Below are 72,089 nucleotides of genomic sequence, written 5' to 3' on the forward strand. Positions count from 1 at the left end.
TCTAACAGTCATTGATGTTCTGGAAACAGCTATGATGGGTGTAGATAACAGTGGTGTGAATCCATTACCCAGAGAAAATTTTCTCCACCCCAAATATGAGCATGATATTGTCTTACCATGAGATGATACCCAAGCCATGCAATCAGCACTTAATCAGCTGACAGTGTCTGTAAGTATGGTTTGCGCTTTGCACCTTCTAAGTGGGAAGTACTTTTAAAAGACTGGGAAGGTCTTACCTCTGCACTCACTCTTCAGAACGACCAGTTTTGAGTACGTGAGAAGTTTGTGCATACGAGCAGGTAAGTGCCGATGGTGGAGTGGGTGATGAGATCAATTTACGTATAACGAATTCCAGAGAGGTTTATGCCAATCTGGGTCTTCTTCGGTGGAATCTAATTTTTTTCTTACAAGTTACTATAAGTCAACAGTCATACCTTGACGTTATAGAACAGTCAAGACATTTAACGGAGCTCAATGAGTAGTTTAATTACGCAATCTGATAGTGATAGTAAATTAGTAAGGTATTTAGAGGTTAAAATGTTTTGAAGGTAGTTGATTGCGTCAGTCCCGATGAGATTGCTAAAACAAGCTGCAGAGACGTAACTAGGAAGACTCCTTATTACATACAGTATGACTTAAGTGAGCCTTAGTAGGATGGTAAATATAGGAAGAACGAGGGAGAAAATAGAATAATGACAAATAAATGTATGTATGAGCATTCGAAGGAGCCCAAGCTCCTCCCAATTAATAGCGAAATTCTACTCAGATCGGCGAGACTATAATTTATGGACAAACCAATCAGAAGCATATGAGGGATTTCAAGGTCACGGAGCCAATTTCAGTACCTGATGCTCGGCCCCCCAATGCCCTGGTACGGTAGAGAGTGGGGAGAGTCCGCTCTCACATGGCTTCGCGTATATAGCCTCTGCCAGGGAAATCCTACTCACTGCCATCTATTGGCGGGGGTGTTTACGAAATTCACAGAACGAAAAACGAATGTCCGGAGCTTTAACTGTGTTGGTGGACACGGAAAGCTCACCTAGGGGAGTTGGAAAACCCTGATTCCAAACCAATGGTGCACATGGGCTCCAGTATCCTGAGAACAAATGGCGCATGGATCAGTCGTTGGTCATCGGCTACCATAGGACTGCATCTCCTTATGATGCTCCACTGCCTTGTGTGTTAGACCTTTAGGTCAAAGGCTTCGGGTGTGGCCCCTTAAGAAAACCACCTGCTTCGGTCTGGACACCCGAGCAGTATCACAGCCCTCACACATATCAAATGAGATTTGTGTGGCGCATATGTATCTGGTGCCCCTTTGTACCAATATTTGTTTTTAAATAAATAATAAAATAAACCTGATGCTCATGTACGATCGGTTCACATAGGATATTAGAGAAGTGACAATTAAAAGGCTACAACCAATGAGACTACTAAGAATTTCCTTTATTTGTAATTGCGGTAATCAAATGACCTGTAGACCTTGTGCACACTAGTGTGATGTTGTTCTTCGATGTAATATATGTTGACTGGAGACGTAATCAGATATGGCTCAGAATAGAAGCCAATGGCGATCCTGCTGTAACCTTCTTTTACTTTCTGCATAAAGTGGTTATAACCTCCTTAACTGACAGAGTTCTTCTAGTTTTACATTTCAGTTCCCCTTTTATATGCATCTTACCCCTTTCTATTCCCTTTTTCATTGTTTTGTGTGGCGCATATACATCTGGTGCCCCCTTGCACCAATATTTGTGTTCAAATAAATAAATAAATAAACATATAGATGTTGGATGAAGACATCTGTCAGAATAAGAACTTTTTTTTCTCGATTTAGATTGAGTCTAAGACAAATTATAATAAAAGCACCAGTAACATTGGCTGCAATGTTCGCAGATGTTACTGAAGCTTCGGTTGTTCAGTGGTATGAGTATTGTAGGGATATATCCGCAATAATAATGACAAGCTTACACAGCCAGAGTACACACAAACAATATTGAAGCTATGTGATAGAGGTTGAAAGACTATTCACGATTTTATCATGGCTCCAGAGATAGACTATCATGGAGCCATATGGATGAGTTCCTCTACCGTAGGCATTATGACTGTAGGACCGTTGAACCTCTTTCTAACTTTGACAACCTTTTGGACTATGTATCCACTTTAATTATTTGGTTTTGTATATGCTTTTACACTATACTGACTGTTCACCGATTGTCTAATATTTCTCAAGGTCACTAATGATCTGTTCAAAGGTAATCCATAAATTATAGTCACGCAGCGATTTATCAACTAATATCAAACTGTATACTTCTCTTCAGCGTTAAGATCGAATATTCTATCTTTCTTGAATACTAACACATTACCTAGCCAGCTTTTCGCAGAACTTAATGGACTAGTTTACTACCACATATATACTTGAGTAATAAGACTTGAGTTCTCTAGTGCAACAAAATTAACGCAGCAGTCGACACGAATCAAAATAGTCGCTCACATGCTTCACATAAATAGTTCTCAACGATATTTACATATAAGTGAGAATTAAACAACACTGTTGACTTTTTCCGAAAAATTTACACCGTTAGCATTCATGAATTTTCGTAATTTTACTCAGTAAGAACCCTGCTAAATGCAAATTTCTCTTCACATGCACATAGAAAAAACTTTTTCAAATATTTCAACTCTCTTGCTAACTTGTAAATACCTCAGAATTATCTGGACATTGGGAAACAAAAAGACCGAAACTCAGCATGGGCCAAATTTCGAAATATCGCTTTCCAGTGATCTGAAGGTCATAATAAAATTATTCATCTCTGATGCAACGAAATATTATTTTAAAACTTGGACTTCTTTATCAGTGACTAGCAAGAAATTCTTGAGTTTATCTTTTCAGGCTTCTGAAAATCCGAGAAATCTCTATCTAATTGGAGACTTTGATTTTCTTAAAAGATTAGCTCGACAAAAAGTAGATTGTATCTCCAATATCTTCGCCACGGGCTTATATAAACTGATTGAGTTCTTTGAGCTCGCTTTTTGTTGTTTCAGTACAGCTCCAGATATTCGATTATTTCCAAAATTTGTTACTTGACTGCACTAATTCTAGTCAGTTATGGATAGTTATTTATGGATTTGAATGACTTGTAGTGTGAGCGGGTGCGATCGTCTCTGCATAGTGGAGTTTCTTGTTACCGATTGCCATCACCCACCAGGTTAGAGGCTTCTTCACTGCAATGTGAGAGTAATAAATGGATTATTTGGGTCCTAAGAGAAGACAATTGTTTCAAAGATGATAAATAAGTTCATTGATTGGTAATGTCAAAAGATAGAATTGAAGCAATAAGAAGTGACTTAGATGATAATAGGAGACATAGGTAATGGTTACTGATATGTGTATATGATAGCCGTAATAATTTGAGACATACATCAGGCAGATCCTTATCAAAAGAGTGTGGGCTTTTTAGTCTTTATATTTTCTCATTAGAGGAACTGTGGCCTTTGTGTCCTGTGCCATGAGTTACCTAATGGGGCTATTCTGAAGTTTCCTATACCAATCAAGGTCGGCTCCCACGATATCCGATGTGACTAAAGAGGCCTTTTCAGGGCTCTATCAGACCTGAATGCCTTCCGCTAGGTTCTCTTGATTTCTAAAGTCTATAGTCATCGGAGGCGAAGATTTGATGATTGTGGGGTATGACGGGCGAGGTTTCCCGAATACGCTAATCATCATAATGATGTGAAGGCCTATGCTACTTGGTAGCCGACATCACTATTGTAATATTGTGTTAGTGAGGTTTAATTTGGACTATCCTTTACAAGCTCAGGTACTCCGTGTATCACTATGTAGGTTAATTATTGGGTGTCTAATGCGCCTTCAGCAGCATTTCATACGGTCCACGGTTTTTATGTCCATTTTGGATTTGAGAGGATTCTTCAGCCAACGGTCTCTGAGATAACCTCTGTAGCATATGCTGAATCCAAAATTGCCCTCAATTGAGAAGGTTTCTCTTTTGCTAAGTTTCGGCCCTTCGGTAGGCAGCATAGCTTGAATAAATTAAGGCTTTTTCCCAACATTGTACAGTATTTTTCACATTGTTCCCTGCCAATGGTTGCCAAGTTTTCTAACAAACTACACTCCAACACCGAAACACTAAATAAAGTCTGGGATATATCATTAAAATAACTCATAATGTCATTGAATAAGAAAAAGAGAATTCAGCGAAGAACATTTTTTCTTTTCGACGAAATCATTTACTTAAGCTGTACATTCGTATATATAGTGATATGGAAAATATATGTCTACAGGAGGCTAGAAAAGATTGCATTATAAATGGATTCGACAACAAATAACAAATGAGGTGACGTACTAATCAAGGGGTAAGGAAGAAAATAATTTATGGGTCAGATAATAGTTCAATTGACAGATATGAAGAAAAGCGACAAACACAAAGGCCATAATAATAATAATAATCTGAGTAATAATCAAGAAAACTTGTATAAGGTAATAATAATAATAACTGATTAGAGTCTAAATGTAAAATAGTAATTTAAAAAACAAAAAAACTGATAATAATCAGATAAAAGTACAAAAACAAAAAACAAAAAAAACGTACCCAATGAGGGAATTAGGGCCAAGGAAGGGTAAGAGGTTGGACAAATCGTTTCTGCACGCAAAGTTCAGGCTTGAATTCATGGATTGCCAATACCTCAGCAATGCATAAAATATTGATTCGACCTCCCTTTGAACCGGTTCCTTTAACTCTATAGATTATTTTAAAAGACGTCTCTTTTGGAGCAATGTGTCCGCAATTGATCAAGTGCTCTTGTATCGAACTGGTTATCTTCTTACATTCACCTTTTAGGAGCCAAGCTGGATAGTGTTCAGAGATACGTTTGGAAAGCGATCGCTTTGTGCGGCCTATATAACGTGCTCCACATGAGCAAGTAAATTTATAAATACACATCGATGTGGCCCAAAGCGAAAGCTTATCCTTAACACACCCCCGAATGGTAGGCCGGCTAGAGAAAACGATTCGGAGCTTGGCTGTGTAGAAAGTTTTATTCAACGTTTTTGAAATCCGTTTATTCAGGATTTCAGCAGCCGTGTCTCCCTTGAATTCCATATTCATAAACAAGGTTTTCTTCTGCACCGTCAAAGTTATTTGTTGCTGACGTCTAGATGTTAAGTTGCTATCAACGAACCTCGGTGGATAACCATTTTTGATGAGGGTCTGTCGAAGATGAAGTAATTCTTCATTTATTGTGTCACTAGAACAGATTCGCTTAATCCTAGATGATAAAGAGTGAATTAAGTTCCTCTTTCGACTCAGTGGAACCCAACTATGGAAATTAGTGTATTGTCCATTCCAAGTGGGTTTTCTATACATAGATCTTTGTAAATAACCATCAGGCAATCTTTTCAAACGGACATCAAGAAAATGGAATTCATGGTTCGATTCTGCCTCTAAGGTAAATTGAATTGAAGGGTGACAGTCATTGAAAATATTTAATATTTCACTGTGGTCCATGTCATCATCACAAATAATGAAAGTATCATCCACATATCTCTTATATAAATGAAATTTCTCGATTACTTGATATGAACAACTCTCCATATCACTCTATTGCTAAATGGTTAGTTGACATTTTACAACCTGTTAAAAATCATATCAACAAATACAATGCTCTTGATTCCTTTGAATTTGTCAACTCAATCAGAAATATCAACGTAATGGGTAAGAAAATGCTCTCATTATATGTCACATCGTTGTTTACAAATGTCCCTCTCACAGAAACTATTTGTTTTTTATGTGACTATATTGAAAATAATAATCTGGAGATATGTATCCCAAAACACTATCTTAAAGAACTACTCCTACGATGCACGCTCAACGTACAATTTAAATTTAATGATGGTTTCTATAGACAAACAGATGGAGTTGCAATGGGCTCCCCATTGGGTCCTCTTTTGGCTGATTGTTTCATGGCTAATCTAGAAAATTCAGCACTTCGTCCAATAATCGATGGTTATTTACAAAGATCTATGTATAGAAAACCCACTTGGAATGGACAATACACTAATTTCCATAGTTGGGTTCCACTGAGTCGAAAGAGGAACTTAATTCACTCTTTATCATCTAGGATTAGGCGAATCTGTTCTAGTGACACAATAAATGAAGAACTACTTCATCTTCGACAGACCCTCATCAAAAACGGTTATCCACCGAGGTTCGTCGATAGCAACTTAACATCTAGACGTCAGCAAGAAATAACTTTGACAGTGCAGAAGAAAACCTTGTTTATGAATATGGAATTCAAGGGAGACACGGCTGCTGAAATGCTGAATAAACGGACTTCAAAAACGTTGAATAAAACTTTCTACACAGCCAAGCTCCGAATCGTTTTCTCTAGCCGGCCTACCATTCGGGGGTGTGTTAAGGATAAACTTTCGCTCTGGGCCACATCGATGTGTATTTATAAATTTACTTGCTCATGTGGAGCACGTTATATTGGCCGCACAAAGCGATCGCTTTCCAAACGTATCTCTGAACACTATCCAGCTTGGCTCCTAAAAGGTGAATGTAAAAAGATAACCAGTTCGATACAAGAGCATTTGATCAATTGTGGACACATTGTTCCAAAAGACACGTCTTTTAAAATAATCTATAGAGTTAAAGGAACCGGATCAAAGGGAGGCCGAATCAATATTTTATGCACTGCTGAGGCATTGGCAATCCATGAATTCAAGCCTGAACTTTGCGTGCAGAAACGATTTGTCCAACCTCTTACCCTTCCTTGGCCCTAATTCCCTCACTGGGTGCGTTTTTTGTTTTTTTTGTTTTTTTTCTGTACTTTTATCTGATTATTATCGGCTTTTTGTTTTTTAAATTACTATTTTACATTTAGACTCTAATCAGTTATTATTATTATTACCTTATACAAGTTTTCTTGATTATTACTCAGATTATTATTATTATTATGGCCTTTGTGTTTGTCGCTTTTCTTCATATCTGTCAATTGAACTATTATCTGACCCATAAATTATTTTCTTCCTTACCCCTTGATTAGTACGTCACCTCATTTGTTATTTGTTGTCGAATCCATTTATAATGCAATCTTTTCTAGCCTCCTGTAGACATATATTTTCCATATCACTATATATACGAATGTACAGCTTAAGTAAATGATTTCGTCGAAAAGAAAAAATGTTCTTCGCTGAATTCTCTTTTTCCGGGATATATGTCGTCCTCAATTTTTGGGGTTTTGAGAGCTATGTTTTCGCACTTTCCCTTCTTAATGCCCACTCACTGCTCCTCACTGTTGACAGATCCTAAGGTGTTAGCAACAGTTAGTAATTTTACTGGTCTATGAGCTCAAGTTGTTGCTCCCACAGTCGCGAGTTTGCTTGAGCCTTTGTGCGACGATCTTGATACACCGGCGGGGGTTGATACGATTGGAGTCAAATGTTTCTCCTTTTGTAGTTCCTTTCGTGCATTCTTTCTATACTGTTAGACAACGTACCAGAATCACGAACAGGTGTGACTTACCATAAATCCATAGTACTGCCTAGGTACTTCGCATCATAGAGGTAGTGAACCCGGCTACTACAAAATTTACGATCTAATTCTGATAGCCTGGCCTGCATTCTGTACAATTTCCGTTTTTGTGTTGTTTCTACCTAGTAATCAGGACTAACTGCACTTTCAGAAGCCCTTTTCTTATTTTTTTGCCAAATAATCTTACTAGAAAAGGATACCCGAGAAGAAGCGTGGTTCAGATTACTTAGTTTTAGATTCAGTTTTGGTTTCTGGGTTTACTGGTCCATGTTTTACACATTACTCTAAAGTTCTTTAACTGGTGTAGTCTTTCTTATAATCGCCTTGCTAAAAACAGGGATTTTCGACCTACTATTGACCATTGAATTTAGACCTCTACCTTTCCTAATCGCCCTTGTAGTTATGGTGTAAGTACTGGCGGTTGCGCTATTGCTGTGCATCCTACTTAATAGACTAGAAAGTAGAATATGAAACAGTTAACGATAAAAGTTTTGAAAGGTAGAAATTATGGAGATGACTGAATATATACTGTATGCGAGTAAAACCTGAGAGTAACCTGTCCACAAATGTCTACTGCCTTCCATCGATCCAGTGTCCGCATGTTTCTCATGGCTAGAGAATTCACATGTTATGTTACTATCTAACAGGAGGCAAAATATAAAAATAGGTATCACTAGCTTTATTAGAATAAAACGAGGAATGAATAGCGGTTTGCTGAAAAATAATCAGATAAAGTTTAACTTTCACATTCACACAGTTCTAGTGCGTTGATTATTTGTTTAATACTGCAGGTTTATTCAGGATTCTGTTCTTTCAAGTCGTCATGCTGAAACTACTGACCATTTTCAGCTCTATTAAAATCTATTCGCTTGACATTCGCGTACATGCCTTAGAAGCATTGCACTGAAGTCCAAACAGGACATCACAACTGTTCAGCTCTGTAAATGTTTTATCATATTTATTTGAAGTCGTCCCTCGAACGATACCCTTGAGTAGATTGTTGCACCATGCCCACTGGTGCCCTATTCCATAGCAACCAGTGGTACAATTTATACTGGTGATCTTGTTGCTGATAAACGTCGTTCCTGACTCCTGGTTTGACTGGGTTCGGGATCCTTCGATTATGAATGTGTTACGGACACAAGCGTCTTCAAGCTCTGAATATCATGACATACTTAGCGGCTATCCCGACATAATATTGTACGCCAAACGATAAAATGTGAGCCCGCTCCTTGTTCTAACTTTATGTATATTTTTGCGTCTCGTGATATTACCTTCGCTTTCATAGATTTTTTCGCATATTCATATATTTTACCTTGATTATGTCCCAACATACGTTTAAGCTGTCCAGAGAGAGGATTCCTGTGCCCCTTTACTTTCTACTCATGTCATTCTGTCTTAACAATATTCAAGACTGGTTTTACTATGCAAAGACTAGCCTTTACAGGCATGACTTGACTGATCCACGTGAACAGCTGCCAATTATAGTGAAGGCGTTTATGCGCGGTTTCAATAATAACATTGCATCTAGTGTAGTTGCTGATGCTTTCGAACCTTGTGACACCCTACAAAGAACTATATTAGGAAGGGGAGACCTAACTGATTGACAAAGTTTAGACCAGAAATTCTACATGTCAAACTGCAACACGGATCAGCAACAGAAGTGTTGATACTTATGCAAGAGGTGATTGATCAGTGAACTTTCGACGAGAATCTTTTCAAACAAAACTTTAGATCCTCCCCAACAGGTCCAAGAGCTTTCTACTTCATTCCAAATTAACTCCATAGACGAACTGGCTTTACCTGACGGTCGGATTCCAAAGATTACAGGGAACTACAGCTCTAAGGTTTGTTGTGTCATAGAAGGACCTCGAACGACACTAAACGAAATTACAGATTCCCTTGATATTGTAGAATTATGGTAGGACCTCAGAAGATTCGAGTGGATATTCTTATTTCTTAGCGTGTGTGACTAGTTTTATAACGCTCAGACTTTCATAGGCTGATGTGTCAGAAGTAGAAAGTCAGATTATCTTTGAGTAGAAAGTGAACCGACGACTCGGTGAGCACATAAAATGCATTTATTTTTAGCGACGTAAGTAAACGGTAACAATGGAAAATGGGATTAAGACGATCCAGTCATCGACACGAGAACTTGATAGCGTACGGTTTCGAAAGTGTTACAGTTTTACATGACAGTCAGAAACAATACCTATGGAGAGTGTTTATGCTGAAGCAGTGGCGCACGTTTCAGTCGCACGATGGATAGCAAGTGTTCACCTCTTACCAACTATCATTAAAGACGGTGGAAGCCAGAGCGGATATTCGACTTCCAGGAGAGTTTGTCTATCCTACATCTTATTTGATGAATATGGGTCTAAACTCCTACACGAGCAGGCTTAAAAACGCTGTTCGTTCATTTAGATCTGATCCCACTTTACAGTATTAAACTGATGTTTCCGCCAAGACCTCTTTACGAATTATTACACACGTTTTGTAAGTCGCGACGCATTACGCCGACACTTCGAATTTGCATACAATGGTTCCCAGAACGTTGCAAGCTTAAGTACTGTACCAATGATAAGAACGTAACTGATGACAACAAAGTGTTGACCGGCTAAAAGCTGTTCATTTAGAAAAACGCTTTTCTGGTGGGCTTTTCTTTGAAAGGTAAATAGAATTACGATCTACTTCGTCATCAGAATTATTATAATTATAGACCTTATCCTAAAGTTGTGGATGTCATGATGTGATCAACTATTCTATGAGATCTTGCGTGGAAACCACATCATTGTCTATCCTGACTCGTCGTACGTAAAAATCCGCGATATTACGTTTGGCATTTGTAAAGAACACATTTAGATTAAAAACATAATGATATATTTCATGTTAGTTGAGATAAGTTACACAGAACGACCACGTCTGCAAGGCTGAATCATGGTATCTGATTGAATAGGTTTTATAGTTGAATTCATGAGACATTTGAAGCTAGACCACCGTAGAAAACTTGGAAGCACCAGACGGCCGTTTCGTTCTATTGTGGGACTCCTCAGCAATGCACATCCATGATCTGGCCTCATCAGATTCGAATCCAGGACCAATCAGTCTTGAGCGCGGAGGCTTAAACTCTAGACCACTGAGCCGGCATTCAACGATGTTAATGTCCCACTTCAGCTTATCCATGAAATCGAGCAACCATCCACTATTACTAAAATCTTCACAAAAACCCTTCTGATAAATATCATACGCTCATTAGTGACTGGCTTCAAGAGGTATCTCTTGGAGGTCTGTTGAGAAGTAGTGAACAGAAACAAGTCTTGCGACTACGATGGAATTCTTGATAACGAAACACCACACAGTAAAGTCTCTGGTATCCGATAACCAATCTCAACGACGCTCTCTAAAACGATCGTGAGATCATTAATGGAATCAAATAACTACTGCAAATTCGACTTTCTGTTCTGTCTCTTTTACTGAGTTATACAGCTATTCAGTTGCATTCTTAACCTTTTACCGAGTCAAAAATTAATAAACCAAGAAAGTGATCTTTTACAATACTTACATATATATTTGACCCAAAAGGAGATCAATTTTTCAGTATTATTGCACATGTGTACAGCATTTTAAAAAATGCAGGACAGTTTTTCTATATGTAGATTTTCCAACTCCCGCACAATATATTTGGCATATATACCGGGTTTCTTTTCGCACGTTTTCCTTGCTTATAACAACTTTGAACTTTTATTTGCTTTTCGAAAGTCTAGTTAAATTTCTCTGGGGATCACGAATAATACAGCTACTTTGATGAGCATAATTTAAATAATATTAGCTAGATAGTAAATATATCGTTTATTTATAACAATCTACCCAATACTCGATATTTAAAAATTATCTAGCTAGATAGTAGTCTTTAGGACAACTGATTTCTAGTAAAACATGCGTATTTATTCACTATGACTTTAGAGAACAAAATACGAGGACTATGTACCCTAAGCTTCCAGTAGCTGATGCGCTCTCTCCTTGACCACTAATCAAATTCGTCATACGACAAACTGTATATGATACTTTGGTTGGCCAAGCAATAACATTGCATGCATCAATACATCTATGTGAATTCATATATTGAGGTTTTCTTTCCAGGATTAGCGAGACAGGGACTGTCGGTCATCATAGGCAGATTATTACCTACATTACACAGGTAGTTTTTTCGTGACTCACCGCCTACATATAGTGCAAAATCGAGAACTTTTATCTTGGATAGGCTTGTAACTTCAACCACGATTTTACTCGCTCCATCAAATGCAAAAACATTTAGATGACCCGGCTTGTCATCAATCGTACTTAACGAGATCTTGTCTTATACACCAATTTTAGATTCTGGGACGACTGAAATATGAATACTTGTCAGATTTATGACCCTAAATCAAATAATACAAAGACCAAGCAAATCCCAAGAGCAGATGGAAATCTACTTAGTGTAACTGTAGATCTAACAAATATTGTTTATCACCAAAAATATGGAAAAATGCTCACTGCAAGCCATCATTGTTAAGATGCAACAGAAATAACTGCAAGGCAAGAGTGAAGCCGGAAAATCAGGGTCGGGATTTTGAACAAAGCAAGTTTGAAACTCAATTGAAACAAACGTGTCAAGAGTTGGTTAATATAATGGTCAAAATTTTATGTTGGGTTAAACACTAAGGTTTTTCTGAATGCAGTAGTGTTAACTAATGTCCAACAATGTCTGTTTGACTAAAGTTTGAACGAAAATAACACCTAATCTGGGTACTAGGGAAATTTAAACCTACGATGTTAGATATAACTGGAATTTAAATATTTTTTATGGATTGAAGCACGTCCATAAAGACTGTCTTTGCAGGAATGCTCCAAGGAGCAATGATAATGTTATACGTGTTCCAATTTTAAAGAGTGATGTTTAGAAAAACGAAGGATATAAGTGTGAAGTAATACATAAGTCGTATGGCTTGTGAATAATCTAATGGGAGATTTGAATCGTGTTTTCTTGAAATATATAGAATTTAACGAGATGTTGGCTAACCTTGGGCGGTTTGTCTCAACTAGGAGTTGTACGGTTGGTACTGAACTCTGAACTATATATTTCCGTACGAAAGGTTCGTTCGTGAATTGTTGAACTACATATCAGACTGTTAAATACTCGGTTATGTTAAAAGTTCAAGGAATATTTAGCTTAACTTTTCATTTATGGGTTCATTATGGGACGAGTCAGCGTAGGGAATGATGGAACTTCTACGTAAGATCGCGTAGATCAGCTAGTAACATCATAACAAATACACAGATTTGTAATTAGGCCAATTATTATGGTAGCAAAGATAAATGTACTAATATCGAACCAGACCATAATTCGACAACCATACATCTCTCAACTAGATGTTTAAAACGACATTGGAATAATAAATATTTAAACACTGATCATCATTTTCACATGTAATCGCAGTTGAACATATATACACATATTAGAATTATGGTGTTTCACTCCCTTCATGTCTTGCGGCACATCCTAGTTTCATATTATTAACCTATTCTGCCATGTTTTGACTCGTATTATCTTCAGCTATTTGTTGCCTTTCATATTTTCATTCAATTTTCTCCTCACCTTATTCGTTCGCTAATTCCTGCCTTCATTTCACCCCTTTTCAGTCTAATCTTATACTCGTGGGTACAAGCAATCATGTGGATGGCTGGAAATGTGACAGTTTCTGGTTTCCGGAACTCCACTGTAATGAGGTAAACGGACTTATACTCAAAATATGTAAATTCACAACGCCCGTATTAACGCCTCTGGTTATAAAATTGAGATGACGCATAATTTAGGGGAAATGCTTGTTAAGTTATCCAGTCTTGGGACGATCACACAGAACAACACTATCTAAAAGTAGGAAAAAAAGATCGAGTCGTAAACACCAACCAGTTTTCTCTTCCAAAAGTGAAGTTACGAAATTTTCCACTTGAGCATTAGGCATTTGAAGATGCCAGTGATATTCAGGGCTTGAAAACGCTTGTGTCCATAACACCCTTATAATCGAAGGACCCCAAAACCAATCAAACAAGAACGCAGGAATGAAAGAGTTTGTAGGTATATTTGGTAGGTAGACAATGTGGCGATAAGTGTTTGATCTGATCTGAGTAGTTGTTGCGAGGGATGCGTAGCATGGAGTAACCAATGTCAATCTGGTGTGGAAGCGTGACCGAGTACCCTCAGCAGATTTAACGTGGTCATTACCGATATCAACGATTACAGAACTATTTACTCTCGGGGTTCACTTGCCGCGACACAGTAGCTGCGCCTGGTGATATTTTAAATAAGGGAATATTCACACTCCTCCATGTCAGGACACAGCCTAATACCATTGCTCTACCAAGACGAAATAAAAAAAAACGTTTCTTGAACAAAAACCGTCATTAGTTTTGTGCCAAATAAACAGAGCATACGATACTATTTATTGGGTGTCAATCATAACTACGTAAGTAAATAAACTCATGAGTGAACAAAGATTAAACGAGATAAGTGGACTTCACTAAGGTCCCTCTGATGTCTACGGGTAAGTGACTCAAAGGAAATCAACTAATCTGTAATTCAGTGTTCGGATGTTGAATTGTTTATATTAATTTCTACGTAGGTCACTGGGAATTTAGAAACTTCGCGAATCACCAAAGATGGGGAAGGACTACTACAAGATTCTTGGTATATCCAAAGGTGCAAATGACGATGAGTTAAAGAAAGCTTATAGAAAGCAAGCGCTTAAATATCATCCTGATAAGAACAAGTCTCCGAACGCAGAGGAGAAGTTCAAGGAGATTGCGGAAGCGTACGACGTAAGTGTTTTTCTTCAGATGAGTTCCTCGTATTAGGTTTTATCCGATCCTAAAAAGAGGGAAATATATGACAAATATGGTGAGGAGGGACTGAAGGGTGGACCCACCTCGAGCGAAGGTGGACAAGGCTACACTTATACTTTCCATGGTGACCCACGAGAAACATTTAGGATGTTCTTCGGCACGGATGACCCTTTCTCGGGGTTTTTCACATCAGGGGGCAAGCGTAGTACTGTGGGAGAGCCTATGAACGTCGATGACTTCTTTGGTGGTTCACCTTTTGGAGTAAGTTGCACTGAAACAGCTAAATAAATCGCCGTTTTGTTTCTGTTTGTTTGTATTTTGATAGTTTTACTTTCTAAGCTGGATGGTTTGGTCATGGGGCTTCCATCGTTCTACTGGACGGAGATGAAAGCTCCACGACGAGACCATTCAGCCCAGAGGACAAAACTCCATCAAAATCATACACCTGAGCTACGAATTTCCACCGTCTCAGTTTGTATTGTATAAGCTTATGTGGAAATTATAGTCTTTATAATCTTTCATTTCGCGGATGGTTAGTGGAATAAACATCTTAGGTTCACAGATAAAAATTTATATTTTTCAGGCCTGTCCGAACTTCCGTCTACGCAAAGTAGATATCCCTTAAATAACTTTGGTCTGTGCTTGCTGTTCATTAACAAAGCCACAAGACTAGATTTTGTTGCCATAGTCGTAATATAGTATTCGAGTCAGGAAATAATTAACAGTCTGCATAGTTTATTGGACAGCTAAGTAAAGTCACACGTAGTTGGGGAAACTGAAAGATTCATCCAATTTCCTTGAATTTAATTATGCTATCATTTGGGTTTTCATTTGTTTCTTTCAAAGCATTCATACATTAAAATTACGAATTTCTATAAACCATCATCAATCAGTCAGTCAACTAGGACGTAGGACCAGGCACATATATGCATCGGTCCAAGTTGCCGTGCCTCATTAGCACTACAAGATCAACACCGAATTCACAAAGTCAATTTAATGATGGTGATATATGAAAGACTGTATGTAAGGATACAGTACAGGAAGAAAGATATGAAGAAACTTCAATCTTATAGTTTAAGGGCAGACAGAATGTGTATACACCTACGCCATTGTGATCGATTCTCAGCCATGTCACACAGAGTCCCCAACCATTGGTTACGATAGGCACGCGGACTCCAACCTAGTAGTCTGGGTATTTAATTTATTTGCTATCAGTGCAGGATATTTATTACGACAAGGAATTGTTAGTGTATTAATTAACACATATTTATCAGAATTCGCCTTAAGTTTGTGTTGACTAGTTGCTTTTAGAAATCTGGTGATTATGTACAAGTGACTAAAGAATCTACAAGATTACCTTCGATATAAAAATAAGACCTACATTCCATGAAATTTCTAACCAATGCTAACCACAGTTACGATATACTTCTTTGGTAAGTGTTTTTATCGTTATGGTCGATTGTTTGGAAAATTGTCTAGTATTACCTGACGCTGCAGCCATTTATATCTCTTCTGCTTAACTCTCCCACCACTACTCACGATCATTGGGTAAACCTTCTTTTGTTTACGTTTGAGTTCTGGTTGCTCTTCATCGCTCTTCAGATCTGAACGGATGAGTTTCCGAGTACTTATTGACTCAGTAAATGTAAACGAAACCCACTGATCCTTCTTAACCTTTGGATTTGAATTGGCGGTGGACACCACTGCTTTATTCATAGCTGCTTACACATGGAAAACTTCTTCAGGGTGAAGTTCAACTGCTTGCTTAGTTAATCCCTCTCTGTATTCCTTCTTCACGTTTTTATCTGTGGATTGATAGGCAAGGGGTCTTCCTGTTATGGATTTTGTGTCCAGTAAAACGCGTAGAGCATGGTTGGAGTGAAGTCATATGCTCGAAGGGTGGTGACAGTCTTCCATCGCGCTTCTAGCAATGTCTGGTGACGATTTGGTCTAATTACGGTCATTTTTGTATTGATTTTAGAGGTTGCTAAGTTAAATGGTGTCTTTTTTAATGCTTAAAGGTTCTAGTGATAGAAATAACCGGTTGTTCGAAATCCATTGTGAAATATGGTCACTGTTGTTTGACTTAGCCTATCACTTACGTGTTGAAATAACCTGCTACGATTACTACGTATGAGCACCTGAAAGTCAGAACGCTTTCTGTGAAACTCATATTTTGCTCTTCCCGAGATAAAGATTGATAATGCAAACTAAAGTAATACTAACAAATAAAGAAGAGGATTGATTCTAAGGCAGATGATCTAGGTTTCTGTTTAAGTGTAAGTGGGGTTGTCACTTCCCCGTCCTCCATATGGTGGAAGGATAATTCTTCGTGAGGTACCTGAAAAGGAAACTGGGTTAGGGGTGGTCTTGACGACCTAGGAGCTTGGTTGCATCGCCCAAGGGAGAGCTGTTCAAAATATATGGCGCGAATACATCGAACTTTTTGGTATCAACTCCGTCTTAGTACTCTGTCGAAATTTTTTAATAAATTGTCGCACTAGTAGTCTAGTAGACTGACTCTCCATTTGTTTTTCCCTAGAATTAGAGTTACTTCATAGCTCCATCATATTTAAGGTCTCCTCTGACCGACCAAAAGTGACGTTTCCCCCTTGAGACCTCAGGACCAAAGATCTTGTCTATATTTTTCGACACTAACATATATTATATAAGAGCGAGTGTTGTTGAAGTTAACTACGTAGTTTTAATTAAAAGTGACGAGTTTTCGTAATGTTGGTTGGATTAATACAAGAATGAGTAAGGTTGCAAGGCGACCAAACTAAACCAAGGTACTAGATAGCTGTTTGACAAACAAATAGCGGTACTCACGAAAAAGGCCTGGCATTCTCGAATGCACTCGCAACTCAAGGGTTGGAGCTGGGACCGAAAAACCATGACTCGAGGAGCGATAATATTTTTTTCGAATCTATATATCTTCAGACATTTTAATGTGACTTTTAAATTCTATTGCCTTAATTATTACGTACGTTTTTACATTAGGGTTTCTTTGAAACTAGAAATGTCGGCCCGACAGGTGGTCGAAAAGCTCAACAGGATCCTCCAATATATCATGATTTGTCAGTTTCACTTCAAGACGTACTTCATGGGACGACGAAGAAAATCCGTATCACGAGAGCTCGTTTGAATCCGGACAGACAAACTACTCGTCAGGAAGAAAAGACGGTTGAAATCGAAGTTAAAAAAGGTTGGAAAGCTGGTACAAAAATCACGTTCCCTCGGGAGGGTGATGAGAGCATTAAAGGCAATATTCCTGCGGACGTTGTTTTCGTTGTTAAAGATCGAACACACAAACATTTCAAGCGTGAAGGTAGTGACGTACGTTATGTGGCTAAAATTAGCCTAAAACAAGCGCTTTGTGGGGGCACTATTTCAATACCAACAATCGATGAAGGACAAATAAACATCCAACTCACTGAAATCATCAAACCTGGGATAACTAGACGCATCCCTCATCAAGGTCTTCCCTTTTTAAAGGAACCTAGTCGCCTTGGCGATATGATAGTTGAATTTCAAATCGTTTTTCCAGATTACTTATCAAGTTCACAGAAATCCCAGTTAGCATCAATACTACCCAATTAACCATGCAAGTTAATTAATGAAAATATGTGAACTAACACTTGATTTTAGAGGCTGTAATTTTTTTCTGTCATAGTATGTATATATCGGTTTTCCTGAAGTTACTAATCCATCTTGCTTTCACGGTACATGAAGTGAGATCGAATAAAGACGGGTGATGAACATTTTTAGCTGAAAGGTCAGATTTCACAGGCGTATGTGAGTCGTATATTCGAATGTAAGTTTACACAATAGTTTCTCCAAGGTTCAGGCCGACGTTTTATTGTTTTGTGTTCATATCCCCACACTAGCACATATAGGCGAGCTAACAGATTCCCCAACTACATCGTGACGTTTGCTAGCAACAATTGGCAGAGATTTATGTCTGGTAGGAAGAAAATACTTTGGTTTCCCCATCCAAGACATGTGCCATATATAAGGACGCCAATCGTCTGCATATTTGCAGTGCCATCATTTGCTGACTGGAGAAACAACTTACACCATATGCGACGGTTTCCAAGCGTTTCAGAGGCGTAACAGATAGCCATTTTATTGACTGTTCAGGCAAATCGCTTTTCCTCTGATGTCTTTTGGTCGTTGACCCAAGTGGCTAGTCAGTTGTCTAGACGCAAGGACTTGTTGACCCACACTACTCAGTTTCTGAGTTGTATAAACCAGTTACCAGAAACGTTTTACCACTACCCATGATTTCACTCGAATTCTGGACTCCAGATTTTGAAATAGATTCCACTAATGTAGCAGGATTACTCTTGTTACAACTAGGCTGATCAAAATAAACAGGAGAGCATCGAAATTCACAAGCTTGAAATCTGCATAGTATCAAAAGTTGTGTTGGCTTTATGATTATTAAACAGTATAGGAAACAGTCAGATAGTGACTGTAAACGATACAAACTGTACGAAATAGTCTTAGCTATATTTATGCTCAAGATCTTATTAGTATTTATGCACGCGATTCACTAATAACGGGGTTTTTAGACATGCTCATCTGGTAAAGTGAAGCACTTTTGTGATCAAATAAAACAATGATAATAGGTTTTCACCATTCTACTGTGAAGATCGGGTAGACAATAAGCTACCTAATGACAATCACGAGATCATGTTATCAGTTCGCCTGTCGAAATCAGCCCCTGGATTAATGCAGAATGACAGCAAATAAAAAAGTATTACTAATTCCATGATCACAAGTGTTAGGTAACTTGGAAGGGAAACTAAGACTTCTGCTATAAATATTCGGAATAAATGGTTGATTTTAAGAAAACCAAAAAATGGTTTGTTTTGCTTACTACCTCGTTTAGATCAAAATGTACCTATATAGTCGAAAAATACACCAGTTAACGTACTAAATGAATTTAGCTGCAGACATTCAAGAAGTCAACATTGATCATGGTCAATTTAATGCTAAAAATGTTATCACTACGTTGTAATGCCATCAGTTTGAATACACATAAAGTAGGAGTGCATTGTTGAGAAGTACCAAAAAACGACTGTTCAGCGTTCGATGCTTTTCAAAAATCTAGGAACTGATGTCAATCCTTTGCGGAAATAATCTTCGAAATAGTCAGGACTCCGTAAAATCGTCTGGTTCCATCGAAATAGTATTAACATCGTCTGATTTCAAGCATTTATAAATACTAGAGTGATAGTCGCAACACAATATTAGTATTCTGTTGGATACATTGTTATTGAGGACTAACGGTGCACCAGTAAAATGACAGTTTTAGTTTGCCAAATGTAAATTAAACCTTGTAACTCTGACACTTAAAATCGTTATTTTAACAGTAAGATATAACCACAACTTTCCCGATAATTGAATAAAAATAATGTACATGAGAGAACACTTAATATAAGAAAACGACCTTAATTCTTCAAAAGTAGGAAACACTGACTTTTGTAGAACTCGAGTGAAATTTTAAATTACTGGATGATAACGGCTGAAAAACCGCAGTACCAAGGCGAACTAAGGTGTTTTGTGTCATTTCAAGGAAATTTGGAGCACAAATTTCCTGTGGTTAGGTTGATATCGAGTCAGATGATACTACTGGTTATTGAAGTCAACCTTACGATGATTTATTTTGTTAGCTACATCTAATGATAGGATCAGGAAATTTGTTTGATTGATCGAATTATTAATCATTCTGCATAACATCAATTTTTCTAGGTATTTTTGTGCATGTACACCATAAATCGGTAGCATCTTGAGTTTATCACTATCCCAAATATTCACTGTTCATAGTAACAAAGGTTGTTTTTAAAAACTGAATAAATTCAAGATCAATACATATGATAAACTAACAGGTGTGTTTTAATTTAAGGAATGAAAAATGAATTCGATAATAAAAGCAAGTGACTTTAAAGGTACATTGAATAATAACTTCACAACATTCAAGACATTTCGAACACATGAACACGAAAGGAGAGAAAAAATTGTCGTCTTGACTTCAAGTATTTACATTTTTATTATTCAAATTTACAAAAAATATTCATGGTATCGGTAAATATAGTTTTAGACAAAAAATCCAATTCAAAAACTGGTAGGTCATCTAATAATGTAGTGGAAGGTCGACATTTATCAAAATATGGGATCTGATTAGGATGACCAGTTATCGATTGTTGCAAAGTTGTAACTTTGTGAACAGCACAAAGTACAGGATTAGCAATCGCTTGATCCTAACGAAAGTATACACAAAGATAAGACGAAAAAACAAAGTATTTTTAGTTAAGTTTTTTTAACACTCCTGGTTCTAGAGAGCTTTTGTGTATGCTCTACAATTATTACAATAGATGATGACAACAGAAAAACTGGATAAGATGTACGAAATTACACGACATGTCAATGTTGTATGGTCGATCGATTCATAGCATCGGTGATGCGTAATAGGTAAGCCACTTATTTACCAAGGTCGATACCTTCACTTACGTTAAATGATTATGAATGTACATATATACGCCAGACTAACAAGTCTTCTGACTAAACGCTTAAATCGGTTTCCTATGCTCTTCTGATAACTCCTGGTTAAATGTAAACAACTTGAACACAAGAGAAAAGATGCGAAGTATGAAACAAAATGTTTTACTCCAAAGCCAGCTAACTTATAAAAAATTGAGGGTATTTATAGTATTTCAAATGGCCCCGGGCTTCTGGAACTATAGTGAACATAGTAGCAGGATAAGTAGTCATCCACTAAGAAGTTTGACCCCTCACTTTTCACTCTAGATGTTTCTGAGAGACTTCTATTCAACGTTGATTGGATGAAATGTTTCCCAGAGTTTTCAGAGCTCTTCTGGACTTTTTGAGAAACACTTTGGATCTCCCCAACAAAAACATGGAAATTGAAGCTTCTTAAGCAGTCCTTCCCCATTTAATTATTTTTGTGGCTTCAACATCAAGAATCAGATTGTACATTGATAGTTGGGTGAGTAATACATTTTCTACCCTAGGTTTACCCAGAGGTCTCATCAATTAATAACAGGACATTGGCCCTTCCACGGTGTGGGCAGTCGGGAAGTGATATTAGCCCTCATACCCGTAACTGCACACGAGACCAAGTTGGTCACTTTCAAATCCTTCCTACACCTTCCAACAATTCCCTTGTCTCCACGACTAACCTTTCTCACGTCCTTTCATCACCTCGCATCACTAGGGCAAACGATTCGAGTACACGGAACGTTATTCCTGGTCTCCTGAAACCACGCTCTAAACTACATGTAAGAACTGTTAATGTACGAACATTATGCCAAATAGGACAACAGGCCCCCTTAGCTAGGACTTTAGATTCTCACACCATCGATGTGTGCTGCGTCTCCGAAACGCGCATACAAGATCCGAGTAGCGTCATTCGTTTGACCTCACCATATCAAAATAAAGAACCATCTCGATACACGCTCCGTGTATCTGGAAGCCCTGATACTGCTTCTCGTGGCCTCGCTGGAGTAGGTATAGCATTAACTCCTAGGGTAGAACTAGCTCTTTTAGACTGGATCCCAATAAACAGTCGTCTATGCGCTGTCCGACTAAGCGGATCAGGAAGGACTCGGAAAGATAGGGAAACTCTTCGTCGTCTCTGCCTACTCTCCCACTGACTGCAGCTCAGACGATATAAAAGATGAGTTCTACAGGAAACTTTCTGACCTTCTCCGAAAAGCTAGGCACTCTGATATAGTAATAGTGGCAGGTGACTTTTATGCTCAAGTAGTTAAACTAAGTGAAAGGGAAAGATACCTGGATGGATCTTATGGTGTCGTGGCTAAAAGAACAGATAATGGTGACCGTCTGTTGCAGCTATGCTCAGATAACCGCCTGTTTCTTGCAAATACTAACTTTAAGCATAAGGAAAAACATCTGACATGGCGACCTCCGAATTCGTCCCAACGTTGGACCCAATTAGATCACATCGCTATCAGCCACCGATGGAGGGGCTCGATAGAAGACTGTCGTTCATTCTGGAGCACATGTTTGGATTCAGATCATGCTCTAGTGCGAGCACGTGTCTGTCTGCGTCTCATGTAAGTAGGAAAGACACTGCAGGGAAACCTCTTAGGGTTATACTTAATGATAGACAAGCTAAGAATATATTTCAGTAACAACTGGAAAAACAGCTAGGCAGCCATTTAAGCTATGCCTACCCCGAGGCAGCGTGGAATGACATCCGAAAAGCTGTGGAAACAGCAGTGATATCTGCTAGTAAGGTAAACCATAAGGTTAGGGAGAAACAATGGATCTCGGGAGCATCTACCGTACTGATAGATGCTCGTAAACTCATCCCATCTGGCTCTGAACATGACGAAGAGCGGAGTCAGCTTAAGCACAGGCTAATAAGAAGCCTACGCAATGACCGTGAACAGTGGTGGATAGCGAAAGCAAGAGAGATGGAAAAGGCAGCGGCAATAGGTAACAGCAGACTTGTTAAAGATACCGGTATTAGGAACCCAACTATCAGTGAAACTATCTCAGATAAAGATGGACGTATCATTCACTTTCAATCCAGGAGATTGGATCGATGGGCAGAACACTTTAAGGATCAGTTCAATTGGCCTTCGGCCACACTTCAGTTATCCACGATCCCCAGTCGTCCTGAATGGCAAATTGATATAAGTCCTCCAAGTCTCTACGAGGTTGAAAAAGCTATATGAAATCTGAAGCGAGGGAGAGCAACAGGCCCTGACAGGTTTACTCCTGAGATTTTTAAGGATGGTGGTCCAGTACTAGCAGCGAGACTGACTGAGGTCTTAGGTAGAATCTGGGAACTGGACGTAATTCCATCTGACTGGTCCCAATCACTGATTGTGCCAGTCTATAAGAAAGGACAAAAGTCCTCTTGTGACAATCACAGAGGAATCAGTTTGACTAATATAGTGTCTAAAATATTAGCTTCAATAATACTTCGACGCCTAACCAAAGCTCGTGAAGAGCAGACTAGAGAAAACCAGGCTGGTTTTCGATCTGGACGTGGTTGCATAGACCAGATATTCACACTACTTCAGGTCCTAGAACAAAGACACACATTCAGACGTCCCACAATCGTAGTATTTCTTGACCTTAAGGCGGCATTTGACTCCGTTGATCGTGAGGTTCTATGGCAGTGTTTGTCACTGAAAGGATTGCCAAAGAAGTACATCAACCTCATACAGGCTCTCTACTCGAACACAACTGATCGAGTTAGAGCCTTTGGCGAACTGTCATCAGAATTGGTTACCTCAAGTGGTATTCGTCAGGGCTCTCCACTCTCGCCGTTCTTGTTTAACTTTGTCATTGACATGCTTTTAGAAATTACACTTTCATTATCTCAATCTTCAAGAGTTGAACTTTTACCGGGAGGCTCACTTGTTGACTTAAAATACGCCGATGACATAGTTCTATTTGGTGAAGACGCTGACAAAATGCAGAGTCTTCTGACCACTATAAGCAGCTATGCAGGCATGTTCGGCATGCGGTTCTCTCCCTCGAAGTGCAAAATGTTACTTCAGGATTGGGTTGCATCGACACCTGAACTAATGATAGGGAGTGAAGTAGTTGGGCGTGTTGACAGCTTCACTTATCTTGGGAATCTCATCAGCCCTTGTTGTCTGGTGTATGACGAAATCTCAGCACGGATACAGAAGGCTCGTCTAGCTTTCGCCAACTTGCGTCATTTATGGTGTAGGCGAGATATCCACCTAGCAACCAAAGGACAGGTTTACTGTGCAGCAGTTCGTTCCGTCCTACTTTATGGCAGTGAAACATGGCCGATAAGAGTAGAGGATATTCGTAGGCTACTGGTGTTCGATCATAGGTGTCTTCGACGCATTGCTCGTATATCCTGGGACCACCGAGTAAGTAATGCAGTTGTTAGGAAACGGGTACTAGTTAAGGATGGAAAATCGATTGATGAAGTAGTGAAACTTCATCAGCTGAGATGGCTGGGGCACGTGTGACGTATGCCCAACCACCGACTGCCCCGACGTGCAATGTTTCATGGTGTAGAAGTAGGTTGGAAGAAAGCTAGGGGCGACCAGACCAAAACATGGCACAAATCCATGGAGTCACTGACAAGTAGACTGAGCCATGCTGGTAGGTGTAGACTACCTGGTTGGGATTCGCGAGATGAAAACAACCGATGGTTAGAGACCTTGAATAACATAGCTCAAAATCGTTTGCAATGGCGCAGGTGCATCCACTCTTTGTGCTCTACCAAATTCTAATCTTCTGAATTCTTCATGTTACTATCCTTTTTCTCCTTCCAAATTTATTTCACTGTATTACACTCCTTGAATAACATCTTCAAACCCTAATCTTTCGGTTTACTGCTTATACTCTTACTACTCCTACCACTATGGGATTTGAATCGACAACTGGATCTCTGGGCTAATGTGGTATGGCAACTCGAACTGATGTACGTACATACGAAGTTCTACGTTGTAACTGACGATGATTTATTCAGGTACAACATTCGAAAATTGGGTTCGTAGAATTGTCCAACAGATATTTTATCCCCTGGAAATAATCGTTGGATGATTTTCCATGTCCGTGTTTTTTGTACCCCAGAATTAAGTTGATATCTGCTACAGGGATTTCCAAATCAATATTTCGACATTTTGAAATAGAGAAACCCAAATTAAGGACCATAAAACCACATACCCATCTTTTGTCCCCCGAAGTCCAGGTGTTTATCATTGCATTTACCGTCTATAATGATGGCTAATAAAATACTCCATCTTAACAAAATTTTCAACTGTAGGTGTATGGGATTTAATCTGGATTGTAGGTCATTAAACTAGCTGAATTATTTTGTACGTAACATTCACTCATATGTATGCAAAATGCGTTTGGTGTATCATAAATTGCAGTCATTCAACTCAAACAGATTAATGAAAATGTTAAAACATGAACAGAATTTATAATATTAATTAATCATGTGGATTAACATGTGCGTTTATTCCTGCTACCTATTTAAATAGTAAACAATAGTTAGGAGCTAAAAAGTTTCCAACTTACCAAAGACATACCAAATGGTCTTGATAAAAGGTATACAATTTGTAATATCAAAAGAAATGGATTTTTGATAGACCAGTAATAAAGATTCACTAAGAATTTTTTGCTGCAATACACACTAAATGGATCACATCCAGTACAAGTAAATATCGTAGGTATAGTGGATAAATTTGTGCTAGTTTCACTAAAATGACGGATAAGTTGGTGATATTCACGAATAAATAATAACATACATAGTTTGCAATTCGCATATTGTCTCATGGTGTCATGCAATAATGTTGGGATTGTCTGAAACATCTTTGGTATATCCAGTTTTTTAATACAGTGTTGCAAATTACTCTCTCTAAAAAATGAAGAAATTCATTTGAAGACATTGAAGAATAAAAAATTAGGCGTCAAATGATAGAGTTCAGACTGACAAACAACATTATATGTAAAAACAAGGTTACGGATACTGAGACAACTAATTTAATGTGCAATCGCTTATAAGTTTTGTATCTGATTAGGCGCCGATTCCCTTAGTCTCTAGAAGTTTCCCAATCATGATACCAAAATAAAAATCGGGAAGCATAGGAGGACCTACACTCCGAATGCTAACTTATGTACAAGGATAGGTATTTATAGGATTATGGATGACCTTGATGCTTTGGAAACTTGAAAAAAGTGATAAGAATGGCAATAGTCAGTCAGTCAAACTCAGCATAGAACCTGGTACATATGTACATCGGTCTACGTTGCCATAAACCACTATCACTGCAGTAGAAAGCTGTTAGAGCAAATCACAGAGTAGTAGAGGAAGTAACAGTATTAGTGGTAATAGAAAACATAATGCATTGGAGATACGACCCAAAATAAAATACAAACCACTGAAATAGAAAATTATGGTAAATTATTAAACTCAGGATCTAAAGAAAGGCAAAGAATGCACCTATGCCATTGCAAACGATTTTGAACCATATAATATATGGAATGTGACTAGCAGTGGGATCCAGGACGCTTATTTCGTCTGATTTGGGACTCGTCAGCTGGGTGTACATGCAACCCATATTTAGTGTTCACTCGGAGACTCGAACGTATTACCGTTTGCTTCAAACGCCATCGCGTTATCCACTTAGCTACTGAGTCCAGACATCCACTCACTTATGCGACGGATATAATATCAAACCTGAGATCCAGGCACACCCGACTGATGAGCCCCAAATAGAGCAAAACGAGCGTCTTGGATTTCACTGCAACTCACATTCCATCTAATCTTTACCAACGTGCTAAATCGAGGCAATTTGCACAGAATGACTAAAACTGATCGAGTTCCAGTCAAAAGTGCCAACAGCGGAATAACACAAACTGTTGCAAATTGAATTAATTTTTGAGCAATGTCATTCAGAGTACCTAATCACTGGTAACAATGATCACGTAGACTCCGACCAGGTAGTTAATACTTGCCAACACGGTTCATTACATTTGTCAACGACCTAATAGACCAGTACTGTTTTGATTTGGCCGCCCCTAGCTTCCTTCCAACTTACTCCTACACCAGATAATATACCCATCAAGGTAGGAGGTGGTTGGGTATACGTCAAACATGTCCCAACCACCTCAGTTGGTGAAGATTCACTACAGAACCAACCGATTTCCCATATTTACCTAGTACCCCATGAGTGACCTCGCCAGTCCTCACTCAGTGGTCCCGAAATACACGAGGGGTGCTCTTAAGGCACATAATCAGATACTAGAGAGATCTTTCGAAGCACACCTAACACTACTCAAACTAGATGTTAAACTCAATCAATAGATAATTTTCAGTACACCTCGTGAACTCTGTTCATGTTGTCCAACCAGAAACGCCTTTCAAAGTCAGCCATACAGTCGAAAGAAGTGTTTCGAAGGGAATGCAAACTAAAAACGTTCATATTTCAGGGGCTTTATTACTTCTCCAATTCAAAGTTAAACACCATGTTTGGTTTCATTCTACCATGAATCACAATCTTTTTATTTTCTGTGCTCAATAATCAATTGCTATGACGTTTTTCCAGAATAATTGATCGAATATAATTACAGAAATCAATTGTTTTTTCTTAATGTTCATCACAAGAACCCCTCGTCTAAAAACTATTTTCATCTTACTATCCCTTTATTATCAATTAACTTCATCACATAATCTTTTCGATATTTAGGAACAATTTATGACCCAATGCCATCCTGTGTTCTAATTAACTATATATATTTTTTGAATTAAATATCATCGTGCAGCTTTAATAAATGTTAAGAAGAAAAATTCATCTGAATATTCATAATTTTGCACCAACAACACAATGGGTTTATTTGGTAAAGGAATAATTTAGCTTTGAGAGACCCTTTTCTAAAAAGTATGCTGTTCAAGGTTAATTTTTGTTACTATTACTCATACACCTAGTTAACTTCTGAACTTCAAAGTAGTTGTTCTGATATAATGGGGTGAATGTTGTAACTTTTGGAAATACCTCACGGAGAATTAGTGCACATTTTCTATCGGATAATTATTTTCTTATATTCTCATGCTTGTGAGTTCTTGTCGGGTTCATAATCCACCGTACTGTGTTGTGCCTTCCCTAAGTTACTGTGAATTTACTACAGAACTATTAATTAGATTTCTTTCACTTATGGTGTAGCCATGTGTTCATTGTATTTTCCTTTTTATGCTGCAGTGTAGTCAGGCAACTGGTCTGTATAGTCACACGAATTTTAAGTTACGAAATAAACTGTACAATAGAGATTCAACCGCCTGTCATATTTTTGTCCCATTCTGTTTGTCGGACAGAAGAGAGGGGGGGAGTTGCATCCTGGAACAATAGGAGTTAAGTACTGATCTCGGTAGTTATCTTACTGTTATTGAGTTATTGGTAAAAAAGGGTTATTAGGTCATTAGTCAATAGAAAGTCATCAGAACTATACAACCAATCTAGCCTAACCAATAATACAACTACTTTGATGATAGAAGGCCTGATCATACGAGCTCGGTTACGACACAAGTATCTGGTCACTTTGCATTTACATTAGCTAAACCAAAGAAACTAATTATCACAACATGTAAGCCAGTTTTCAGAAGTATCATAAGCGTACAACTTAAATCATATTGGCTCAAAAAATAAATCGACGTAAAGCAGTTTCTGATAAACTGCAATTATTTATTTAAAACACATAAATAGTGGTGCAAATGCGCACCATCATAAGTATACGCTACACAAATAAGGACATGAAATTATAAAGAAATAGAAGAGGAAGGAGGTTGAGTATAATCAAAAACAAAAAAATAAAAAGTGAACGATAGTAGTATAATATGGAAAACAGCTCAGATAAAAAAAAAACCAGAAATAACTCAATTAAGGTAGTTTCTTTTACTTTTATGAAGAATGTGAAAGGAATCCACGGCAGAATCGCCGTTGGTTCACATTCTGAGTTATAACTGATAACGTTTAAAACCGGAGTTGCACTATCTCTATGACTCCAACGGAGGAGACGTGTTAAAATGAAAGATGCTAGTTTGTACAACTTTCATATCACAGTTCCATGTTATAATTTTACCATCTAACCTCTTTCCCACCTGGCAATGATTGGACGAAGTGGAAGCTGTTGGAATGTAGCTTGTAGAACATCTCCAAGCAACCATGGCCAGAGTTTCAAGATGGTGACAAAGACTGAATTAGTCACTGTGACGATTCTTAACATCACTAACATAGTGCTGCCACTGGATATAAGTGATCCTCCAAAGCAATGATGATCGAATTCAGAAAGTTTCCTAACATCTCGTAAAGACCAGGTTTTACACAGCTAGAGCAAAATCACTGTCACTAACAGGTTGAAAACCCGACCTTTTACAGCCAAACTAACACCGCAATGGAACCAAACATGACCCACATTGGCATGGACTGTTCTGACTATCACTAAATGCAAACTGATTTCATTTGTCACACCACAAACCAGATTTACGGACCTTTCGACTACTTTTAACGCATTGCTACAAAGAGTAATTGGAGACACAGTCTTCTGCAAGTTTTGCACAACCATTTTTTATTTAGAAGGTGTGATATTCGTGTAATAGCTACAGACACTTATTGTCAACTAATTAGCTTGAATACCATGCGTATGTTGGAAGTAGAAAAGTCTTTCTCCACGTAACAGATCCATAATACTATTACCTACTTCCATCAGAACTGCTTTCAGAATGTCATTGATGGCGAGGTTGAAAAGAAATAATGAGATTAGAGAATCCTGTCTAACCTCACTATTGGGATGGGACAATGACGAGGAGGGATTACATGCCCTCACTCTGCTTTAGATGCTTGTATACAGAGCCTTTAAGATGTTGACAAGCTGCCAGCTAGAACTTTTTTCAGTACACAATCCCAGAGTTTATTTATTTATTTGAACACATAAATATTGGTACAAAGGGGCACCGAATACATATGCGCCGCACAAATCTCATTCGATTTGTGTGAGGGCTGTGATACTGCCCAGGTGCCCAAACTGAAGCAGGTGTTTTTATCAGGGGCCCACACCCGGAGCCTTTGAACTAAAGCTCTAACCCACAAGCGACAGTCTTGTGAAAAACCATGTCAGCGGTAGCTGGCCGTGATGTACTCAGTCTTAATCTAGGCTTCAGATGCAGACGAAGGATGCCAACTAGTACATCGGGGACGACTGTACTGAAAGTTGGTGTTGACCAGAAATTTATTATGGTCTGCGCAAAGCTTCAGAAGACGGTAACTATTATCTGACCTGAAATCAACGAGTTCCCATCGGCCACCCAAGAGACTTCTATCTGTGCTTAGACGCCCAATCTGTGGATTCAGATAACCTGTTAGTACCACGCTATCTGCCGAACATACTTTCTTGAGACCATTTAACTGGTAGTACAATTTATTCTTGACTGCTTCCTGGATGCAATCAGTCGAGGAGTAGGCGAAGATTGAGAGAAGACATCGTTTTCCACACAGGTTTATTCTCCTTTCGGTAAAGTTTGTTAATCCGACAGTACAAAAATGATTTTTAATAGAAATCCGATGGATAAGCTCCGTCACCTTTCTGATGCTTAATGTACCATCAACATCAGCCACACTGAACGGAGATGCCGCAGGATCCCCGGATAAACGTAGGTGAAACAAGCTTTTCGCATAGACAGATGGAAAGCAATTTAAAGTGCTTCGCTAGAGTTTTGGTTACGGATCTCCAAAATAAAGCGAACACCAAACTTAGGGCTTTCCCAAAACAAAGCCAAACGTACCAGTTTTCCAATCTGCATCGATGTACGGTTGGTGAAGTTGGACATTTTGAATAGCACACAACGTTCTAGAAAATTTGATTCAGATTCCATATTAGTTGGCAGCATTCAAAGTCCGACCTGTCAGCGATCTGAGCTCTTTAAGACAAGACAGAATTTTCATCACAAATGGGCTGCTGCGTGAATTAGAAAGTAAAGTAAATGAAGATTATCAGCAATTCGAAGGACCAGACCTAAGAACGCTACCTCAGGTGTCATGTAAATTACGTAGGCCACAAATACAAAAAGATTTAACTTTATTGATGAATGTGGCATTTCGTGATTACCTTACTTCATGGTTTCGGTTCAGTAGAGGACGATCACTGATATAGAAATATACAACTAGGCTAATGTAAACAACTGTTAGCTTATTCTATTTTAACTTTTAATCAATAACTTAAGAATCATTTGTTAGTAAATATTAAACATAAATAAATTATTTTATAGTGAAGCTTACTTGTGAATCTCTGATGAAACTATCACCACACGCATAGTTGAGCTGTCAAATGTTTTTTCTGGTGAAGTAGTTAAAAGAGAAGATGAAGAATCAACAAATCTTGCTTTTAACAATCGTTCCAAAAATAAGGCAGGAGCTAAATAATTACATTGCATTGATACTTCAAATCCGTCAGAAGTTAAACATGGAAAATGTTTAAATGAACATTCGCATGAATAAGCAGGAATCCATGCAGGAAGTATTTTTTTCCCAAACCAATTGAATACTTGTATCTCATAGTTTGTTACAAACTTAAAAATAGATTTAAACCAGGATGAAACTTTAGGAGGAATCATTGCACGCAAACAAGACACTATCCTACAATCAAAGTAAATACAAAACGAAGTAGGAATTAGGCAAGTTGATTTTAAAAACAGTGTGATTAAAATGAAAATCACCTAAATAAACTGTTTTCACTAAACATAATCATTAATAATCATTCAGAACAAACAAAGGAAATAACAATTACTTATCAGGCAATACAGTAGAGTATTTATGTTTTATAATAGTTGATAGATTTTATTTGAAATCGCTGCAAAAAGCTTTGAGTATAGCATAGATAAATGATGAAAATACATTTTTAGCAATTAAGTAAAGTGTATTACCAAGACTACTGCAATTTAAAGAACTGACTATTAACCCATTATAATGCACACCAGTCTCTCCGAACTATGAAACCAAATGATACTGCTAATCTTTACAGTACAGATTCTGTATTATATATAAGTATATTTCAGTCAGTTATTCAGTGATAATATAGAACATGACGAAACTGCTAAGATTTTCATCATTGAAGTACGAGGAAATGATAGTGTTATAAACGTTTGCCGAAATTATATTGTTAATATGATTCTCAGGTGTAATTACGTATTTTTTTCTTACAATAAAATGTTTACTTTATTAACCACAAAATGAATGACCCCTAGTGATTATAAACGTTACAGCATATGTCGTAACCAATGACCGCAATCCTAAAAATTATATTTCAATGCCGTTTCACCGAGTTATGGATACATTGTATTTTACATTGTCAGTCAGCCACAACGTAGAACCAGGCACATATATGCATCGGTTCAAGTTGCCATACCTCATTAGCACAACAAGATGAACTCCGAATTCATAGAAGTAATTAATTTATTGGTGGTAATATATAAAACAAGATTGTACATAAGGATGCAGTACAAGAAGAAAGAAAGATATGAAGCAATTTTAATCTTATAGTTTAAGGGAAGTCAGAGAGTGTATACACCTACTCCATTGTGATCGATTCTGAACCATACCACCCACAGTCTCCAACCACTGGTTGCGGTAGTTGCGCCGACCCCAACCAAGTAGTCTGCATCTGCCAACATGACTCAGACTAGAAGTTGGTGACTTCAAGCACTGATACTACATTTTGGTTTGGTCGCCCCTAACTCTCTTCCAACCATCGCTAATACTAGTCAGCATTGCGCGTCGTGGTAATCGGTGGTTGAGCATGCGTAATACGTGGCCCAACCCTCTCGATCGATGTAGATTCACAACCTCATCAACTGATTTGTCATCATTCCCTAATACCCTGAGTCTAACCTCACTATTAATTACCCGGTGATCCCAGCAGATGCTGGAAATATTTCTAAGACATCTGTAATCAAATACTAGTAACTTACGAGAATCGTCTACTCTTAATGGCCACGTTTCGCAGCTGTGAAGTAAAACAGCACGAAGTGCTGCGCAGTATATTCATCTGTTGTCGACGCGTTCGACTACTTCACTCCCTATCCTTAGTTCAGGTATGGACGCAGGCCAGTTCTGGAGCAACAATTCCTACTTAGATTGGGAGAAACATCCCAAACATTCTGGCATTGTTGCTCAGTGCTGCCAAAAGACTGCATTTTGTCAGCGTCTTCACCAAACAGGACTATGTCATCTGCGTATTCTAAGTCAATAAGCAGACCTCCTGGTAGATCAATTCCTGAAAATTCAGTCGACGAGAATGTTATTTCCAGCGGTAGGTCTATGATGAAGTTAAACAGAAATGGAGATAGTGAACAACCTTGTCGGACACCACTTGAGGTTGCAAAATCATATGACAGTTCGCCGTAAGCTCTCACTCAACTGGTAGTGTTCGAGTAAAGAGATTTCACAAGGTTTGTGTACTTCTGAGGTACACCTTTCAATGACAGACACTTCCACAGAACCTCTCGGTCTACAGAGTCAAATGCTGCTTTAAAGTCAAGAAAGACCACCATTGTCCGACGCCGATAAGCATGCCTGTGTTCTAAAACCTGACGAATGATGAATATCTGCTCGATGCAGCCACGACCAAGTCTGAAGCCAGCCTGATATACTCGTATTTGCAGTTCACGAGTCTTAGTTAGGTGTCCGATAATTATTAAGGCTGTATTTTAGATGTTATATTAGTCAAACTAATCCCTATATGGTTATCACAGGATGATTTTGACCCTTTCTTATATATTGGCACAATCAGTGGTTGCGACCAGTCAGATGGGATTACGTCCAACTCCCACATTTTAGCTAAAATATTAGTCAATCTAATCACTAAAACTGGACCACCATATTTAAAGACCTCTGGAGCCAATCCATCTGGACCAGCTGCTCTTCCTCATTTCAGATTAGATGTAGTTTTTAAACTTCACTTAGAGTCAAGGGGCCTATTTCAATGTTCCATTCAGGTTGTTTGGAAATGTTGAGTATTGTGGGGTAGATGAATGCCAGCTAATCTGCTCCTTAAAGTGTTCCACCTGTCGTTCTAAACGTCTAGACTGAAAGCAGATAAGAGTGTCCTCTTTTTCCGAGGTCGTCTCACTTACACTTGACTTTTTAATCCCGGTTTCTTTTATTAGTCTGAAGAGTTGTCTGGTGTTGCCCACAGCCGTTGCCTTTTCCGTTTCTTTTGCTTTTGTTACCCACCACTGCTCACGATCGTTCCGTAGACTTTGGATTAACCTAGATTTGATTTGTTTTCAATCTTCATCGTGTTCGGAGCCTGATGGGATAAGTTTACGTGAGTCTATCAGTGCAGTAGAGGTCACTGTTTTTTCCACAGCTGTTCATATATCTTTCCAGGCAATATCTGGTTCAGCCTCGTTTTCAAAATTGCTTAATTGTGACTTCATGGAATTTACCTTTAGCTTTCTCATCATTGAGTCCAACTGTAATGAACTTTCTTAATGTGGCTTTTCTGCGTCTAGTGAAGCGCAAGCAAATACGTGTTCGTATTAGAGCATGATCACAATCTAAATATGTATTCCAGAGCGAGCGACAGTCTTCTATCGAGCCTCTCCAACGATGACTGATGGCAATATGGTCTATTTGAGTCCATCGTTGGTTTGCTGCAGGTAGTCGCCATGTTAGACGATGTCTCTCCTTATGCTTACAATTATTATTTGTCAAAAATAAACGACTGTCTGAGCACAGTTGCAGTAAACGGTCACCATTATTTGTTCGCCAAGCCGGGATACTAAAATACCCACCTAAATGTCTTTCTGTTTGGTTTAAGCTACCGACTTGGGCATTAAAGTCACCTGCTGCAAGTACTATGTCTGGGCTTTTAGCTTTTTGAAGAAGCTCAGAGAGCTTCCTGTAAAAGTGATCTTTCACTTCATCAGGGCTGCAGTCAGCGGGAGCGCAGGCAGAAATGACGAAAAGTCAACGACGTGTGTCCCTATCTTTCTGAGTTCTTACAGGGCCGTTTAGCCAAACAATACATGGGCGACTGTTAACGGGAACCCACCCTGATAGTGCTTGTTCTGCTCTCGTACTAAGTGCTATGCCTACGCCTGCAAGTCCACGAGAACTAGCCATCGGGTCGCCAGAAACACGGAGGGTGTATCTCGTCGGCTCTCCGTTTGGGCGAAGTGAGGTCAAGTGAATGACCACATTAGGATCCTGTATGCATGTTTCGAAGACACAGCAGTCGCCAATGGTACGAGATTTTGTGGTCTTAGCCATGGAGGCCTGCCCACCCATTTGACATAGGGTGCGTACGTTGAAGGCTCCAGTATGTAGTTTGGAGCGAGATTTCGGTTGACTTGGGGCAGTGGTTTTGCGCACCAGAATCGTTGGCTATGGTGACACTTGAGGAGGAAGCCGAAAGAGGTAGTTTAGTGTTGAAAGTCGAGGTAGGAAGAATAATGGTAATTAAAGGAGATTGATTATGAATACAGTGACCTTGAGTGCTGTTAGAGGTATGAGGGCGGTTATCACTTCCCGGTCGCCCACACCGTGGAAGGGTTCTTCTGGAGGTACCTGGAAAGGAAATTGGGTTAAGGTTGATCATAGTGACCTGAGAGAGTGACCGCAGTGCCCAAGGGACAACTGCTTGAGGTCGGTCACACACTTTTTGTGTTAGCTCCGTACTTGTTGAAACCTTACTGTCGGAGACAGATATCCGTGGGGTAAGATGAGGTGCGCATTTTTAGGGTCGACCTTTTCTAAACCCACCCCTCCTTGTGGGAAGACAGCATCGCTGTTATGCTGGTTGTCTGAAGGAAACAACCTACTGCCATCACACCTCTGTACAGTCAGCAGTAAGACTTCGCCCTCGGACCTTGAGTGTACTGCTTTTAGTCTTACCGCTCTTCAACCGACCTGCCTGGCGTGGTAGGACCTTGAGGAACGATTGTTTCATCACGATAGGCAAGCCCGACCACCACGTCAAAGTAACAACAACGGTCAGGATATTTTACATTGAAAATCTTATGGTTTGTCAAACCGACTATATTGACTACAATAAAACTTAGACTAACAATAACAATAACAATTACCTTTTAAAAGACTGAAAGAAATTCCACCCAGAGAAAGGAGGAAGCAAATCATCAGTTATGATACACGCATGAACAGGCCAGTTCAATGACTGTAATATCTACAGTTTAAAGAAAAATATTTCGCTGAAAGAAGTGAAATATAGTTTAATCTAGGAGTAATTTTTTTACCATGAACAGATATTTGCTGTAAAAAAAAGGAACAACTGTTTTGTCTGAGTGGTGTGCTACCATGAAATACATAATGTATGTATGTAAATGTTCAAATTCAACACCATTAGGTCTCACGAAGAATATGATACTATTTGCCCAATGAGTTTTGAATGGTTTTCAATTTTATTAGTTTGCAGTACAGTATAAATTAACACTTTAAATTCAATTTAGTTAACCTTATAGCTCATGAACTTCAGGAAATGACGCATGAAGTCAGTCAAAAGAACAAACTGGCCTTTTAGTGGACAATAACTTTTATTTCTTTACTAACTGATGTCGATTATTCGTAAGTTATTTTTAAATTGTAAAAAAATCTTCATGAAAACAGCTGATGATTTAATTTAATTGCCGAATTTAAAAGATGAATATTGTGGGAAAGTATTAAAATATTGATGTAATGGATATCAAGAAAATCTGTATGGAAATATTACATCTAAGGCTTTCATTTTGGTGTGCCTATATTTTATAGTCAAGCGACCCCTGTAGCTTGATGATAGGAAATTTCAGTGGTAGCTAGTGTCGTAAAACAGTAGTAACTACCTCACTATTTCGTTATCTACGCAAGTCTATCATCGTGGACCTTCTTTATACGAAAAAATTAAAGGACTGAAGATTTTTCATCGAATAAATAACCGTTTGACATAAAGTGGAGACGACTCACGTGAACGGATTGTATGATGCTACGTAACTCTAAAGGATTATACGGTATCCAATAAAGTTGACCTGATTCTTTATTATTTGACTTTAAAGTTAAGTCTACAGTGATATTGCCTTCATAATATGCCTTCGTTTTGTCAAATACAGGAATAGCATTTTTTGGACATTTAGTACAAGCGCATATAACAGTAGCTCCATATTGGACGAGATGAACAGCGATCGATAAACCAAGACCACATCCTGAATTTGTAACAACAACGTAAAACCCACGGAGATCTTTATTCAATAGAATCTACAACAAGAGAAAATATCCCCAAATTATCATGAAAATAAAACGATTAATACATTTTAAAAATATTTATACTAGACTCACTGCCATTATGTTCGGATAATGAATTCCAAAGTATTACTTACTTACTTACTTTCGCCTGTTACTCCCAATGGAGCATAGGCCGCCGATCAGCTTTCTCCAACCCACTCTGTCTTGGGCCTTCTTTTCTAGTTCTATCCAGTTCTTGTTCATTCTTCTCATGTCTGTCTCTATTTCTCGGCGTAATGTGTTCTTTGGTCTTCCTCTTCTCCTTTGACCCTCAGGATTCCATGTGAGGGCTTGTCTTGTGACACAATTGGGTGATTTCCTCAAAGTGTGCCCAATCCACTTCCAGCGCTTCCTCCTGATTTCTCCCTCTGCTGGAATCTGGTTTGTTGTCTCCCACAGTAACTTGTTGCTGATAGTGTCTGTCCATCGGATCTGAAGTATCTTGCGTAGACAGCTGTTAGCAAACACTTGTATCTTCTGGATAATTGCTTTCGTAGTTCTCCACGTCTCCGCCCCATACAGAAGAACTGTCTTGACATTTGTATTGAAAATTCTAACCTTGGTGTTGGTTGACAATTGTTTTGAGCTCCAGATGTTTTTCAGTTGTAAGTATGCTGCTCTTGCTTTGCCGATCCGCGCCCTCACATCCGCATCTGATCCACCGTGTTCATCAATCATGCTGCCCAGATATGTAAAGGTTTCCACATCCTCCAAAGCTTCTCCGTCAAGTGTAATTTGATTGGTGCATATTGTATTGTATCGGAGAGTCTTGCTTTTCCCTTTGTTTATATTGAGACCTACTGCTGCTGAGGCTGCTGCTACACTGGTCGTTTTCTCCTGCATTTGTTGTTGCGTTTGTGATAAAAGAGCCAGATCATCCGCGAAGTCTAAATCGTCCAGCTGCATCCTGCCTGTCCACTGTATCCCGTGCATTCCTCCAGATGTTGACGTCTTCATGATCCAGTCGATCACCAGGAGAAAGAGAAAGGGTAAGAGTAAGCAACCTTGCCTTACACCGGTCTTTACTTCAAATGAGTCGGTGAGTTGTCCTCCGTGGACGATTTGGCAGTTTAGTCCATCATAGGAGTTCTGTATGATATTGACTATATTCTCAGGCACGCCGTAGTGTCGAAGAAGCCTCCATAGTGTCGTCCTGTCCACGCTATCAAATGCCTTTTCGTAGTCGATGAAGTTGATGTAGAGTGATGAATTCCATTCGATTGATTGTTCCACAATGATACGTAGAGTTGCGATTTGATCTGTGCACGATCTATCCTTACGAAATTTAGCTTGTTGATCTCGAAGTTGGGCGTCCACGGAACCCTTCATCCTGTTTAACAATACTCTGTTGAAGACTTTTCCTGGTATTGAGAGGAGAGTGATGCCCCTGTAGTTGTCGCACTTGCTCAGATCGCCTTTCTTTCGTATCTTGATCAGAGGTCTTTTTTTCCAGTCTGTTGGTACTTGTTCTTCGTCCCAAATCTTACTGAAGAGAATGTGGAGTATCTTGGCAGTTGCTGCTACATTTGCTTTCAGTGCCTCTGCCGGGATGTTGTCTGGTCCCGCTGCTTTGCCGCTCTTGATTTGTCTAATGGCCATGCTGATCTCTTCAATTGTTGGTGGGCCAATATCGATTGGGAGGTCTGTGGGTGCTGCTTCGATGTTGGGTGGGTTCAGTGGAGCTGGTCGATTCAAGAGTTCTTTGAAGTGTTCTACCCACCTGTTTCGTTGTTCTTCCATGTCGGTGATTACTTTACCTTCTTTGCTTTTCACTGGTCTTTCTGGCTTACGGTAATTTCCAGCAAGTTTCTTTGTTGTATCATACAGTTGTCTCATGTTTCCCTCTCTTGCAGCCTTTTCCGCTGTCATCGCTAAATCTTCCACATATTTACGTTTGTCGGTTCTGATGCTCCTCTTCACTTGCTTGTTTGCCTCTGTGTATTCGGCTTGTGCCTTGGTTTTTTCCGCTCTTGTTCGGCTGATAGTGATTGCTACCTTCTTGTTCCTCCTTTCTTCAATTTTATCCAGTGTACCAACAGTGATCTATTCCTTGTGATGGTGCTTCTTTTGGCCCAGAACCTCCTGACATATTGAAACGATTGCCTCCTTGATACCTTTCCAGTTGCTCTCCATGGTAGTTCCCTCTCCATTGAGTAGATCATGAAAGGCCTGGGACCTGTTGCTGAGGGCTATGTTGAATTTGTTGAGTTTGTCAGCATCTCGAAGAAAGGCCGTGTTAAACTTTTGTGATGTTGTCCGCGCCGTTGTCCAGTGCTTCTTGAGTTTTAGTTTCATCTTGGCGACCAGCAAACAATGATCGGATGCTACATAAGCTCCTCTTCTGGTTCTCACATCCTCCATCGTCCTCCTGAACTTTTTGTTGATGCAGATATGGTCGATTTGATTCTGTGTAGTGTGATCCGGTGAAATCCAAATGGTTTTATGAATGCGTTTGTGTGAGAATATAGTGCCGCCTGTGACCAGTTTATTGAAAGCACATAGGTTTGCAAATCCTTCACCATTTTTGTTCCTTTCTCCCAGTCCATGTTGTCCCATGACGTCCTCGTATCCAGTGTTGTCCATTCCAACCTTGGCATTGAAATCTCCCATCAGAATGGTCAGGTCCTTGGTTGGGCACTTCTCGAAGATCGACTGCAACCTATCGTAGAATTGGTCTTTAGCGTCTTCATCGTAGTCGTTGGTAGGCGCATAGTATTGGATGACGTTCATTGTAATGCCCTCTCTTTTTGTTTTGAAGGAGGCTTTGATGATCCTTGGTCCATGAGATTCCCATCCAATAAGTGCATTTTGTGCTTTTCTGGACAGCATCAATGCAACTCCTTGTGTATGTGTGGCATTTTCTTCTTCATGACCGGAGTATAACAGAAGTTCTCCTGAAGACAGTCGTTGTTGTCCAACCTGCGTCCAATGTGTTTCGCTGATTCCAAGCACCTCCAGGTTGTATTTTCTCATTTCTGCAGCAATTTGAAAGACTCTTCCGGTCTCCCACATTGTTCGGACATTCTATGTACCTACAAAAATTGCCGCTCTGGTTGTAAGAAGGTGCATAGGCCTCACGACTTCCAAAGGAACTCGGCTTTCATCATGAGACGTCATAATTATTCCTTCTACTCCCAGGGCAGAGTTCAAATGGTTTGAATAATTTCTTCTCTGGTTAGCGTTTTTTTAGCGAGTTGATTTTCTACGGGATGGGGTCGCTAACCCCAGGCCCAACCCTCCTCCTTTACCCGGGCTTGGGACCGGCAGTAACCCCCAGAGGAGCTACAGGCGGAGTTAATTCCAAAGTATACGTTATTAATATTAGACTCAAATCGCTTTATTGAATAACGCAATTAAATAAGTCAAATACGAGAATGAGGTCTGAATACGTTTATCTCGTACACTCATTGACCTGGACAGACAATCAGAGGAACGAAGCGAAGAGGAGAGAGAAGTGAAACGGGTTGATGAGCGGTGGAGAAGGTGAATGGTGCACATGGGCCCCAGGATCCTGAGGGAACAAATGGTGTACGAACCTATCGTTGGTCACCGGCTACCATGGCACTGCATCTCCTGACGTTGCTCCACTGTCTTGTGGATTAGACCTTTAGGTCAGAGGCTCCGGTTGTGGTCCACTAAGAAAACCATCTGTTTTGGTTTGAGCACCTGGGAAATATCATAGCTCTTATACAAATCAATGATAACTACTACTGGCCTCATTGTTATTGTGTGGCGCATATGTATTTGGTTCCCTCCTTGTACCAGTGTTTATGTGTTCAAATGAATAAAATACCTGTCTCCCAGTTAAGAGGAGAGTAGATTGCGCAGCATTTTGCTCTGCAATATTATATAGCCGTGAAACATTATTTATGAAATATGTGTAGGCTGTAAGTTTCTGATTATGGCTGTCTTTGAAGCATTGTTCACATACAATTTTATTTATTTATTTAAACACAAATTTGGTACAAGGAAGCACCAGACACATATGCGCGGCACAAATCCCGTTCGATTTATGTGAGGGCTGTGATACTGCCCAGGTGCCCAAACTGAAGCAGGTGGTTTTCTTAGGGGACCACACCCGGAGCCTTTGAACTGAAGCTCTAACCCACAAGGCAGTGGAGCATCGTGAGGAGATGAAGTCCCATGGTAGCTGGTGACCAATGATTGATTCATACGCCATTTGTTCCTTCAGGATACTGGAGCCCATGTGCACCATTGGTTTGAAATCAACGTATTCCAACTCCCCTAGGTGGACTCGCAGTGTCCACCAACCCGGTTAAAGCGCCGGACATTCGCTTTTTGTTCTCTCACTTTCGTGAACAATATCCCCGCCACGAGAAGGCAGTGGCTAGGACTTCCCTGGCAGAGGCTATATACGCGTGGCCATGTGAGAGCATTTCGAGAGGGAGGGCGGACTCCCCCCACTCTCGGCCGTACCAGGGCATTTGGGGGCATACATACAATGGACATACAATGGAACGACCGAGTAAGTGATCCTGAAGTTTGATACAGGGTAAAGATGACAAATCGGTTGACAGAATAGTAAATCTTATTGACTGACCATCTCAAAATTAGATAGTTGCTGGTATGAGTGTAGGTCGGATGAAAGCTAGGGGCCGTCAAACCTAAAACAAGATGTCAGTCTATGATTTCACAGTTTATTTAAACTATTTTGGTAAATACAGACTACGTGGTTAAAGTTTTCTGGGTGGAATGACTCAGAATTGATCACAATCACGCAGATGCATTCACTCTTATTCTTCCCCTATACCTTGAGTTCCAGTATTTCTTAATCGATAGCTCTTCATTTAGCATTCCAGAATAACATTTGTAGTGTTTAGTCCTTCTAACTATTATTATTAATACAATTGTTTCGACTCTTATTCATGATGTTAATCTCGGCTCGTTGTGGTATGGCAACTCAGACCGACACAAATTTGTGGGATCCTCTAGAGTCGACCTGCAGGCATGCAAGCTTGACACACCTTGTTTACAGAACCAACTTACATCATTTACACTTGAGAATTTGTCAAATTTAAGTTGGGTACTTCTAATTGACTTTGCAGTATGGATCAACCGAGCAGCAGCAAGTCGAGGATCGGAATAAGTTGAACAGCCAGTTTCTAAACTGTTTCAAAGAAAAAAAAGAGTTGATAGAAATGCTTACTGCAGAATTCGCTTAGACTTTAACCTAGAAACACTGGTAAACCTAATCTTAGTAGATCCAGACAATAAAGATAGTACGTTAATTGTAATAACTACAATCAATAATTATTATTAAGGAATATATGACACATGAAGTAGTTAGTTGGTGGACAGAAATTCATGCTTACTTAGATGATGTTCGCTTCTTATCGACTATAAGTATATATATATATATATATATATATATATATATGCAAAGATTGATTTGAAAAAGACCAAACAAGCCAAAAGTTATGTGTTGATGGAAAGAATTAGACAGGCCAGACAAATTTGCTACCTGACTAATTTGACGTAGCTAACAGGTATCTAAAAAAGGGGGTAGAGGATCAGACCAAGAGGTTCATTTTTCATCTCCGTAAACAGCAACTAGCTGTCGAACGCCACAACGTATCTCCGCTTTGGAATCCAGGTCAGGTAAACCAAGTAAGACCACAGAATCTTCCATAGCTTAGGACATAATTCAATTATCAGTCAATAAATATGTTGAAGTGAATTTAGTTTATTAATCAACTGGGAAAAATAATGAACAGCCGTAAGGATAAGAATCATGTTAGCTGAAAAGACAATGAAAATAAAGATGGAGACAACGACCGGACAAATATTGAGAAGAGCTAATTCTAACGAAACATGCTGTTAGTCACTTGTGGAGAAATCCCAATGACTTACTTTTATCTGAAGTAATTATTGTCTAGAAAGACTATTAGAGCTTCACGACTTAACCACATAGATCAAGGAAGCATAGTAACCCACAATTATTGTCATGAGCTACAAATCTCCATCCAAAAACAAGAACGACAATGTTTGAAGACTATGATAAATTTATTGTATTTTGTTGCTTTCTTCTCTTCGTATGCCAAAACTAGGTGTATTACCCAATACCCATGAAGATCGGCAAACAATTACTTTCGCACAGTATCTAGGACCAATGATTATTGAATCAGCTTTATAAAGAACTGCTAATCAAAAAATAAGAACATTGCAATCTGAGACCTCTACGTACAAAAAAACTGTCTGTCGACTACTTTGTTCCAGACGTTGGCATGAGATAAAAACTAATAGAGACAGAACTGGACAAATTTTGAAAGTCGAAAGACGAACTGTCGACAGAAAATGATATATACAATTAACACATTCAGCCGCGAAGATCAATAGAGCTCTTTCTTATTCCTGTCCACATCTTTAAAGTTATAGGAAACTGTGCTACCATTTTATAGCATACTGGATGCAAATCTCCCCATATTGATTAATTAGGTCAACTAGTTTTATAAAACTTAAATCCGCGCTACTAAATAAAGAAAAATTGATCTGGCTACAAACAAAAGTCGGTTACCATTCAAACAACATCTGCAAAGATTCTTACTTTAAATAAATTGTTCTTCCAGATCTATCGGAACACGAAGACCAACCTTTAGGCAACACATTTGGTAACTGTTTAATGTTGCCTGAAATTGGATGAGGCCTTTGAGAAAGCCCAGTCAAGCGACTACACAAAATAAACAAATAGGGTAAAATGTTTACACTGGCTTTTTTAAATATGATAAAATAATTAAGGTACTGATACTTAATGTATGGTTCAACTTTTGATAATGAACCTCAAAATGTAAACCTAACATCCACTAGTTGTTTCCAATATCACATTCTTATTAACATATTCTTTTGTCGATAGATTTAAGAGGACCACATAACAACCATTTTAAGCTTCATATTTCTACTAGGTTCTAAAATTTATTTAGCTTACAGACGAGATTCGTAGAAATAATTCAGCAACTAGTGGTCAACTTCATAACGTAGAGAGGGATACATTTAGTTTGGCTACGGTCCAGTGATAGTTTACTGACCCTGAAATTTTTATATAAATGCACTACACGAAAAACGATATTCAGATTTTATGAAAAAGTTTAGTCTCATTAACTCCGATGGTAAACATCTTAGCTCTTATCGTGGAGTAGTGAATAACACCTTACACCCCAATCATTTATCGGAATAACAGTATTATTTTCATTATCATTTGTCTGTTTATGTTTGATGTGTATTATCAGCTTTAATTCATCAAATACATCGACTTATAGAAAATTTCTGAGTTATATTTATGTGATGTTAATTATCACAACTATCGTCAAGTTTCTGTTGAATGGAAGGGGGATTTATACATTTCGGGAAGTTTCATTTCGAAATATTTGGTGAATTCGTCAAGTAATTCAACTCACTTGTAGTAGGTAATGAAATTATCCTGATTAGTTTGTTCCCATTCCGCTGGTAGGTTGTCATCCGAATCAGAATCCTCCCACAAATTGACAGACATTTAAACACTGTAGACTTGGTTGAAACTGTATTTAAACTTGTGATACATGAGGAATGGTCTTAGGGCGAGACTATGTGCGAACCAATGAGATTTGAAGGAAAAAGTCTTGGATTTTGGCGTACGGTTTAAGCATTCCAGTTCACCAAGACAGTTAAAAAGTCAGGTTCGCTGGAAGCTGCGCGCCGTTTCATTTTACGACCTTGGAAAAAGTATGTGGCGGCCATTCCGGTATTCAGTAAAAAGATAGTATGTTGTTGAACCTGTGTTAATCCTGACAGACTGCCTTACAGTGAAGGTCCAGTTCCCCCTTGAAAATGTTTACTGATGGGGCTGATACCACTTGTTCAGTTACAGTTTGGGAAGAACAGGAGACCTGATGGCCTGTGTTAGTCCTGGCAATGATGGTCTTTCAGTTGATCCAACTTTCTTTTGAAAGAGCCGACGGATGGAGCTTCAACCATGCGCTGAGGTAATGAATTCCTTTCGTTGATGATCCGATGGGAAAGTCGATAGTCAGCTGACAAGTAATTTGTCTTGTGCTTGTGACCTTTTATGGAGTGTTCTCGTAAATTTTCCTTTTGGGAAGACAAGAAAAATGAGGGCATATCAGATGCAATTTATCCCTAAGCAATTTAAAAACTGTAATCAAGTCGCCCCAGGTCCTTTGATAGGACATCAGGAATAGGTTTAGCTTGATCAGTGTAGTATCATACAGGAGCTTCGCTATTCCGGGAATCAGCTTAGTTGCAATTCATACACGAACATGGAGTATCCGAACAATATGACAGACGAAAATGGCCCTTCAAATAGACAAGGAAGTAAGAAAATGCAATCTGACATTGCTTGGGACGAGTGGAACTAATTGCGACCCAATCATATATAAGTGGACAAAATGTTTAGAAGGTCCATTGAAGAAGTGAGCACTAAGCGAAGAGATGATGTAGCTCCAGATCGCCGCCTAGTGTCCAGGATAAAAATGAAGATAAAAAAGCAATAGACATATAGACAAACAGCACCACAAACGTTTAGTACACCCTTTCTTCCAGGTGTTGTAGGGCTAGTAGAAAGTCACTGAATCATAGCCAAATTATCCATCAGACATGACCATTTCTACTTTGAAGGAAGGATCACTGCTAATTAGAAAGTTTATCAGAAATCTTGGATGACAAGAATTGATCAGTTGAGTGACATGAACTAGTCTATACAGCAGTGCTTTTACTAATTCTTTCGTCTTACCAGTACATTTTTCCAGCAATATGATGTTTGTTCTATTCAGTCTTCATGGTAGTCTCGGAACGTAGATACTACGAAAAGGTTATACACTTTAAGTAATCACTCCAAGGTGCAGCTACAAAACGAGCTAGGGGGTGTCTCTACCGCTGGTCTATTCAGAAGTTCTTCGAAGCATTCTACCCTTTTGTTCTTCTGTTCTTGGATCTCGGTGTTTGGCCTGCCTTCTTTATCCTTTACTGGTCTCTCTGGTTTACTATATTCCCCCCCCGGTTTCTTTGTTGTGTCATACAGCTGACTCATATTTCCTTCTCTTGAAACTCTCTTTACTGTCGTTGCTAGCTCTTCCACGTACCTCTGCTTGTCAGCTCTAATGCTCCTCTCCACTTGCTTGTTTGGTTCTGTGTATTCAGCATGTGCCTTGACCTTCGCTGTTCTTGTTCCAGTGTTGTAAATTGCTGTCTTCTTCTTCCTTTCTGGAATCTTGTTCAGGATTTCGATGAAGATCCATTCCTTACGATGATGATTGTTGCGGTCTAGAACTTGATACGATGAGATTAGTGCTTCTTTGATCCTTTCCCGAGTATGCGAAACATTTTCCTCTTCATGACCAAAGTACAACAGCAACTCTCCAGAATGTATCCTTTTTTGTCCGTCTCAGGTCCAATGGGTTTCGCTAATTCTGGGTACTGCCAAGTTGTATCTCTTCATCACGGTTGCTTTTTGAGTGGTTATACCGGTCTCCTATAATGTCTGGATGTTCTGTGTACCGATAAAAATAGTTTCTCTGGTTGTTAGAAGGGGCATTAGCCTCATGAATTCCGAAGAATGCAGGCTTTAATCGCGAGGCGTCATAATGTTTACTTCAACTCTTAGGGCAGATTTTAAAACGTCTAGTTTGTTTAATCTGACTGGTGTTTTTTAGCAAGATTTTTATCGATTTACAAACACTTAATTAACTGATAATATTATACAGTACATTACCTGTAACGTTACTATGTTAGCTGTATTGATTTCACATACCTATTTCAAAGTCACTTTACAATTGATCCGTCAGGTAACCAGAACATTGATTGGGTTTAAGACATGACTCTCACGGTTACGCTCACATAAAGTCAATTATTGTCAGCTGTCCACACAAAATCCACGAACTTAACACCAATGTTATGTTTCAAATAAAAGTTCATATATTTTATTTTTATTGTCGATTAACTGAAACTTATCACACATGTGCCTTTTCTATTTGATTGCTCTTAATTTGAACAGAAAACACGCGTTCTTTTCATCCTTTAAGCATCTAACACAGTGTTCCAATATGGCCTATTAGGGCAATTTGGGATAGCAATCCGTTCTTTTATTGTTTCTTTCCTAGTGTCTGAGTAGCTTGCAGTCAGCAAACATCTTATGGATGTGAGTTTAAGGAACGGAAACACCAACCGGACACATTTGAACTACTGTCCTCTCAAATAACAGACCACGCACTTGACCCATAAACTACGCCAGCCCGTAGTGGACGAGACTGAAGTATTTGCTTACACTGATCAATTATTCACGATACTCATGACTAACGGGACTAACACACTCGCGAGGTTCAAACAAACTCATTTCCTAGGTGACCTGAGGAGATATAGCTCCTATACAATATGGACACCTCCATCATGCCATCAAATGGTTAATCTGTAAGACTCTGATCATAATAACAATAACTTATTCTCAAATAACTTTTTGTTACATGAGGCATGGCAGTTTAAAGGCAAGATCAAATTGTTACAGAAGTTACAATTTTCACTGTACTAAATTACTAAGCTGGGTTGATATTTTATGCCACTGACTATAAACGACCCATTTGATCCTAGTATTCTTGATAATTTCCTTTCCTTCCTTCGCGGTATATTCTAATTTTCTAGGTCAGAGAGTGCTCTGCGAACCCGCGGCTACGAAACCGGTTACGTAAAGTGGTCAACACAGACTCAAGGTGATATATTTGATAAAACTTGGTGATGAATCCAACTTCCAGCAAATTCATTCATCTACACACATATATTTTCAAAGAGTAATTTTTTCTCTCAATACCTTTTTGTGCACAAGATAATAATAATAATAATAATAATAATAATTTATTCTCAAATAACAGATTGTTACATGAGGCATGCCGGTTTACAGGCAAGATCAAATTGTTAAAGAAGTTACAATTTTCACGGTTGAAAATTACTCAGCTGGGTTGATATTTCATAAGATATGAATGTAAATGGATTTCGTAAGAAACATGTCAATATCACACTTGGCGCACTTTATAGAGGTAGCGTTGCAACATACAACTGATGGTCGAGAATAGATACATGCGAATTTGGGGGTTTTTAGAAGTTTCGAACTTATATCCCTCCAGAATATCGGAAGCTTTGATAACGGTGTAGGATGAAGTCACCCGTGCCATATCTGTTTTCGGTGGAGTATCTGCAGGAGGCTGAAAAAGGTGTAAGAAAATGGAAGGACGAAAAGCAGAGCACACAATATTCATGGAGGAATAGTTAAGGTATAACCATTTAGTCTATTTATCTGTTACTGAAGTATTTATTAGGTAAGAACATACTAATGTGTTAAAGAAAAATAAGTGTGGGCAAGGTATTAGTGGGTAAGGAACTGTATAAATGAAGGTAGTTCAGAAGAAAGTATGGAATTGTGTAATTATAAAATAAAGTGCTGAGAACAGTATTCCGATACAAATGGCTGTCTCCCTTTTTTTTCGAAGCTGTTTGAACTCTCTTTTTTGCTTTTAGATTTTATAGGGTATAGAGTGGGCTTCGTTTTTAGCCAATTGTCTAGTTTGCTTGTAATAGGATTACTCGGTAGGAAGTGGAACCAATTTAGCTTTTTTTTAACATGATCTAAAGGGGTATTTTTCATGAATAATTTCGCATCAATACCGTTGGTTCGTGACATTCCACTAGACATAAGGAGCCGTAATTAATATGTTCTGCCCTACAGACACGGATGGATTGAAGTTATCTCCCCACCATCATGTCTGCTGGTCAGTAACGCCACATCTACGTCTACATTGTATCTGCTCTCTTCCAGATTGCCAATCCATTCTGAGAGCTAAGCACTTATTTCGAGCCCAACAATTATCAATTGCATTTGTGTTTTTCCTTTATGTACCTTACTATTTTATATAAGCGGGGAGCAGTTCTTGAAGTTTTCATCTTTGCTTCTGAAGTAGATTCTTCCTTATTTTTTACCTGAGGGCGACACAGGAGGCAGGTGAATAAACACCTAATAGCCGGAAAGAGCATGTAAAAGTCGTACCCCACCGACCTGGTGTTGGGTAGCCCACTCATGGCACTTCTTCAGATATTCTTGTTTCATTTCTCCACCCTCTTTTCTCTTAAAGGCTGTGATCACCATACAAAGCCCATGCAGCAAATTGTTGGCGATAGTAGTCGAAGAAATAAAATGCTACGTGATAAGATAACAAGCTAGTTGATGAAGAGAAATCCATGGAGTATCGTCAAACACTGACGGGGTTGGTCATCATCGGTTAGTAGTCAAACACTGAACAATTCAGTAATTCTCCTTTGGGCTGCGGAAACAGAAAGGAGGTGCTCTTGACGGATAGATTCATCAAACCAACGTTCCTACGGAAGTCGACTCTAGGAGGGAGCTAATGTTACAACATGGGTTTATTAATTAGGAGTTGATCTCACACAACAAAGTATGTGTAAAAACAATAGCGATCAAGTTTTCATTCACTTCCTTATTTTATATAGGCACTGTATTTTCTGTTATCTTATATCGAGTGTTGAAGAGCCTTGTATATTTGAACAGGTAAGCTCTAACTCCACTGTGTACTGTACTGAATTATTTCGTCTATCTCTCTTCCTTCTTCCTTCAGGATTTCGGTTCAGTGTCTACTTTGTGGGGCAACTCGACAATTCCCTCAGTGTGTCCAAGGCATCACCAGAGCACTCGATGTGCAGTGAGTTCAATGAGGTTAGCCTATTTAAAATAAAGGAAGTCTTGGTATGTGAGAGGTTAGTTTATTTACGTGTGCTCCTACCCAGTTGAAATCTGAAACAACGTGGTTGGGTAAAGAACAGTTCTGTATGCTGTTGTAAATTCGAATGTACATTGTTAGACAAATTTTACCACACAGTTATCCAACCAACAACTGTTCAATGAATAATTAAAGTTAAATTACATCAAGTAGATAAATTGATAAGACATAAAAAACTGGCGATTTTTACAACTAAATTTTCTTACTAATACGGAAATGTGATAGTGTCATTTTTGGATAAATTGTAATAATTTTATTTTGGTGGTTGACGGTTGACCGAAGACATTTTGGTAATATCGAAACATCATAACTCACGTACAGATTGTTCAAAAGGCAATACATAACTGTGTAAAAATATGAATAACTAACATATTAGGCGTTACTTGTTACAACACTTTGTCTTCGGTTCTGGATATGTGCTAAAATTTGCGATCAGCAAACGCACAATTGCAGTCAGTTCAATCAACACAACCGTAATGTGGCACAAATCAATATGGAGTCCGACATGACCAAAAACGTCAAGTAAAACAATGTGAGTGTGTAGTTCATTAAAAATAAAAACTCACTGAAAGTACAAGAAACAAATACTAAAATAAAAATAAATAATACTACCGCAAATGAAACCAACAGTTCAATGGAATGTACTGCTTCGTGTGTCAGGAACAACCAACTAGGAAAAGGGATTTTCATCTACAATCACATAAAACTCCCGAAAATGACCTTATCATTTGCTGTGTCTTGTTACAGATGGTACGGGTTTAGGAACAAAAACGAATGAGCTTCTCTAATACGATAGGTTTTCTTCGGGACTGACTGCAGCCAGTTATACTCAACACATCAAACCTCGATGGCTAAGACAGGAAGAAGACGAAATTGTAGGTAACTTGATAAATGTGATAGAACAAGCAATTCAAAGGAAAATGGTATAAAAGTATGACCTTCAAATATATAGCAATGTAGCGAACTAAAAAAACATGACAATCCATCAAAGGGGCAAAGGCCATGCGGAAAATAAAATTGGTAGGAAGTGTGTGGGCGGTTATCGCTTCAGAAGAGGCCTTAGCCCATCTTATAAGATCTAACTCTTCTTACAACCATCTTAGGACTATTGGATCCTTGAGATTTTCACTTCTTAAGTGCTGTGGCGACCGAAACACAATATTCAGTTTGAACCCTTAACTAACGAAACTAGGTTCTTCTGTGTGGCATACAAGGCATTTTTGGATGGCTCGTAACAAATTATATCAAAACACAAACTCTATCATCAATATAAACGGTCTTGACCTAAGGAGAAGAACAAACGACATCAAAAGTACAAATGCCTCAAACACTGCAGCTTGTCAGTCAAGGGCTTCTCAAACACAAACTAGCCTCCTAAACGACAAAAGGAATAATTACTAAACAAGAGTCCGATACCTGAGAATTAATAAAACGTTCCCTAACAAGGTGAGATATCTATCTGCAAAGGTTCCGGCAACCTTTCTAAGAAGATAGTCCACGGCCAACAACCATAAAGTGAACCACGCCGCGACCTTGAGTTTAGTCAGACATGACCTTACCGTCAATGGTTCAACGACATGCGACAATAAATTAGGTAATAAGAGGTCAACCTTTATCCAAGATCGAATAAAAAAATCCTAACAAGGAAGACTGAACGACATAAATTATGGTTAAAAGAGACCCGAAAAAATGTTAAACTTCAAGACTAGGAGAGGAAATGAATAAATGACAATACTGTCCAATAAAATACTGTGTAGGGATTTCCAGAGTTTTCTTCCCTTTACACTGGCCACCAAAATCTCTCCAGCTACGTAAAGGTACTAATAGATACATTCAGCCATGGTTCTCTTAGCCCACTACTGTGTGTCAGTGGCAGGCATAGGATTTACAACAGTATATCCTTACACCTTTAAACCTCCCTCCAGAAGACAAAGCATTCATATCTTCCCCATACCAAGACTAGTACACTAAATTTAGCCACAACTAATTCATCAAATGTCAGACGTCCCACACTCAAGGACCTGTTTCGCTGATGGGAGCACATGATGGTCATATAAATCACATATCGTCTGAGCCATTGTGCTGCTTTAATAAGCTTTATCCAATTCCAGTGACATAACAGGACCGGACTGAAGTTATGTTTTACCGCGCCAGTGTTGATTATGTGAGCTCTTTTAAATTCAACATTTTTCCGAGGCGTTAATGGGACGGGCTTTTTTGATTTTACAAACCACCTATTACTTAAGATTGAGGTACTTTTAATCGAAGTTTCTAAATCTAACTCCTCCCGTATACCTCGTGACCTCCAGTCCGAAGGATATCCATTACATCCCACGCGTACACACTGGCCGACAGACTTTAACGGGTGAATAGTGGCGAGGCGATTAGCCACAGATGTGGAATACATGCTCTCCGTATTCTTCATGTGATAAAGGACTATCATAGAATCCGTCCAGAAGTGAGTTGCACCCAGTATGTGCGAGAGACTTATTTACGATAATTAACTCATTCAGGCACTCAATGCTGCTGGTATCTCTGGTCTAAGCACAGCTACCAGTTTTATGGGTGCGACCCTAGCCTTACTATAGGGCGAAGCACTGTCTGGAGGTATGTGCTTAGGGAAGAGTCGCCTAGCAGAAAGGTATATAAGAGAAATCAGGCCTAGTGGATCTAATAGAGATGAAACGGTGGACATTATTTCCCTCCTGGCCAAATGCACCTCCTATGGGTCAAACCGAGGTTTATAAACATCATGTATGGTGTTCCACCTAGGTGAATGGACTTTTGACTCAAAAGCATACCAACTATCGTTTCTATATTGTCGGATTAAGGAACAACTTCCCTTGCCAGTTTGAGTTAGCTACCCGCTGTTTAAACTTGTAACCTTCCCGAGACATCAGTTCGTTCAATTGTACCACAAATCTCTTCGCATCCTCATTATTCGAAAAGGATACTGAGCAATCGTTTACTTGAAAGTTGTGCATTACTGATTTCACCCCGTTATTATCATAGTTATTAGAGAAATTTTGAGCCATCTTTACCAATGCAAAAGTCACACGGAGGGGTGATGACGTTTTTCCGAAGAGGTGTAATGTCATCTGATTCCTCACGTGTTCTTTATCGAGATAACCTTCTGGTCACTTAAGGTAACGTAGTGCTCCGCAATCAGGTTTTCAGTCTTTCGCTCGGATGGTCATTGGTTTCGCGTCTTCAGGTACGGCAAGCGATCCCCTTCGGAGAAGTAACAGGATACCAACTAAGTCTGCGGTCGTATTCGAACTTAGCAGAAAGGGTCTTTCGAAGATTTACCAGCCACCTTAACAACGCCACCCAACACCACTCTCGTGTTTTTGGTTTCCTCGGGTTAGTCACAGCATGGTAGGGCAAGTACCAACGTGGATGATGATTCGGATGAAGTTGCATACTCGGAACTGCATGACATTGTGAAGCTTCCTCGAAGGTCTTTACTGCATATTAGTCGACGTCTCAAACTTTCCAATTTTTGTCTGACTAAAGGGTATCTCCCGGAAGCCACATTTCTATATATCTTCCATAGTAAAAGAACAATCCAGTGACTTTCATCAAAATAAGTGTCCCGCTCCACTCTATTGATTGCTTTTAAATCATTCAAACATTATGATTTTTCACAGGAATAGACGTTAGCAAACTCAAGTTATATATATTCTTTAACTGTTCTACAGAATGGTGAGCTTGAGAAATATACTTTGCAAAACTTTTAAAGCTTGTTATAGCCTGCTTGTCCAAAAAGAACACATCATAGCAGTGTTCTAATAGCATAAGGACTTTTTCTTACACCACTACTAGTTTAGAACCCAGTGGGCTTCAGGCACATCACAACCAATGAGCAACATAACTTCGCCACCCATTTACTCTAACCACGGCAAGTCCTTGAGATGGGGCACTTTCTTAACACTGTACTTCACAGGTTTTATCGGCTATGAACCCGCAAGTCATCGACTATAACAGCCTGTTCGATATATATACGTTCGTATCCATCTAATGAGTAGACTTCAAAAGCTTTGGTTGTCAACCAAGTCAACTTATTTTCGCTTACTGTTTTGGCAGTAATTGTAGTACTCTTCGACGACAGTTTTAGGATTTGTATGGTATTTGACTTGACCAGAGTAACATCCGAGACACTGCCTAAAAAGGCATATCCACAAACTTCCTTGTCTCTGGCTTTAAGGAGTACAGGGACTAAACCTAGAAACACACTGTGTAACAGCGAATCTTTTAGTCGCTCACTTGAAGCGCCCCGAACCTTTATAAGTTCATGTTACGGAGGGTGATACCAATCTTGACAACCTTCGATCTTACACGACACGATCTGTGCAATCCACTGATCTGTGGTCTTTTTCTCTCGTATTCTCCCACCTAACGTTGACTTCTGACTCGGAGAATGGAGAAAATTTACCATGTATGTGACTTTCTCCGAGTATGACACATGATGACTCGGTAACGATTTTATCGATCGACTGCTCCGGTGTGGAACAGGTTACCTTGCTCAGAATTCGTTTACCGATGGCTGCGATCTGTCCGAATCTACAGAGTCATATTCTCGCACCGAATGGTACAAGTTCTGTTAACTTGGCATACGTAGACTCCCCACCATTTTCTGTCACCCTTTCGACCATTTCAGCCCGTTTCATCCGTAACTCCCGGGACAACTTTTTTACTATGCCTTCTAGAGTTCTTAGAGAGTTGATATCTGCTGAACAATCGATTTGTTCTAAGGCCATAGAACAATTTTCCTTTTTCATTGCTAGTGTAGGCAGGGTTTCTCCGTCAGTGTGTTCAATGCCGGGGTCCTGAATCAGATCTTTCAGCAAGGCCCGCTAGCTTCGTGTGTTCTGAAGAACATTCGTTTCAGTATATCGCATGCTCTACGATAACCAGACGTTGGAGGAGGCATGATGCATTCCCTACGGCTTCTGAAGGCTTTCATTTTCAATAATGAGGCAAAAAGGAGAACCGCTGACCATCATCCTCAATCTTGGATACAACATATAACTCAAACTGTCTGATAAACTTCCATTACTTTTCTGGCTGAACATCGAAACTACATTGTTCTAACTTCGTGATCTCAAGACTTCGACTAAGCGGTGACACGGCTACTTTCCTCTCCTTTCTATCCGGATACTTTGAAATTTTTGGCTTCTCTGGAGACTTGTTTCTAAGGTCATGGCGAGACTAACGAACGAAGCGGCGAGTATACTCTTTTCGTCTGTCATCACACTTTGGGGCAGAAGATACTTCACCACTCTTTCTTTTTTAGACCTAATGACCAATATTCTCTTTGAAGGCATAGTAGTTGTTTCCTCTGTCTATTCTCCAGCTCTCTAGTTTCCAACATTTGTCTCTCTCAATTGCACTTCGACTCTGCTAAGGTAACCCTAAAACTAATTTCTCTATGTCGATTAACTAAACTAACATGGCATGAAAATGGATCAAAAAAGACTTGCCGTATATCTAGAAGGGCAACTACGTGAGAGCACACGTGAATAAACTAACCTCTCACATACCAAGACTTCCTTTATTTTAAATAGGCTAACCTCATTGAACTCACTGCACATCGAGTGCTCTGGTGATGCCTTGGACACACTGAGGGAATTGTCGAGTTGCCCCACAAAGTAGACACTGAACCGAAATCCTGAAGGAAGAAGGAAAAGAGATAGACCAAATCATGCATTACGCTGAGAGTTGGGGCCAGACATCTATAGAATAAACAGCCCTTGATAACAACTAGAAGTGGGAATCCAGAATAGGGTAGGTTAGAGTCTCCTGCTCAACGGCGTATGCTCCACGAAGGATAACTCGATCAAGTTACTAATCACTGGTTTACGTGCAAGGTCCGAAGAGCTTGTTCAGATCACAGTGCTTGATCGTTTATCTTGTACAAAGTCGAAGCATGCCATAACTATGAGACGAATATTTGTTTTAGACATAGCCTAGGTTCGATCGAATGTCCATTCAGTAAGTTAAGTTTCTAGGTATGGCTTTGACCACTCCCCTGATTGTTCTTGGGTTATGTGGCTACGATACGTACTCAAAAGAGACTTCTAAATTTTAAACGGAATGAGTTTGAAATAGCAAAATGAAGATAGACTGAGTAGACTGAGGATTATTTTTCGAAGCGATTTATCGTTGTCTGATCGTTTGAAAGTCAAAGAGACAAAAAGTGAGTGAATCGAGTTTCCTGATTATTGATTTCCCGAAAAGTATAGTGTCGAATTTCCTTCAAATACGAAATGGAGCCAGCATAATGGTTTTCGGGTCGGTTATAATAGTGTTTGTGGGTCGTTTGACGTAGCTGGACATACTCATATTAATACACCCCATCAATTCTTCCAAAACACGTGGCTAACCCGGTCCTGAACAACATAATAATAACGTATTATAAAAAAACAATGTTATGTGAGGCATGTCAGTTTACAGGATAGTAAGCACTGAGCTTCGATACTTCTACAGTAGTGAGGCTGACAGGACCAAAAAATGTGAACGAGAAAGAGCAGTAGTGTTCATTAGAAATAGTATCCCCTTGACTGCTATTGGTGACATCATAAAAAGTAAATGTGTGAAATAGTTACTGCCCAATAAAATGCTCGCGTAAAACGAAAAGTAAGCGTCATAACCGCTTCATGTGATGTTCACCTGTCAAGAGGGTGGCGTTGAGAAAATTGAATATACGCCAGCGCTGTGCAAGGGTACCCATGTCTTATCACTTCTTCGCTCATACATTGTTAATGGCAAACTTTTGTAGACTATAACCAGACTAAACTTTTGAGAAGCGAGTGAAGACCTGACGGGAGTCCCCATTAGGAAAAGGTTTAAAAGGTACCCTCAAGGTTTTTCTCGAGAATCACCACACTATCCTTAATTATTTCTGACTCCACACAAACCAAATAACTCGCCCCCATTGTTCAAAGATGGGATTCTTACTCTTCCTCAGAAAGAAAATAATCTGACAGTTACTTACGTTTCTCGGATCTGATGATAAAAATCATTGTTTCAGAAATCCAGATAGACCTGTCCTTTAGACCTTAGTAAATTTAGAAGAAAGTGTAGTGTAAAATATGTTATGATCCTCAATAAACTCCTACAGGAGTTATTCTCATCAACCGACCGAGACGGGTATGAAAAACGGGCATTATTTGTAGATGCGACTATACCGTCACCAGTGGAGGATATGGAGTAAGAAAAATTAGAACCGTGATGGGCCAGAAGGAAAATTGCCACAGCGACAGAAAAGAAACCAAGGGGGACACACATTACTTTATAATTGTGTTTCTTGAGAAAAACCGCTGATTGTTCCAGGTTATCTACACGACGGAGCTCGAAAGAGAAGCAGTAAGAGAGGATCTAACCAAAGTGGGTTAGTGAAACTCAGAAAAATAAACTTCTAAAAGGAAAGCTAAACATTATTAGTCGGTACACTCCGGCTGCATTAACAATGCCCTTTTTTCTACAAGGAACATTTCTTAAGAAGAATGATTTAGGCTGTACGTGTGATTTGAACTGTCCCGAATGTACTATTTCACGTGCTTTCTAATTTTTTATCTGCTTTTTATAATCTGATAAACTTTGAATTCGAGCCAAATCCAACTGAAATGCTAAAATATCGTTCCTTTAACTTATCCATCATATACATCAATTTGTGAAAAACAAATCTATTCGACGATTTAAGTTACGAGTCGAGTGATTGAACTAGTTCTCAACCAATACTGTGAATTCAATGTTTTTTATATTTAACTACTCTACTTATTTGTTTTAATTTTCTAAAACATTAAGAGTATAATTAATGCCACTACGAAATAGCGCCTTATATGAAGACTTTCTAACCTTTCGCGCCATTTTAATAAACGATATAGTCAGCAAACAAGTGGAACGCGTCATCATACTTACGTTTCAACTAGTCGAAGAATTTTCGAAGATTCCGTTTTTTTGAACCGCATATAATTCTTTTACGCTCGTCATTTCTCAACGTTCTGCTATTCATGTCGTTAAATATTTATCCTCAGTCTTTTGACTTGTACGGTAATAACCTCAAGTTGCTAGCCGAGAAACTGAGAAAAAATTGGATGCAGAAACTTTCGAATTCTGACCAAACGGATGACTCTTTAACTAGTTTAACTTGGTTATATGTAAGGATTTTTTCTCATTTAATTTTTTTGTTAGGATGCTAATCCCGTTTCAATGAATCCGGAAGCCACTGCTCATTTTGAGGGAAAGGAAGTGAACTTATGTTTCTCTCTCTATGGTATGTTTTTGTGAAAATCAAATTCTATGTTTAACAGATAATTACAACAGATATTCCTGCGGCGGGAATCAACCCGTTACAGGTAGCTTGTTAGATCCCCAAATACGATTAGAATATCGGACAAAATGGACTGGCAAGCCCCCTTTTTCTTATGCCACACTTATTTGCTTGGCAATGCGCGAACTTGGCAAACCAAAAGTAACGTTATCAGACATATATGGTTGGATAATGAATAACTTTGCATATTATCGCCACACAGATTCTAGCTGGCAGGTAAGGAGTACTTCGGACTGCATATACATATTTTAACACAAATTACTAGTGATATTACCGGTACTTGCCATTTTGTTTTTGATGTATCGTATTTATTAGTTATGTAGAGTATGGCTACATTTTGTGATTTATTCTCACACAAATTGTCTCCTCCTAAACAACTAGGAACAACAACTAGTGAGTTCGTAATCTTATGCATAAAGTCAAAGTGAGGGTTCTTATTTGATAGAGTCTTGGGTAGGATTAATTTATAGAACCTCATTGGTTATGGTACATTAAAAAAACTAGTCTTACTTGATATGTTTTGCACTGTTAAGAAAATTACATGTGCTGTCAACTGTTCATTTAGGTTGTCTCGTGAGGTTTTATCTTTTAATTCATTGTTAAAATAGAATTTCCTTCGATCGATATGATGCTTCAGAATAAGTTTTGAAACTAATAAGTTCTTCTGGACAGGATATTTCTCTTGCTGTGTTTATTTCATACTGTAACTGGGATCCAATTTAAAATCTCACGGTTAGTATGGAAGAATATTCGACTGATGAGTGAATGCTTTTGCAAAAATGTTGAAAAATGACTGTTTGTAGTACCTCATTGATCTCAAGGATAGTGTGCTGTGTCTATTAATAATGTATTGTCCTCCAGAAACCAACTCTTAATGAGTTGTGTTTTAAACACTTATGCTTCAATAACTGAAAGTCTAACTTAGGTTGTATGCAAACTATTTAGTTTTACTCCCGCATACGTTAGCCTTGATTTTCCAAGTGATAAATCGTCACAAACTGGCCAAAGTTTTCTAGGATATCGGTATCATCTAAACTGTTGAAGGTTTTTTGAAAAAAGATTAAGCAAAATTTTATTCACGTTTGGCTACAACATGGAAAATGAGATGTGTGAAAGTACGCAGACAAAAACAGATCTCTTATTTCTCTTAAAAATCGTATCAATAAAAAGTTAATGTCTTTTTACTCTTTTGTCGAACGTTTACCTTTACAATCTGTTATTTTAATGCTTCTAATCCGAAGTAGAAGCGAAACATCAACGTTGAATAATAAATCCAATTTATGTAGTTTGAATTCTCAATTCACATGACAAAAGTGGTAGTAAATTTTAAAATGTTTGCCTACATCACTTGAGCCGTTAAAAGCAAGCCAGAATAGATGTGCATTGGTATTCTTTGTTACAGCTTCTGAGTATTCAAATTTGTAGCAATCCATTTGCATTTAAAAAATTTGGATTAAATTTCGGTTGACGTTTAGTTATTTCCAAAACCTTTCCGACCGGAATATAGAAACCTCAATCTTTGGTGGAACGTACGAAATTTAGTTTTAAATTCTTTCTAGCGTTGCGTCTTTATGCTAATAAAGTCCTGGACACCATTGTCTTAAAGTTGATTTAGAACCATAAATGCCATGGGTTGGATTATTCTATGTCTCTTGTTATTTAAATCATCTGTAAACATTTGTATACTCTGTGGTTAAGGCAACACATGGGTGAATTTACCCCGCAATGTTTTTAAAACTTTGATTTCATATCTGTCAAAGACTTTCTGCGACTCAAGTTCTTTCTATGATATTGTTTTCGGTTATCGAGCATTAGGAAACGCCTCAAATTATTCTGCATGTATATCAAACATTTTCATGAAAACTGTAGTGTTTTTGTATGCTCTATTTTCTTGGAAAATTGGTCGCTAATGCAAGAAAAATAACTTTTAAAAGGAGTAAACACTTTTGGAACAAAATTTCCAGAAGTTTTGATATTGTGTAAACTGATGTAAAACCTACAACTAGAACTTATTCATTGAGCTGTTATTGACCAACAGAAATTGAAGATATTTCTCATACACTTTGATACAATGCAATAGTAATTCATAGTCTATCCTTTTGTAGAATAAGGAGAACTGGAATGCATAGTAGCTAGAAAATCGTACTCCTCAATCCATTTTTGATCATTAACTGTCACACTATATGACAAAGAACCTAAGTCTTTAACAAAAGGGGCTCAGTCCTGAAAATGGTTATGTTTGTATATACATGTGTTTATTTCAAAGTATAGTAAATATAAGGGGGGTGCAAAACTTAAGCTAGTATGGAAATCGAGTATAAAATGGTACAACGATACTTTACTAACTTCATCTGATGAAAAATATCAAACAAGCTATGGAAAAACATCCATCTACTTATTTTTGGTCAGGTAAATAATCAGAAATTATAATTATTCTCCGAAATAATAAGCGTTTGTGGCAATAACAGTCTATTTTAAGAAAAAAGCCTTAAGAAACTAAAGGTAAGCGAAAACTTTGCATGTATTTGAAGGTTTTTGATTTTGATGATCTGTTATCTAATATTCAATAACGGACATGAAGTCGTTGAAATCATTTTGAGCGTTCCTGGAAAAATAATGATGGCTAGCCTACGGGTATTTCGTCACCAAGAGGTAAAACACTACTAAGCCTTCCATAATAAGTCAATTTTCGTGTTACCCTTACTTTTGGATTCCGACAGTTCCCAAAGTTCACTGAAAGACCTAGTTGAAGAATTTCATCGACAAACCTTCCTTGGTACTAGAAAATATCGAGTCAAACGGCTGACTTTTCATTAAACCATTTTTCAGGTTTTCTATTACTCAACTAAAGGTTTAAAATGTATACACAGTAAAAAGTACTTCTGTGATAATATGTGAATAGGGTTGTTTGCTGCACTGTCGGAATATTTTGGTCAAAGGGGCAAGGCGGCTATATTAAACGGCCACATCACTTCGAAGCGAATGGTTTAGTGTCGACAAAGTAATGTTGGCAATCTCACAGAAATTGGTAAAATTAGAACCTAATCTGTTAATCTTAGATGTTTTTGCTTTCATTTTTAAGACAACTGAGGTAATTTGTCATTTAACTTTTCTATACAATGTTTTCAATGTTTTTGAGTATCACGAGACTAAATTTCTCCTTACATTCCTTTGTTGTCACTTATTAATCTGATAAACCGGTGCATTTTTATTGTCCAAACGTCACAAATGCTTCGAAAGGAAACAAAAAATAAACCTCTGCAAGTATTTTTCCGTTTTAAATGTGACTATCGACTTCTAGTAGGAACACTTTTCCAGGACAATTGATGTTGTATCTTGAACGTGATTTAGGTAATAAACCGACCTCTTGAAGACTATGAACTTGCAATTTCTTTTTAAAACCCCCTTAAAAATCTTTGATATATGTACCCACGTTAAACATTCACAATCTTAAATCTTAAAATTTGAATAACGTATATCAGGGGATCACAAACAGATGATCTAATGCTTTCAAGGATGGTAGTGATAAGTGAATATCAGAGTAGACTAGCATTATTCTCATGAGCGTAGTTTTGTTGGAATAAAAGTACAAAAATACGGCCAATAATTTATAGTCATTTAAGAACAGTGTTTTTATTTTGAAGCATTTATCGCCTTCTGGTACTTGTTTGAGTTCATTTTTAAGAACACTATTATGTTAAAAAGTTTCACATTTTAATAGGTTTCTGTCTCAAACGTTTACTTTATGTTTGTTAATAATATACTTCTCAAGAGTGGTGGAATAGTTAATTCATGCAAATTGCGAAAGGGTTTTGTGGTTGCGTTGTTTTTTCAACAAATATTGGTTACTGAAGATATAAACATTTAAATTCACAGCTAACAATTCATTTTTGCGCACTAAAATGTGCATCGATATATGGATCGATCAATCACAAAATTTAGACAGTTATTTACTATAGTTTTTAATGATTTCTTTTTAAAATTATAAGATCCTATTTGGTAGCTTTAACGTAATAATATTATGCTCTGAAAATAAATCAAAGTGAGCGAGAATTGTGAATTATTTGGAAACTTATACTTCTTTCATTAACCTTTCCGCTTTCCACCAAGTGGGTTATTATTACTATTATTATTAAGCAATCTTTATTTTGGAAAGCTTTGAAACGCCAGCTAATTGAGTGCATCCCGGTGGTTGAAAAGTCAACTTTAACCCATGAGAATCCATAAAGTTTCAGGTTTTGTTCATAGTAATATCATAACTAAGGAGTAGTTGGCCATCTAAGGACTAAAAAGCCTCTGCTTCTTAATGAATGTTTAAATATTGTCAAAGTAGCAGTAAAACTGTCTCTAAATTTTCTCAGTCTAATTTTAGAGTCGATCTAAGCTAGACCACCACTGAAAACCTGGAAGCACCGAACAGTCGTTTCGTCCTAGTATGAGACTTCCCATCATGGTTCATCCACAATCCCACACTCGGGACTAGGACCCAGTACCTTCAGTCTCGTGCTTAACCTCTTGACCACCGAGCCTGCATCTAACGGCGTTAATGTCTAAATTCAATCGATTCGTGGTCTTGAGCTACCGATCATCCGTTGTCTGAGGTGGATAAATGTTTCACACCCCTACACGGGTTGATCTCCACTGGTCATGACTTTTCACTAGAACTCCAGGAAATCCATCTTGAAGCCAATCACTAGTAAGCACATGATTATTATCGGTGCGGGGATTTGTGGAGATTGTAGTATTTTTGCTGGCGGTCTAGCTTATATTGACTCGTGAATTCAACTGTGAAAATACTAGAATCCCTACAAATCTCCACACCGATAATTCAGATCTTCTACTATATTTTTAAGCATATCTTTGTTTTAGTGGTACTAAACAAGAAATATGTATCTTATTTCATTTGATTACCAAAGCATCCATAAAACTTAATAATTTGTAATTGGCTCTCTTATGCTTGTGAGCAACTTGTAGACATATTTTCTGCTTTCATTAAGGTTGAAAACTAAATGATGATTATTCCATCACTCAGGTAGATAGCTTTATTACCATATACTTTTATATGATATTATTTCGCCCGATGACTGAATATACATAATTGACTACTGGATCTCAGTATCAACGATCACAAACTCTATCTCATTCCACGCATATTCTACGCTAAAAAGGAGACCAAACTATTTCACTTATGTTTCTTTGTTCTTATTAGTTTCTAACAGATACAAATTACAGTTATTTTATAATAATTTATATATAAAACGGTTGAAAAAATCATACCTTCAAAAAGTGTCTCACACTTTCATAACACTGAAATCGATCACAAATTCAAATTTCATATGGTAAGTTATGGTTTTTAGGTTTGTTGAGTTTAAGGATATGGTGTTCATATAGTAAGGGTTATTATTTATCTAGTTTCATACTGCATTTACTCAATAAATGAAAAAAACGAATCTATATGTATGCATATGGATATTTGATCTTGTAAATTTGATATCTCCTTAAGATAATAGTTACCGTATTCCGATAGTTATATGCAAGCTAGTATCAAAAAATTATGTTAGAATATAAAATAGGTCGTTTTAGACATTGTTTGATGATTTCTGGATTTTAGTCGAGTTGGTTTTACATAATTATAGAATATTTCCATAAAAATATATGTTTATAACCAGAATGCAAAGATCACTGCTTGACAATCTGTGCTATGATTTATATTTACCTAGTGATTTTGAGATGAATATATGAAGTTAGTTCTCAAGTACCATTATGTTCATTTTTCAAATACTTGTCTTTTGGGCAGTTTCAAGCTGACATAGATTGGGATCTGATAGAGACCAGAATTATAAGTAGGTGTGTGGTGTATTCTACTTACGTTGACAGATATAAGTAGTATGTGGTACCAGTCGGAAGTGGAATGCATATCAGTATAAGGATGAGAAGATTCACTTGAAGAGAACAGAAGTGTAAATAGAGAGTAATTGTAATTACAACAGGAATGAAGGGACGATGAAGTTTGTAAGGGACAAGTGATAAAAATGTGCAAACGATGTATTTAATGTATAAGTTTTCATGTTTTACAAAGACGCTATATAATTTTGCATTGAAAAATAAATTGGTATCCTCCACTTAAGTTCATTGATGACTACAGGTGTAATTTGGTCCCTTTTTATTCCTCAGTTATATCAATTACATTTTGGATATCCGGTCAAAACTCCTCAAACTTGCTTGTACAATACCATTTGTGTATGTTCGCACTGTATGTGCGATTTTTGAAAAGAAAATTCCATACGTATCCTTATATATCTGGTTTATTATTATTTCTACTGGTGATAATGTTATCATAAAAGATGTTTCACTTTGACACTGTGGAATATTTAATAATTTTGTAGAAATCATTTAGTAATATGGCTCACTGGTATCTTTAGATGATCACTTTTGCTCGATATTGTTTTCGCCATTGTAATGAGCGTAGATAATTAATACTTAGCTTTGGCTCACTGATGCATCTGTTATCAAATTAAAAAGTAGTAAAATCTAGTTAAAACTTCAAAGCTTTAACTCATATGGAAAATTAAATTATTCATACAAAAATTCTACTTCTCTGTCATGTAATTCCTGCTGAGCTTTTGTTTGAAATTTTAAAATCACATTTGGTTTGTTGTCTGGGTCACTTTAATAGATTGGATTTAGCCGAATTTATTTGTTCCTAGAGCAACAACTAGTGTTAATTCTTTGTGTATCTATATTTGGTTGTGAATTATTATTATTTTTCATATTCAGTTAAATTATTTAGGAATTAATTTCAATTATGAATTCTCTGTGTTACTATCTCTGACATTGTTTCTCTTGGTTTGGAATAAAATTTTGTATGGATACATTGGTCATCCAGTAATTTTCGAAAGGTTATGCATTAATTACACATACTTTGTTTGAGGGGTTTTAGACGTGATGGCAATTAGCTATGCGTGAATTGTTTTGTTGTAACAGCAAATTTTGGTTGAGTTTTCAAACTTAAAATATTTTCCAGACAGGTAGCAACTAATAATTGAAACAAATGACCATAATAACTATCATCTTGAGCTTATTTTTAAAACTTTTAATTTTGTGGATTGCAACACTACACAAATAGATAATTTATGATGAAAGATTTAGTGTTTATGATGTTATAGTTTTATTATATAACTGGAAAATATTAGTAAATCAAGTGGTTGCTTACAATGGTTACTTTTGATTTCCAAAAAAGACCAAAACTACATGACGGAATATATGTATATGATACTTGCAAACAACATTTAGGGTTAGCGTAAAACTTGGTAGGCTAATATTATTATTTACCAAGATTTTAAATAAGTAAATAATGATGGTTATTATATGGCAGTGTATGCAATACTGCCGCTAGTAAAATGACCTAACACTTCACTTCAAATTATGAGTAGTCAGCAAGATTTTAAGTAAATTGATTCGCCTAAAAAAACCCCTTCATGCCCTTTTTATATAATTTTGTTGTCTCAATAAATGTAACCATCTTAATATTTCTATTCATAACGACACTCCACACTGTACTGACTTTCAGTTGGAACTCCAAAAAACCCAAAAGGTTTAAGGTTAAAACTTTTTTATTGATCTCCAGACCATAATCCTTCATCACTAGGTGACATATTTCCAGGAAAGAAATGACTAATTCTTTAGCATTTAAGGGAGTGATGAAATTTCGTTATCAATGAAAAACACAGAAAGATAGTTACAAATAATCGGAAATCAGTAAGTTTGACTAATCCAGACAAAATCTGGTTCATCTATTTATTCTAAAACAGTATCAAGTCCATCAATAAAGTGTTGATTACATATCTATCGGACGAGATAAAATAAATACTGAAGAATTATTAACATTATTGTTTCACATAAATATGACATTTCGTATTAAAAACCCGCATTTTTCTCGAAGTAGTTAATTACTTGACAGTATTTATCGATCTATTAGGATTCTGTTTTTCGCACCTATTTTTGGTACAGGTTTTTCGTTTCATTAAAAAATTTTTAAAATGAAGCTTACATTCTAACTGTGATAAGGGCTTTCAAGATTTATTTGGATTACACTGCACACATACATTTAATATATCGACTATGGGTTACATTCTGCTCTTAATAAGTTTGATGATAATTATAACAATATTTTTCAGGTTGAAATACTTTTATGACACTGACTATAATGCGGGTTAACAAGTTAAAAGATAATAATTTCGTCGTAATCAGTTGGTAAAAGAATATCCCCTTTTAAATTAAACTAATTAATCAAGTGTAAGAATGAGATCGATGAGCTTCAATTCGTTAACTTTTTAATCATTGAAGTAGGGTGTGACACAAAAGTATTTCCTTCTTACTTGTTTTCATATAAGAAACAGTGATCTGATGATACTGGTACATAAATACTTACTAGATATTATTTCAAACAAGTAATGCTTTAGACTTACAGACCAGTTGTATCGGATGATGATTTTAAACATCACTTAGATTTCTGAGCCTCTAATGCATAATATAGTATATAATCGATTCACTGAAATGTTATGAATTTTCATTATTAGAGAAGGCTAAGTTTGTTTACCTGTTTTTTCTCAGAAATAAAGGATCACATAACCGATACCAGAAGAATTTATGGTATCGGCCACTTTGACGATGTTTAATGAAAATTTACAGGGATATCAACACTAACATGTACTAAGCATTTAAGACATTTAGTTCTAATGCGTTTTGTACACTAATTTGTAGGGACTTATCTATACTGTTATCAATCTTCAGTCTTATTGTTTTGGTAATAAAATTTCCTTTATCTGTTTAGTGAGTCGAACTTTCGTAGTCAGTGAGTAATATTATTTGAACATATATGTAATATGTTCTCTGTCTCATAAAACTCTATACTTAGCTGGTGTGGGTGGATGGCGCATGCAAATATACGTGTCACACTATGTATTATATGAATAACGTCTCCCAGCAATACGGAAAACTAGTCAGAATGTTTTGATCCCAGTAGTTCTGATCGCTGATAAAATAAAAATCCAAAATTATGAGATGAATATAACAGGAAATCTTTACTAGTCCATTAGTTATTGCTACAGCAACAAGTACGGGTAAGATAAACAACATACATGAAAATAATGTCAGGGTTCAGAATATATTTATGAGATGAAAGTGAATACGTTTTCGTTGAATTTAATAGCTATAGTTCGAAATGAATATTAATTAAAAACACTGCATATATTTATTTTAACTTTCAAAGAACTCTGTGCGTCACAATCTCTCGCTCAACAAATGTTTTGAGAAGGTTCCTCGTGATAAAGGTGAAAGAGGTAAGGGTGGTTTTTGGAGAGTGAATCCAAGACATATTGATTGGCTTGAAGCTAATTTAGCCAAATGTCGACGGTCTGCACCTCCTCCAGGACCTCCACCTCCAATCCCAAGGTCCATGTTACTACAACAACGTAAAATGCAACAGCAAAATCAGTGTCAGCAAGCACTATTGCCAAGAAATTTAATGCTATCTCCACCGTCTGTTTCGATCGGCAATCATGTTATTACAACTTCATCATTCAATGCAAACATTTGTATTTCTGAATCTTCAAATGATCCAGCTAAAACCCATCACATTGCAGCTTTGTCACCATCTTCTAACTCTTCCTTGTCTTCATCTCCATTGTCATTCGCTTCTGTTGGCTCACCTGCCAATTTACAGTCTGCTAGGATTCCACTAACACCAGGACATACAACATATCCAAACGGAGTTCATACCTTTTTTATGAACCGCAGTATACATTCTGAATTGAACAACTCATCAATTTTACCACCTATTTCTTTATCTGCTAATATATCACAGTCATATTTAACACAAGCAATACCATGTCATCGACGTAAAAGTCCTCTGTTTAAAAATCACTTACAAGAAAGTATCGCACAGAATGCTATATTTGAGTCAGATGATGGTTTTTCTGACAATGAGATCTCTCAGTCTTTGACTGAAAATGCCCATTCAACAACAAATACAATAAATAAATCACTCAACATCCATCCCAAATTAAACATGTGTGATCCAAATCATACCACGCCAAATCTTCATCCAGAATGTGCCAGAAAAACCCGAGTGAATAGTAATTCTAATTTGAATTCACTTAGTTATAAACGTCACTCTCTACTACGTAATAATAATGGTAATAATAACATTGAATTGTTGGATCAGCAGTCAGATTATCATTCATCATGTAAACCACGATCCAAAGCTAGCTTAGATAAGTCTCGAATCAATAATCGTAGTTCCATATCTGAACGCTTTAAACGATCAAAATCGAAACAAACTATCAAACAGTGTGGATCAAACGAAATGAAAGTACTCCCTACTCGAGTGCTACCAGTAAGTAATTGTTGTGTATGTAAAAAGTTTAAGTCTCACTGTACGCATGGAAACATCAGCTTTTATTCAAATTTTCCTTAATTATACTAAAAACAGTGATAGTAAGAAATTAGTTTACTCTTGTCTGTTCCAATTATTATATAGTAACAATTTATTCGATGTTTCTTAATGACTTTTTGTAGAAAGTAACTACATAAATGATTACACAAATTATTATAATCTCTATATTGCTCTGCGGGACATAAAGCTTAACAGCCAGCTAACATCCCTTAGTTTAGGACGATTGTTTTCGGTGATATTCCCTAATTATTTTAGTGTTTAGTTTTACTATCTAGAATACAGTATGGGATATTTGTTAAAAATTAGTTTTACTGCAAATCTAACACCTTTCGAAGCTCTTATTCAACGACAGATATTACCAATATGTATCCTCGAAATTATTCTCCAACGAAATTCCCATTCTTTTATCACAGTTTATTAGATTTGTTAGTTGATTGATTATGTCCCCTTGCATGATAGAAATTCAAATAAAAAATTAATCACTCTTTCCTGGAGTGTGGAATTTTTTAAATATCTTTCTTGCTAGAATTAACTAACCAATTGAATTTCGAGCATTTACTAAAGTCAACCGATAATTTGTACCTAGCCATGACACAGTTCGAAAGAAAGACATTAACCAATTCACTTCTCACCTCAGTAGTTTTAGTTTAGTTGAACAGACACACTAAACTTTTCAAGTTATATGAGTAAAAAGACGTTTAAAAAAGTCATCCAACCTAACCTTTCGTAATTTTTGTTCCCTTCTGAATAAATAGAGGGGAGAATATCGAGCTCATCTACCTAAATGTTTGTATCACAGAGTCAATCAGTAGACATTATGCTTTGAAAAACTAATTGGTGACTCCTACCAAATATATGACAATTCCAAGGATATCAGAGATTATACATATATTTCTTATTATTATTCCAGTATCATTTGTAATTTGATTTATTCTCATTAACTTTAAAATTTATAGAGATTATTTCTTCCCTGTTCGAAAGTAAAATGTTCCGGCTAAAATAAAACCTACATGATAAAATATTATACATTTTTCCGGTTTTTGTACCTGATTCTGCACAAAGTCTATTTTGTTCATTCTACTAGTCCGTAATTTATTCCTATATAGGTGAATTGTTTCGATGGTAGGTTATACATAGTAAAGAGACAGATGTTGACTACGTGAAGTAAGCAATATGATCAAAGACTTTAAAATCAATATCTGTGTCGACAGTGATTTCATTCTATATTATGCAGAAATCTGAAAGACATTTTAACCAAACATTTTGTTAATCTAGTCATGTAACCCAAAAAAGTCACATCTTTAATACAACACATTAACACCATTATCGCATGTTGATTCTTATCAGTGTATATAAAAATAAACCTAGGTTGTTTCTGTCGAAATCTGTTATCCTTTGTAACCAAAAGCACCATTGTGTGTTTAGATATACTCTCGAGAAACAATCACTTATAAACGAAGAAAATAGTCCAAAACTGGCAATCTAATGTAACCTGAGAGCTAAGTAAAGATTTTTAGAACAACCTGATAGTGAGTTCACTTTCTAAAACTAAAAGACAACGTAGCTTATTTCGTTACTTCATAAAGTTTTCAAAGCGCTCAATTTTTGAGTTAGAAGCTAAACAAGTTAGTGTTGTGAAGTCAAATCCCTAGGAACCACTCGGTCGGAAAGCTTAACATATAATCATGGATTTCATATTTACATCATAAGCTGTTCATAAGTTTGTTATACTTTGATTCCTTACTTAAAATTAAGATATATGATTAACAAAGTGAGATTCTATTTCCAGCATATTGATCGACACATAAAACGTTATTCTCCATATGGGATGAAAATAGTTGCCTTTATATTGTAAGTGACCTGCATTCTCCCTTTTGCTTATTTCCGAAAGCAATCTCATATTGGTTGGCAGTTCATAAACCACAAAATTCGCGTAGGTGTTTTCATTGTTCTGCTTTTTTATTCCTTAACGTATATTTGGAAACTTGACGATGACAGTTGTTGTAAGCCGCGCAAATGGTCATACTTGAGTATCTTTTGTAAATCTAGCACTAATTTAAATTTAAAAACAGAAAGAATTCGTGTTGTCAAAGTAGTTAAATCGTCTAGTTATTGATTTTGAGAATACTTTTGCAAACAATAATAATATCTCATTCAAGTATACTGTTATTAGTGAAGATAACTATAAGCGACTAGAGATACAAGACTTTTCTTAAAATGGTGTTGTGGATTTTGCTAACTTGACAACAGAGACTAAACAATTTTTTTTAACCAAATATCACTAGTGCCGAATAACAGAGTTCAGTACGTGTTTCGTCTTATGTGGGACTCGAAACCACAATCTTTCGCTTCAAACGCCAATGTATTATCTAGTCAGTTACTGAGCCTCGGGAGATACTAGCTTGTGCAATAAGTATGGAATTTATTTGTAAGAGTTTACGTTTTCACGTAACCAAAAATCATGATTTAATGATGCTATAGAGGTAACACAGTCAATATGTACACATGACAACAAAGAATGATCAATTACAGCCTTTAACAACAATAAACGGAAAATGTAAACCCCTACAAATAGATAGTAAACAGGTTTTTATGTAAAAACAACTAAATTATGAACTAATAGTTAATATCATATATTGTTAAAACATTATTTTTCATTGATATTTGGTTTATGGTTTCTTAAATATTTGTTTATTTATGTAAACGTGTCAGGTTTTCGTTGATACAAAGCTACTCTTTTTTGACATCAATTTTGTTCGTTAGCCAAGGCAAAGGTATTCCCGTTGGTCACTTCCTCGTCCACATCCAATCACAGTGAGTAACTTGGAAAATGACAAACAAGAAAATGAGTGGAACGGTAGAAATACATTGGAAACTACTAATCGACGAAAGGAAAGAAAATATGATAAGGATAATGTTGCAGAATGGGATCATGGTGATCACTTGCAAAAAAGTGGACTAAGTCCATTATTAGATTTTATAGACAGTGATAATGATGATATTAATTGCATAGATGACAACATGACTTCTCATAATAGTTGGCCACTGCTAAACAAAGTTGAAGACCGTCTAGCAGACACATCTGATTACATAAATACAGAATTTAGAAAGACAGAACTAGTTAAAAGTAATACTTTATCGTCTTGTGATTTATACAAGGATTATTGTTTACCCAACTACAATACATATTATCAACCAGTAAACGATTCACAGTGTCAATACAGTTCTAACTTCATTACCACTAATAACGAAGAAACTGTCATCTTA

General features: G+C 37.7%; 4 protein-coding genes across 6 annotated transcripts in view; 3 read left to right on the forward strand and 1 right to left on the reverse strand.

The window, feature by feature from the left end:
* Positions 1-14,212: 14,212 nt before the first annotated feature.
* Smp_020920.1 (putative dnaj homolog subfamily B member 4) lies at positions 14,213-18,132 on the forward strand (the record flags this gene model as incomplete). 2 transcript variants are annotated; one of them, XM_018788523.1, is made up of 3 exons in its annotated part: positions 14,213-14,405; positions 14,442-14,690; positions 17,430-18,132. In XM_018788523.1, the coding sequence occupies exons 1-3, from the start codon at positions 14,247-14,249 to the stop codon at positions 18,027-18,029; spliced, it is 1,008 nt and encodes a 335-aa protein (XP_018654057.1). In that variant the 5' UTR covers positions 14,213-14,246. The 2 variants fall into 2 exon arrangements, with proteins under 2 accessions (XP_018654057.1, XP_018654058.1); XM_018788524.1 differs by having other exon boundaries at positions 14,213-14,690; positions 17,430-18,029.
* Positions 18,133-20,304: 2,172 nt separating this feature from the next.
* On the reverse strand, positions 20,305-44,816 carry Smp_133530.1 (hypothetical protein; the record flags this gene model as incomplete). 2 transcript variants are annotated; one of them, XM_018788526.1, is made up of 9 exons in its annotated part: positions 20,305-20,695; positions 25,500-25,680; positions 25,730-25,839; positions 31,250-31,606; positions 36,058-36,146; positions 36,929-37,216; positions 42,251-42,371; positions 43,809-43,931; positions 44,656-44,816. In XM_018788526.1, 8 exons carry the CDS (start codon positions 44,748-44,750, stop codon positions 25,589-25,591), a joined length of 1,275 nt encoding a protein of 424 aa, XP_018654060.1. In that variant the 3' UTR covers positions 20,305-20,695; positions 25,500-25,588. The 2 variants fall into 2 exon arrangements, with proteins under 2 accessions (XP_018654060.1, XP_018654059.1); XM_018788525.1 differs by having other exon boundaries at positions 20,311-20,695; positions 25,500-25,839; positions 44,656-44,750.
* A 13,230-nt stretch (positions 44,817-58,046) lies between these two features.
* Positions 58,047-58,618, forward strand: Smp_187740 (hypothetical protein; the record flags this gene model as incomplete). The annotated part of the gene is made up of 3 exons (XM_018788527.1): positions 58,047-58,193; positions 58,228-58,309; positions 58,347-58,618. The coding sequence occupies 3 exons, from the start codon at positions 58,047-58,049 to the stop codon at positions 58,616-58,618; spliced, it is 501 nt and encodes a 166-aa protein (XP_018654061.1).
* A 5,084-nt stretch (positions 58,619-63,702) lies between these two features.
* The window catches only part of Smp_133520 (FREAC-7-like protein), a gene marked incomplete at both ends in the record, with an annotated part of 9,455 nt that continues 1,068 nt past the window's right edge, over positions 63,703-72,089 (forward strand). The window contains 3 exons of the mRNA XM_018788528.1: positions 63,703-63,705; positions 67,638-68,762; positions 71,586-72,089. The exon at positions 71,586-72,089 is cut by the window's right edge and continues 1,068 nt beyond it. Coding sequence (XP_018654062.1) covers positions 63,703-63,705; positions 67,638-68,762; positions 71,586-72,089 — 1,632 coding nt within the window. The remainder of the gene's footprint in view (positions 63,706-67,637; positions 68,763-71,585) is intronic.

The sequence above is a fragment of the Schistosoma mansoni genome, chromosome W, assembly GCF_000237925.1.
Source record: "Schistosoma mansoni strain Puerto Rico chromosome W, complete genome".
Classification (NCBI taxonomy): Eukaryota; Metazoa; Platyhelminthes; class Trematoda; order Strigeidida; family Schistosomatidae; genus Schistosoma; species Schistosoma mansoni.